The sequence below is a fragment of the Lissotriton vulgaris genome, chromosome 7 (assembly GCF_964263255.1).
Source record: "Lissotriton vulgaris chromosome 7, aLisVul1.2, whole genome shotgun sequence".
NCBI classification, from domain to species: Eukaryota; Metazoa; Chordata; class Amphibia; order Caudata; family Salamandridae; genus Lissotriton; species Lissotriton vulgaris.
The window spans coordinates 40,229,691-40,301,779 of record NC_141695.1 but is presented as its reverse complement, the minus strand read 5'-3'; positions in this window follow the sequence as shown (position 1 = coordinate 40,301,779).

Sequence of the window (72,089 nt, the reverse complement as noted above, 5' to 3'; positions counted from 1 at the left end):
TCACCACAAAACTTTCCAGATTAATAAAATTTTCTACATTTTGAGATGATGTACATTTTTGTGAGGAATAGTTTAGGGGTGTAAAGATAAAACAAGGCTCCACAATACGTTTTTCCACCATGCACTTTCCATGGCTTATTGGTTTTGATTCAGCATGAAAACAGCTGAATGGACTTACTTAATTTGGCAGGATTGCACATCATGGTGGAGATATTATGCTTTTTAGGTACTGCAGTGAAGTAGGGCAAGTATTTTTTGAGCTATGAGGCATTTAAACGTAGTGATTTTTGTCAATATGGTACTTCTGCGAAATTTCACATTTTGTAAAAATCTGTGGTACATGGCTGTAAACTATTTAACCCGTTTACCGCAGCGGACATTCCGCCATGGTGCAGGCGTTCGACACAGTGGGCGGGGCTGTGTCGGCCTTTGGTCGTGCACGGGCCGACGCGAGCATGCAACGGGTTAAATAAATATTAAAAAAGTTCCTATTGATTACCTATTGTCCCAGCGTCTTGAGACCCTTGGGGGTGAGTAGTTGTGCTTTAAAAGTCCATTGTTGATTGATTAAAACTGATTGATTGAGTACCACTTTTACAAAGTGGCAGTAGGTAGGGGCCTACTACTTACTATATCTAAGACCATAACACAGAGCACATTCAAAGTGCAGTTAAAACAAAACGGCTTCCTGCTGATACTTTAAAAATAACCATTTCCCAATTATATACTGGCTTATTGGATTGCCATACCCTTACATCACTCAAGGCAATACAATACTTAAGTCAGATTTACCAAAGAACGCAAGGCCAACACGCCTGGCCCTGCATTGGTTGGTAAATCTGGATAAATGCAGGGGTTCGGGTGTCACTTTTAGGGACCAGGTTGGGTGTGGGTTTTGGGGTGTCAGGGGTAATTTTGGGGTTCAGGGTATGTTTGGGTTTTGGGGTGCAAGGGTTAATTTTGGAGTTCAGGGTAGGTGTGGAATTTGGGGTGCCAAGGGTACTTTTAGGGTTTAGGGTGTGTTTTGGGGTGCTAGGGTTAATTTTGGGTTTCAGGGTAAGTATGCGTTTTGGTGTGGTAAGGGTAATTTATTGGGTTCATGGTGTGTTTGGGTTTTGGGGTTCAAGGGATAATTTTGGGGTTCAGCGTTGGTATGAGTTTTGGGGTATAGGGGTAATTTTAGGGTTCAGGGTATATTTGGGTTTAGGAGTGCCAGGGGTAATTTTAGGATTCAGGGTGTGTTTGGGTTTTGGAGTACAAGGGTACATTTTTGAGGTTTAGGGTAGGTATTGGTTTTGGGATGCAAAGGGTAATTTTTGGGTTTAGGCAGTATGTGTACTGGGGTAGTAAGGGTGGTTTAAGACATTTAGTGGGGTTAGGGGGGTATGGGTATTGGGGTAGTAAGGGTAATTTAAGGGTTTTGGGGTAGTCCAAATATATATGTATACATATATTCACTGAAAAACCATAGGTTTCAGCAACGTTATAGTTTGAAATTAGCATTTATGAAACGATTGAAATTCAATGAAAAAAGCATAGGTTTCATGCACATTACAGTTAGAAACTGATTAAAAAAAACATAGAAATTCACTGAAAAAACCATAGATATAAAACATATTTAAACTTTACAGAAACACATAGTCACTGGATGATGTCATCAGTGATGTCATTTGAGATGCCATCAGTGATGTCACTGACCATGTCATGAATGATGTAATATGTGACTCCATCAGCAGTGCATTTGCGAGGGCATGAGTTATAGTTAGCTCAACTAGCTATAACGGCTGAATTTCTCAGGGTTTGTATGAGTGAAATGTCCAACTAACTGTAACGTCCCTGAAACCTATGTTTTTTTTGTGAATTTGTATGGGTTTTTTTAAATGCTAATTTCTAACTATAACGTCTCTGAAACTTATGGTGTGTTCAATGAATTTCAAAGATTAAAAAAAAAATTAGACATCATACAAAGGAGAGAAGGAAGAAAGACAAAAGCATAAAATACGTTACACAAGACAGATACATTCAATGTCATATTTTATATTTTATCCCCCCTGTTGACTAGATATCCCACCCCCCTATGCTGCCCCTCCCCCTTCCTCTTGATCCAAAAGAAATTAAGCTTTAATGCACACTTTACCTTTAGGTTGCATACAAAACAAAAAATAGTAAGAGGTTGCCACAAGGCTTCCCAAATTCTTTGTACTATTCTAAACTAGCTTAACAGGTCTTATTCCATTAAATCAGCATCCTCGTTAATCCATCTAGTTACTTGCGCCCTGATTTCATTGCCTTTTTTGTTCTGTGTCCACTCCGTTTGTACACAGCAATCTCCCACCTGTATATTGATAGCAATTCCCCCAACCAACAATGTATTGAGGGACGATCTTGGTCTAGCCAGCACTAGACAGACATTGCTTGGCTGTAAATAACATAATCTGATTTGGTTCGACCATTTCCTGATTACTTACCCCCGAACTATCACTTGGGGGGGGGAAGATCCACCACATATCCTAACATATTTCTGAGGCGATTACCTATCTCAGTTACCAGAGGAGCAAGTTTAGGGAGTGTGGCAAACATATTCACTCTATCAGCCGCTAAAACTCCATAGTGAGAACAGTAAATACCTCAGCCCCCCATCTGATAATCTGTGCTGGTGTAATATATAAATTGAGACAAGTTTTAAAACACTGTACTTTACCAAGATAAATGCTGTTTGGTTTAACAGAAGGGAGTCCTCACATTCCCCTATCCCTGCTTGTAAAAGATCCTGCCACTGATTTGTTTGTTTTGTTGAATCATCTCCCATTTCTTTATTAAGTAATTTATATATTGTAGACAATGTTGGGTGAGCCCCTAACATTGTATCCAATGAAGGGATTTTTCTACAGCTAGCTACCTTCTTAGTCAGGAACTGGCAGATGCATCAAAGTTATGTTTTGCGAGTCCTTAATAGCGAATTTCCCTTATCATAATACCGTCTTTGAGTAGCTTGGGCTTTTTCTAAGGTAGAGTATGCCAAATCCCTTAGTTTTCCCAGTCTATATCTTAACTGCTGTGTATATTCCAACAGGTTTCTCTGTTCGACGGCCTCCTCCTTTTCCCATGCTTCCCTGGTTATCTCTAACAGAGAACGTGGTTGGCAGCCGTACAGTAGCTCAAACGGTGAAAATCCCAAACTGCTCTGTACCTGTGCTCTCACAACATATAGTGCTAGGGGTAGCATTCTGTCCCAGTCCTTGTTTTCGGCAGTTAACAACTTCTTAAGGGTTGTTTTTAATGTCCTGTTATACCTCTCAACGAGGCCATCTGTCTGGGGATGGTAGGCGGATGTTCGGATGTGATGGAGGTCAAGCATCTTACATAACTCTCTCATCACCCGGGAAACAAAGGGTGTCCCCTGGTCCGTTAGGATCTCACGTGGAAACCCCACCCTTGAGAATAGCTCTACCAGTTTGTCTGCTACGTTCTTGGTAGTCGGGGCACTGAGGGCAAAGGCCTCTGGGAACCTTGTATTGTAGTCAACCACCACGAGGGCATATGTATGTCCCCGTGACGTGCGGGGTAAGGGACCAATTAAGTCCATCCCCACCCTGTCCCACGGGTTTCCTATGATTGGTAGCGGCTGTAGGGGTACCGCTGGTGGTCGGGTTAGGTTCTTTTTTTGGCACACCTCGCATTGTCTACAGTAATTTTCTGCCTCCTTATATATACCTGGCCAATAAAAGAGCTGCAATATGTTCTGTGTCGTTTTCTCACTTCCACTATGCCCAGCGGTTAGGTGGGTGTGGGCGTAGAAAAGAATCTGCTCCCTGAAATCCTTTGGTACCACTAGTTGGGTTGGCTCTCCTTCCTTCCCTTCTCTATAGAGTAGATCATTGTCTATCCTGAACCTGGGGTATCCCTGGGTTGGAGAGGCCTGAGAGAGATGAGCTGCCTCCCATGCATTTAATAGGGAGGGGTCATTGGCCTGCGCAAATTTAAACCCCCTGTCTATCACCCAGGGTTCTATGGACAGGTAAGCTCCGGCAGGGTGGTCTTTTAACTCCCTTTTAAACAAAGACAGGAAATCTGGGTTATCTACCCCTATTATCAACTCCTCTGGTAAGGACCGGACCACCCCCACTTTCACTGAGCAGGGTTCTCTATCTATCGGGTGCAGGGTTATGCGGGCCATAGGGTAAGGTTTGACGTCGCCATGGACACACCTAATGTGGATGGTACCTTCCTGGCCTATCTGGGTGGGGTGTAACAGCCGTTCCTGGACGACTGACTGTCGACATCCTGAATCAAGTAAGGCTTTCACTAGTTTCTTATTTACTCGTACCCTTACATAAAAGGATGGGCTCATTTCGGCGGTGTACATAACGGCCCGGGGAATATAGCCGACCTCCATGGGTTCTTCCGGGGGTCTTCGTTGGGGGCACGTTCTGGCTATGTGACCCCACTCTCCACATTCGAAGCACTGTGGCCCCTTCATAGTGGGTCCTTCCGGTTTAAACGGGTGCAGTTTGATTGGTTCGGGGACCGTCTTCTTTTTATCCATTTTGGACTGAGTGGGAGTGGATTTATTGCTTCTTTCTGTATCCCATGGAAAAGTCCGGGGCGCTGCTCTGTTGTAGTTGGCTGCCATCTCGATGGCTTGAGCCGCCGTTAGACCGGGGTGTTGCCTTAACCATCTCTGTGTGCCATAAGGCAGAACCTCCATAAACTGTTCCAGTATGATTCTGGACATGACCTCCTCCTTGCTCCTGATGTCGGGTCTGAGCCATTTTTCTGCGGCCATCTTGACTTGTAGATACATGGTTTTGGGGTTCTCTCCCGGGATTCCCTTCTCCTTTCTGAAACGGAGTCTGTATGAATGAATGAATGAATGAATGAATGAAAATGGATTTTTATAGCGCAATTGCTGCCCTGGGGCGTCCAAGCACTAGAGGAACCAGATGGAGGTGTAATGAGGATAGCAGACTGGGAGGAGGGGGGAGAGACTGAATTGTTACGGGGATTTGAAAAGATGTGTTTTTAGTTGTTTGCGGAAGGAGGCGAGGTTAGGATTAGATCTCAGATTAAAAGGAAGGGAGTTCCAGATCTTTGAGGCGTTGAGGGAGAACATTCTTCTGCCTGATCTAGTCCTTTTAATTCTGGGGACTGTTGCCATAAAAGCCTGACTAGAGCGTAGGTCTCTGCCTGGATGATATTGGCTAACTAGGCTACGCGTGATTTGGGGCCCGAGTCCCAGAAGGCCTGGTGGGCAATACACATTGCTTTGAAAGTGACTCTCTTGCGTACTGGTAGCCAGTGAAGGCTGGTCAATGCCTCCCTGACTGGGGTTCTGCGGGGGATTTGCAGTAAGGTACGGGCAGCACAGTTTTGTACCAGTTGTAGTCTATTCAATATGTATTCTGGGGCTCCCAGATAGAGGGCGTTGTTCGAGTCCAGACGTGACTGTATTATGCCCTGTATGGCTGTTTGCTTTGCTTCCATTGGGAGCAGGGGAAGAACCTTCTTCAATGTCCTGAGAAGTCCAAAGCAGGTGGCGGAAAGCTTAGTGGCCTGAGTGTTAAGAGAGAGATTCCTGTCCAGCCATTCCCCAAGGCTTTTGATGTTTTCTTTCGGAGCCAGGGGGGGGGCCTAGACTGGTAGGCCATAATGACTTGAAGAAGGTCGGGTCAGCCGGGCCCAGGAGCATAAGCTCCGTTTTGTCACCGTTGAGCTTTAGTGATGACAGGGTCATCCAGGACTTCACCTCCTCCAGGCATTTTGTTAGTCCTCCTGCAAGAGGATGTTCGGCTTCCTGCGCTAGGGAGACCACCAGCTGTGTGTCGTCCGCCTAGGATATGATCTTAACTCCATACGGACGAACTACCTCAGCCAGTGGCCTCATGTAGATATTAAAAAGCGCAGGGCTTAGAGAGGAGCCCTGGGGGACTCCGCACTTCAGGGGTATGCTGGAGGAGACTGTCTGTCCGTCAAACACCTGGAACGACCTGTTGCTTAGGAAAGATTTTAACCAGAGCCAGGCCTTATCCACGATGCCGACGTTTGATATGCGGTTCAGTAAGGTGTTATGACTAAGCATGGGCGGAAAATCCGTTTCGCTCACGGATTTTGCGGATTTTCGGTAAATTCGCAATCCGCGAGATTCACGAATCTCCCGCAAAATCCGCAAATCCGCGAGCAGCGGATTTTATGGCTTGCTCGCACTGTTCGCGTGAGTTCGCGGCTTCCCAGTACAACTTCGCGCCCCGCGAATAAGCGTAAAATTGCAGAAATACGATCTTAGCAAAACTGAAACTACTTACCAGGTTCAAAAGTTCAGGCTCATCATTAGTAGCCATTTCCTGTAGTGCTTCCTGAGGGGCCCCTCCAGAGTTCAGTTGCCAGTTGCAACTATTATGTGACCCTGCTCTGAACCTCAGAATAGTTACACATATGCCACAAAGGTCCTGAATTACAGCTAAGGGAGACAAGCAGGAGCCAGGCTGGAAGTTCAAATCCATTAATCAGCCCCTAATTCATTATTGTCAGTTGGGGCAGGGCAGGTGTTGTAACTAATTTTGCAACAATGAAAGCACTTAGCAAGTGCAAAAGATCACTAATCAGGAAGCACTAAGGAAGCAGGTGCCAGCTAAAAAAATATTCTGTGACACATTAATCAGCCCCAAATTAATTCAGGTCACTTTAGGCAGGGAAGATGTGCTTGCTTTGCCACAATAATGTACACTGACTGGACAACCAGAGGGTGCTGTGATGAAACAGAGGGTGGCATGGGTGGGCCAGAGGGTGGCATGAGTAGTCAGAGAGTGGCAGTGGTGACAGAGAGTGGCAGTGATGAAGAAGAGTGTCCCAAACAGGCTGGACACGTAGAAACAACAAGTTCGCGAAACTTGCGACCCGACAGGTAAGTTCGCGTGTTGCGAAATTGTACAAAACCCTCGCGAACTGGCAGAAACCCGCGCGAACACAAAAAAAAAAAATCCGCAAATTCGCGAGAATTCGCGGATTTTGCGGATTGCGAGTTCGCAAATCCGCAAAATTCGTGAACGCGAGATTCGCAAAATTCGCCCATGCTTAGTTATGACTGACCGTGTCAAACGCCGCACTGAGATCAAGGAGGACCACTGCCACTGATCCTCCTTGATCAAGGATTTTCCTGGACTCCTCAATGACCATGAGGAGGGCGGACTCTGTTCCGTGCTTAGGCCTGAACCCTGTCTGGGTAGGGTCCAACAGCTGGTCTTTTTCCTGAAAGCTAACCAGTTGGAGATTGATATACTTCTCCGCAATTTTGCTCACCCAGGGGAGTAGTGAGATCGGACGATAGTTGGCGAAGTCCGATGGATCTAGGTTTGGCTTTTTTATGCTTCTGCATCCATCCCTAGGTGGTCGAGAATTACCGCTTTTATGTCGGCATAGGAGGATGTTCCTGAATGGTTTGCCACCTGATAGGCAGTTTGGGCTTCTCCGGTCAATAGTGGGGCCAAAAAGAAGGGCCATTTTTCCTCAGGCCACCCACAGGCTCTTGCCGCGCGCTCGAAGTTTAATAAGAACGCGTCGGGATCTTCCCCAGTCACATACTTTTGTAAAGCTACCCCCGACGGATGAGGTCCAACGGGCCTTCTGTCCAAGGGTGAGGAGATGGTGGGGGTTTGTACAACCTTTTGCAGGGTGTCCATTTGCTGGGACATAGAGGTCCGGAACAAGTCCCGGTCGGCATCAGCGGTGTTAATCTGTTGGCTTATTGCCCATTCCAGCTTTTGATGACCTTCTATAAGAGTCTGAATCGCCTGTTCCATTGCCATGGTCGCTTTTGGTGGAGTTTTAGCTCCGTCAATAATCAGCGAGATTGCCAAGATATTGGTTGTTGTTCCGGTATTTTTCCGGAAACCCGTCTGGTTCCATGTTATAATCTACTTTGTGTCTGCCCATTACACGATCTCCTCTAAGATTATTCCAGCGAAGTATTTGGCCTCGTTGTCAAGAAGGGCTATTAAACAGTAGTTATCATGGACCGTTTTGTCTCCCTTTTTATGTATGGGGACAATCATCGACCCTCTCCAAGAATCTGGGATTCTATTTAGGAGTCTGACTTCTGTGAATAAAGGTTGTAGTATGGTGGCCCATTCTGTGTCTTTCATCTTGAACAGGGCTGGCGAGATGCCATTAGGACCTGGAGCGCCTTCTTTGCTGCCCTTACGAATCTGTTTTTTTATTAGGGCTGTTGGCTGGGCCGCTGATTGTGCCGGAGTAACACTGGGTTGGGGTTGGTCTCCCAAGATTGTCGGCGTTGACATGGTCGTTGCGAGTGCTTGCTCTGCGTTGGTGCTTCTTTGTGCCCCTGTCTGTCCCAAGGGATCGTTAAAGTGACTGCCGAGGTAGTTAATCCACTGATCTTCCCCAATGTGTGAACCGAGGTCCTTGTGGTCTGGGCGTAGGATCTTATTTACTGTTTGCCAAAAGCAGGCACTATTGTTGCTTTTGGAGTCGTATAAGAGTTTTGCCCAACCTTCGTTTTCTGCGGCTTTTTTTATTTCCCCTTTGTTTTTTCAATGTGGCTCGGAGTTGTTCATTTTGGGGCGCTGCTCTTAGCCTCTGTAACAATAGATTTACAGCTCTTTTTTTGTGAGCGTAGTTGTATTCTTTGTCCCTTCTTTAGGATGGTTCTACTGTGCTCTGTGCTGTGGTTGCCTTTAGGAGCGGTCTTTCTTGACAGTTTCTTTACTAGTAAGTCTGTGTATTGCTCCCAGTGGGAAGTGAGCCCAGCTGCATCTGTTGTGTGTGTATTATATAATTGGAGGGCAGTTTCAGCCAAGGTAGTTGTGTTGGTTGGCGAGCATTTGATTTTCCTTAGATGGATTGTATAAATCTCTCCCAGTGTGTTGTCTGGCCTGATTGCCATTTGCGTCTTTGCTTTCAGCTGGCTTTCCTGAGGACGGTGGTCACTTTCTCCCTGATCCCCCATTCTGAATTCCCGGATGTATGTATATAGTGCCAGACTGGCGAAAGTGTAGTCCAAGATGGAGCTGGCTCTGTGAGAGTAGAAAGAAGCTACTGGGGGGGAATCAGTCAGAAATCTGCTGTTTAGTGCCCGAAGATTTTGATGTTCTAAGTCTTGGAGAAGAGCGTCTTTTTGGCGCTTTCTCCGGTTTGGAGGAGAGCTTTGTGCTGGTATACTGTAGATTTTATTAAGAGCCAGAGCCTCGTCTTCTAGTGACAAGCCAAGTAGGTTTTTACTGAAGTCCCCCGATAAAAAGAGGAGTGGGTTCTCCAATTGGGTAACGTGCTCCGCCAGTTGGTTAAAGATGTTCCTTGAGTCTTTGGCTCTGTTTTTGGGTTGAACATATATGTTGACAAAGCAGACTTCTTCCTCTTTGGTGCCCAACTGTAGCTTAATCTTTACGGATAGGGCTGAGGATGTTGATGGGGCCAGTTGGACCGCCGAGGGTATTGATGTGGTGGATACATAAGTCGCCAAACCAACTGACCGATGTCCAAATTTGTTGGTTATGGCCGCCGCTGTTGAGAAGCAGGTGAAACCCGGGATTTGTTTTGTGCTTGAGAGCCAGGTTTCCTGCAGCATTACACGATCGAATTGTGAGATGTACTTTATGAAGTCTGGGTCGTCCATTTTGGAGGTTAGGCCGTTTATGTTCCAAGAACAGATGCCAAAAACTGGCACCCTTCTCTGATGTCTTCTCCCATTTGGTGAAGACGTCATACCTCTTCGAGGAATGTGAAAATCGTTCGGGACAGTGTTCCTCTTACTAATGCGTGGTTTGAATGAGATGCCTTCTTTGTGCTTACTTCTACCCATTTCCTGGACTGTTTCCCTTGGAGTTGGCAGTGGTGAGTATACGAGGCTGATGATTCCTTGGGGCTGAGTTGCGCCTCCCTGTTGTCAACACTGACTCCAAGCCAGTTGTCATTGTCAGCCAATCCAGTGATTGCTGCCAAGTGCTGTTCTCTCTTTTTGTCTGTGATCTTCCTAACGCACCCCTTAGTACGCTACATGGGTTAGCCTGTTGCATCACTAATACAGAACTGTTTCTTCTGCGAAGTGGCGAGGGATAGGCTGGTCTTTGTAGAGGAACGAGCTCGATACCCCAGTTCTTAAATTGGGCTGCTTCTGATGCAATTAGGTCAACAACGTCGCTGGAGGACCAAGTCGTCCTAGTGGCCTCCTGGATGCTTGAGTTCGGAGCGGGCAAGAATTCAACCGAAAGTTGCGGTTGTGAGCCTCATGTCTCCCGTTACTGGGAAAAGGTATCCGTTGAGATATTTCACCAAATCTCAGGTTCCGGTGAGTAGACCCTTTCGTACTCGTTGCTCGGGTATTCTCGGAATTGGGCTCTGTGGGGGTTATTTGGGGGCTCTTCATCCCGCCGAGTTTCGAGTTCGATGAGCCAGCAACATCGGACCGGAGTCGCTCAGCAATCTCCATCAGATGCGGGCTCATCAAGCAGCACATTGGAAGCCCAGGCACTCGACTTTCCAGAGCAATAATCACAAGCAAACCCACTGGGGCAGATCATACCGACAAGCCAGCGCCACAACAAGAGTCATGACTGCTGCAGGTGGGTCGATCACCTTGCTTAGCCCAGGGATCCACGCCACAAAAATAAGACCTAGGGCATGATGCGAGGCTGTAAGTCTTCTGTGGAGGTAGGTTGAGCGTTGTGGTTGTGTGTTTGGTGGCACCGCCGACCCTGTTCTCCGATTGCCACAAGAAAAGGCAGGGGTTGCTGGCCAGGGTGCGGAGTGGCAAACTGGGCGGCGCTGTAGGCTCCTCACCGTGGGCCGTTTCTCTTTAACTAGGACCTGGGAGCTTTTGCTTAATTGGTAATTGATTATGTTAATTGTGTAATTTTTTCAAGGTGCGGGTTGTGAGGTTTATAGGGGTGAAGGGTGGGAAGTAATATTTGATTACTTAATAATTCTTTGTTAACTTATATTAGTTAAATGACGGTCAATTAATTATGGAAATGTAATTCATTTTAGGTGAGGGTTGTGGAATTTATGGGGGTAAACTGTGGGAATTAATGTACTTGTAATTAACGATGAATTAGTTAATAATTAATATTAATGAATTATTTGATTATTAAATATGGGAATTGCATAATCAATTTTAAGTGTGGGTTGTGGGGTTTCATTGTGTAAAGGGTGGGAAGTAGTGTGGGAAGTAATTTATGTTTAATGAATGATTAATTACTTGATCATTATTAATTAATTAATAGATATTAATAGATATTTAACTAGGCTATTTGTTCGCGTGTGGGTTTTACTTTTATAGAGGTAAAATGTTGGAGAGTAAATTAATTTTACTTACTTTTTAATTAGTTGTTAAATGCTATTACTTTTTAATTAAAAATACGTTTTGATTTTGTAATTATTTTTTTAAGTTTAATTTTAGCTGTGCATTGTGGGGATTATAGGGGTAAAGTGTGGAAAGTTAATACATTTTTATGAGTTTGAATTTGTTTTTTTAATTATTAATACTATTTCTTATTTGGAAATTAATTATGTTAATTATCATGTTAATTTAATTGTGTGGTGTTATAGGCAAGGAAAAAAAAGTACATTTATGTAATAATTCATGTTTTTGTTTCTAAAAAATTTGTAAATAAAAGACGTATTTGTTTGAAAATTATTTTCTCTTTTATTTAATATATTATTTGTAGGTATTTGTCATATGTATTTAACTTTATAATATGTTTCTTTTACATTTAAAATTAAATATATTTGTATTTCAATTTGTAACATATTTATATATTTTGTTTGTTTGTAATTTTGAACTGACTGTTGTGAGTATATTAATTGTTGGCCCTCCGCAATCCAACACTTTCCCTACTGTTGCACTGACTGTAGTGGGAATAGTAATCTTTACCCCTTCACTATCCAACACTTTCCCTATTGTTGCACTCATTAGAGTGGGAATAGTATTGTTACCCCTCCGCTATCCAACACTTTCCCTACTGTTACAATTATTGGAATGGGAATAGTAATGTTTTACCCCTCTGCTATCCAACACTTTCCCTACTGTTGCACTGATTGAAGTGGGACCAGTAAATTATATCCAGCCACTATCCAACACTTTCCCTACTGTTGCACTCAACTGGAGTGGGAATAGTAATTCGTACCCCTCTGCTATCCACCACTTTCCCTACTGTTAAACTCACTGGAGAGGGAGTACTTCTTTTTACCTCACCGTAATCCAACACTTTACCTGCTGTTGCACTCACTGGAGTGGGAACAGTAATTTTTACTCCTCCACTATCCAACACTTTCTCTAATGTTACACTCACTGGAGTAGGAATAGTAATGGTGACCCCTCTGCTTTCCAACACCTTCCCTACTGTTGCATTCACTGGAGTGGGAATAGTAATTTTTCCCCTCCGCTATCCAACACTTTCCCTACTGTTGCACTCACTGGAGTGGGAATAGTACTTTATACCCATTTGCTCTCCAACACTTTCCAAACAGTTGCACTGATTGGAGTGGGAAAAATGTAAGTTTAAAGGTGTTCAAATAGTTTAATGTTTTAATTTATAATAAGATAATTGTTTTATTAGATGTTGTTATTGCTACATATACATATATATTACCTAATGGCGTTCGCCAGTAGGTATATACAGTTAGGATTTTTTTCCTATGGGATTTCTGAAAATTCTATGTCGAATAACGTTTGTGGACGGAATTGGCTGAAATTTTCAGGAAAATTGCACATTTTGTTTCTTAGCAGCCCCTGAAAATCTGGGGGGTTTCGTCAAGGGGGGGCCGAGAAAAAAGGGGGGTCCCAAAACGCGTTTTTCCCATTCATTTTTCCATAGGGCGGTTGGAATCACTTTTAGCTCGAACGGCTGAATGGATTTACACGAAACTTGGCAAAATTGTAGATATGGTTTGCCCGACGTGCCTTTGCTATGTCTCAATATATGTGCTCCAGTGGATTTTGAGAAATTAACGTTTAAAAAAACAGATATAGCTGTAACAGCGCTCCGGTTAGCGCTCCGGTTCGCGTACCTGACGCGTAACGGACCTTCGCGAAGCGAAGCTGATTGGCTCTCCGGTGTCTGTCAACATTCTAAACAGTCCAGACCGGCCGCCATCTTGTCTCTCGGTAGGATCGAGAGACAAGAGGTGGAGAAAAACGAAGAGGGAATTTAATGAAAGGGGGCAAGGTAGATCCCTCCTGACCCCCTAGGATTGATTAGGGGGATATTAAAGTGCCCCTGCGGGGCAAAAAATTAAAAAAATAAAATGTTTGTGATTTTTCGCCGTAGAGGCGTGTCCCGGTACGCGAACCGGGTAGCTTACCGGTAGCGTAATGGGAGTTCTCCATTTTGTGTTTTGGACAAATTTAATCACAAGATGGAGGAATAACAATGTGGGAAATGGGTATAAGGAGGCACGGGAGACGTATCTTGACCCCCTAGGTTTTCTGAGGGTAACTGAAGAGGCTCATATATGTCGAAAACATTTTTTTTGAATTTTTCGCACGGTTAGCTGCCGGTACGCGAACCGGGTAGCGAACCGGGAAGCGAACATAAGTGAAAATTAGTGAAAAAAGGTACATTCGAAATTTTAAAAGAGTAATTATAGTTAAGGTAGCTCTGAAAAGAACTTTTGGGTTCTGTGTAAGTTCTAGGTACTTATAAGTAGGTACCAATACACAGTCTTAAATTTTGTATGAAAACTCTGTTTCCCTCATCTGAGAAGTGCACACCATCTCCTCTGAAGATATCATGCATGTCGTAACGTAAGTTATTGTTGTAGATGGCGCCCATTCCATGGTCTCTCATATAAGCTGAAACAGACTTATTTACATGCTTCCTCGCTTTCTCAATTTGTGGAAAAATTTGATTGGGCCACCTCCATTTCTGTCTTTTGCATATATTGGAATATACCAAGGCAGTTTGAGGGAAAAGTGCCATTAATTGCTCAAAGGTGTCCTTTAAGAGCATTTCCAGACCTACCCCAGTCAAAGTGCCCAAATAATTTCCTCCACAGTGCACTATTATGAGGTCAGGGTTTGGCAAATGTAAAAAGGTTTTCACCAATGGTATCAATTGGTAACATCTCAATCCTCTTTGGCCAATCCATTTGATTTTCACATTTTGTAAATTGAGGTTGTGTAAATTTCTGTTATCAGCATACCTGTGAGCCCAGTGGATGTAACTATGTCCAACAATCCAGACAGAAAACATGGTGAGAGGAGGTTCTGCTGCAGTCAGATGAAGTGTGGGAATGCAATGGCAGTTGAAACAGTAGGAGTTTGTAATGAAAAAAAACAGTGGAGTTTCAGTGCTAATGATTCAGTAGCAGTGATTGGTGGATTTCCATTGCTGAAAACAGAAAGTTAGGGTGCATGGATGTGTTCTTTGAAACATGCAATTTGAATGGTTAAGAAAACATGATTTTAAGAAACATTGCAGTGGATTAGCAGGTGTACTGAGAGTTCAGAGTTCATTTGAAACATTGTTGTGTGAACTTGTAAACATGAGAAGTCTGGCAGGAGGTAGTTGCTATGGAAAAAGGCCAGAAAGGGCAGAGGGGGGAAGGGTGTTGATTTGAAAAAAGTGAGGGAAGAGTTTTGATTGGGTCACATGAGAGATATGTGTGATGAATTTCAGCATTTCAGTGCCTTTGTTGGTTGCAGCCTCTGGAGTGCATACCTTTTGCTCTGCTAAAGAAAAATTGGTGTGTTTCTGAGACTGTTTTGAAATTCAAAAAGCATTTGCTAAGGTGAGAAAAAAATCATTTAATTTAGATTAAGAGTAGTATAGTTTATGGAGAAAATAAGGAAGTCAGCTGTACATTTAAAATGTTGTTTTGTGTCAAGTGTTTTCATTATTTTTTCCAAAAAGATTTTGCTTCTTTGACAAATTATAATTATAGATAATGTGAAGTATTAGTACTGACAGGGTGTGCTTGTACATAGGAGGTGTGCTGTGTTTTCAAATTATGACAATAAAATCGTTTTTTTAAGAAAAAGACATGCTTTTTACATTTATGAGAACGATAACATGGGGTGTGCTTTTTTAAATAAATATTTCACTTCCCAACATGAATATGGGAGAATAATTTGCTTGTTTGTTGGTTTAAAAACTCGTTTCTTGAAGTTATTTAGGTTTCACAATATGTTTTGCAAGAGTTACATAGTCAACATGGGGGCATATTTACAAGGCTTATGAGACACATTCACGTCATTTTCCCCATTTTAAAAGTGACTTTAAAGGTGGTGCAAGGTTCTTGTAAATACATCCTCATTAGTGCTTGGCAAATTGAAGTCATTTTCCCCTGGTGCATGTGCCTTGTAAATACGCCCCTATGTGTGCTAGACAATTTTAAGGTACTTCTCCCAGGAATCTGGGAGACTAATTTGCTTACATGATGTGTTTAAAAATCGTGATAAGGTGAGAAAAGATTCCTTTAATTTAGAAGGAGATTAGTATGCTTTTTGGAAAAAATAAGGAAGCCAGCTAGGGTGTGCTTGTACATAGGAGCTGTGATGTGTTTTGAAATTATGACCAGAAAATCGTTTTTTTTTAAAAAGAAATACTTTTCACATTTATGAGAAGGACAAGGGGTCTGCTTTTTTAAATAAATATTTTATTTCTCAACATGAATATGGGAGAATAATTTGCTTGTTTGATGGTTTAAAAACTCGTTTCTTGAAGTCATTTAGGTTTCATAATATGTACTGGTAGAGTTTCATAGTCACTATGATAATTATGATATACATTTAGGACTGTTTAGGGGGCATGGATATGCTGAGGCTTCTGTAATTGTCATTGGAGGAGAATTATGTACATTGCACTGCTGCATACAGTCCTCACCTTCTGCGTACTCTTGGATATGCTAGACTATATCTGCTCAATGAGATACCTAAGCTGAGGAAACACAGGTGATGTGATTGTGAAATGAGCAAAAATATTTGCATGTTTTTCAATTACATCACCTGTGTTTCCTTACATTACTAATCACATTGTGCAGATGAGGTTTAGGCCTGTCCAGGGAGACAGAGGAGGTCTGGCCTTTGTTGAAGTGTGCAGTGGACATGACTCACTTCATCTGTTGGCCTGCACATGTATTATGTCCTCTGTACTCTTCAACAAGCCAAAATTTCATCTGCAACCCTGAGTAGGCCTCACCTCAAACAAACTTGTGTGACTGCCAGACCTGCCTTTTTGCTCCTAGATATTTCTTGGATTTACCATGGCAGACAGACAATACAGCATACCTCTGCATAGGCCACACCTTATGGTGGTGCAAGGGCCTTGTAAATACGCCCTCATATGTGCTTGGTAATTTTAAGTCACTTCCCCCTGATGCAAGGGTCTTGTAAATACACCCTCATGTGTGCTTGGCCATTTCAAGTCACTTTCTCCTGGTGCAAGGGCCTTGTAAATACGCCCTCATGTGTGCTTGGCAATTTTAACTCATTTCCCCCTGGTGCATGGGTGTGGTAAATATGCCCTCATGTCTGCTTGGCAATTTTAAGTCACTTCTCCCTGGTGCATGGGTGTGGTAAATACGCCGTCATGTCTGCTTGACAATTTTTTAAGTCACTTCCTGCTGGTGCAAGGGCCTTTTAAATACGCCCTCATGTGTGCTTGGCAATTTTAACTCACTTCCCCCTGGTGCATGGGTGTGGTAAATATGCCCTCATGTGTGCTTGGCCATTTCAAGTCACTTCTTTCTGGTGCAATGGCCTTGTAAATATGCTCTCACGTGTGCTTGGCAATTTTAATTCACTTCCCTCTGGTGCATGGGTGTGGTAAATACGCCCTCATGTCTGCTTGGCAATTTTAAGTCACTTTCCCCTGGTGCAAGGTCCTTGTAAATACGACCCTATGTGTTCTTGGAATTTAAACTCATTTCACCCATGGTGCAAGTGCCTTGTAAATATTTCCCCTTTGTCTATGTTGTTAAATTACTGTAGATAGAATTGACATCTAGTGTGTTAATTGTTTGTCTACTGTTATTGGTTTACTGTTTGGTAATAGTAGTTAATAACAATTTTTTAAATATTTTTCCACAGATTTAACTGAAGATCTTTAGAAAACTTTAAAAATGCCCTCAAGGCAGAGAATACTAAAAGAAGCAAAGCGACTTACACTCCATCTTGGTAAAGATTTGCAACAGTCCTGTAATATTAAATCGTATCAAGTTGCCAAAAACGCTCCGGGTAAGAAAATAAAATCATTTTTAAAAACAATTTGCAGACAAAAAAATACCAGTATTGAACATGTTTTAGTGCATAAGAATAGAGACAATTTAAAGGAAAAGGAAAGGCCCGTCAAAAAAGTTTCTGCCAGAGCAGGAGATAAGTCTGTGCATGGCAGTAGAAGGGAAAATCAATTCAGGGACATTCGTAGGCGAATGTTCCGCAACAGGATAATTGTCAATTTGTTAAAAAATGTTAAGAAAGGCCAACAGAAAGTGACATTTTATAAGAAAAAGAAAAATGTAGAGAAAATTATTGATCAGGCTTTCGAAATTAAGCGAAAGTTATTTATTTTGGTAATCAATAGAATTAGGAAACTAAACAAGGTAATTTCTGATTTCAAATCAAATAGTAGATGGAAGAGAGTAGTTAATCGAAGTAATTTTTGTGAAGTATTCTCAGGAGAATGGATGCATAGTTTAAGTTGTGAGGCATTTTTCAATGAGGAGAGTTACTTTCAGGACAATGATTTGGTGCATGCAGTTGACACCAGTGGTCGAGCATATGAGGTCAAAGATGGTTGTCCGGTTGAAAAAGAAAAACTTGTGTCTGCAGATGCAGAAGAGGTGTTAGGTGATGAGATTTTAGGAAGACGTCCTAAGGGACCAGTCTACACCTGGAAATGTAGTAGCATTTGTAGTGTGCGACAGGATTCCATCAATTTGTTTTGTGATTTTGTACGTACATTTAATAAGAAAAGTTTAAAACAGAAAATGAAGTTGTTGCAAGAATTAGATCCTTGCAGAGTGAGAGAAGTAACAGGTTTGCATGGGCATTCCCTGGCTTGTCTTTCCAGAAGAGTATGCCAGAGTGTTTTTCATCATTTCAGGATGCTAGCAGTGCATCATAATAAAGTGAGGAAATTAGTGAGAATGTTGTATTATGCTAAGAGTCCAGCAATTATGCTTAAACAATTGAGCAGTGCTGTTTTGCATGGTTCAGAACAACATGTGAAAAATATTTGTGAAGTAATTGAGTTCTGTTACTTTGCTAGTAAAGAGAACAATGTTGAAATTGACCCAGTAGAAGAAGGTAATGTGGAAGACAGTGTACCAATTTCTAATATAGATAAGTTTCACAAAGAAATTTCCATCTTTCAGGTGAAATCAAGTGAGAGGCCTAATTTCACTTGTGTGTGTTGTCGACGGACTTATTATAAGAATCAGACTAAGTTATTGGATTTATATGCAAAAAGTGAAATGGAAAACAATAGTGAATGGAAGGATTTTGCTACATACTTGATGGTAGAAAAATGTTTTGATTTGGGATCGGACCAACGTATGTGTACTTATTGTTTTAACAAATTAAACCAAAACCGGATGCCTGCTACAGCGGTTCATAATAATCTGGAATCGGTTGACATTCCTTCTGAATTGAAGGATTTAAATACTTATGAATCTATTTTGATTCAAAGTGTGCATCACTTTCAGGCTATTGTACGAATGGAGCCAAAGACAGGGAAATTGCCTCCATCAGATTTACAGAGAGGATTAAAGGGAAGAGTTGTTTATTTGCCTTTAGATTTGAAGAAAAACATTAATACAATTGGAGTAGAGAAAGTGGAAGAGGAACCTCTGGTTATCCTAGTTAATGGTGTTCCGACAAAGAGTAAGAAAATCTAGCAAGATTTAGTGGATGTTAGGAAAGTCAAAAAGGCAACATTGTATTTGATAAAAAACAATGAGTACTACAAGAATGTATGTGTTGCAGAAGAGGAAGTAAGTGAAGAAGAAGACAGCGAATTGTGTGCTGGACAAATTGAGAAAGTAGAAGCCTCTAAAAATGAAGAAATATATGAACATTATAGTGTTCATCCTTTGCATTCCAAGGAAGTCATGGGGAATGCTATTGAGTTGTTTCAAATGAAACAAGCCAAAGGGAGTCCCATTAGTGTTTGGGAGGAAAGTTTGGAAGCTCTGTGTTTTCCACAATTATTTCCCACAGGTCGAGGAGGACGATATGATGAGCGACCTGATCAAATTCCTGCTTCTGAATACCGGACTTTACGATTGTATGCTGAAGATCCTAGGTTTTGTCAATGCATTCCCTATTTGTTTCATCTATTGTTTGAAAGTGATCTGTCTGGACTGTCTTATGCAGTTAATCACATCCTGAAAAGTGGTGTACAACTGCGAAATATCTCAGCAAGGGACTTTATGGATAAAGTCAATGTGCAAGACAGTATTTTGGATTCTGACCTGATTAATCTGATGGCATGTCAGCGTGGTACTAATGAGTATTGGTACCGTCGTCATGGTGACTTAAAATGTATGCTGAGGAACTTAGGAACTCCCACATGGTTCCTCACTCTCAGCTGTGCTGAGTATGGCTGGGAAGACTTACTTGAATTTCTACGAGAGGCAAATGGAAACATTGAAAATATTGAATTCAAGACACCCGGAGTACTGTGCTCTTTGGATACAGTGAATGTATGCAGCTACTTCAATCATAGATTTAAAGCTATGATGTCTTTCATCACGAACAAGAAAAATCCACCTCTTGGAGAGGTGTTGGATTTCTTCTGGAGAAAGGAGTATCAAGCACGAGGTGCTCCTCATAGACATATGCTGCTATGGATCAAAGATGCACCCAAATTTGGAACAGATCCGGATGACTTAGTGATGAATTTCATAGAACAGTATTCTGCATGTGCTGTTCCAAAGACAAAGGAAGACAAAAGTCTAAGAGAACAAGTTTTACGGTTTCAAAACCATCGTTGTGGAAAGTACTGTCGTCGTAAATTCAGAAACAAGAACAAGTACTATACAAAATGTCGTTTTGGATTTCCACGATCGGTGATATCTAAAGGAAGAGTGAACAATTTGATGTCTTCGCTGCGACATAATGTGACGAGGAAATCACCCAAAAATACGTACAATTTGAAGAGAAATGAAGAGTCCAAGAACATCAATGACTAAAACCCAGTGATTTTGTCCATGTGGAATGCTAACATGGATATACAGTTTGTGGCTGACAACTGTATGGCTGTGGCTCGGTATGTGACGGCTTACATCACCAAAAAAGAAAAGACAGAACTCAAGGATATGTGGGAGGACATTTCCCATGAAAAGAGCCTCAGTAAGAAGTTGTACAGTTTCAGTCTGAAGATGTTGTCGCATCGAGAAATCGGAGCTTACGAATGTTCTGACCGGTTATCTTCAGCAAGTCTCTATGCCAAATCTAGGAGTATCATTTGGGCAAGTCTTGGTGTTGCTGCAACGCGTAATCGAGTTCTCAAACCTGTACGGGAAATTGAGTATTTGGCGGAGAAGGAGTCAAGCAGTACAGATATTTTGAAGACCAACATGTTGGATACATATTATCCAAATAGAAGCAGTCACCTGGAGAATGTTTGTCTGTATGAAGTTCTACAAAATTACATTTTCAAGAGGAACATCACAGAAGATATTGATAAAGGAGTGTATGCTGTAATTGGAAGTGAGGGATGTCTGGTCAAGCAAAAAAAATGTCTATTGGTAAATCATCGAAAATTGGATTGCGAATCTCCAGAAAGAAAAGAGTTTTTCTATTTAGCTCTTTTGCAACTTTTCAAGCCTTGGCGTGCAGAAGAGGAACTGCTTGGAGATTTCCTCTGTTACGAAGACTCTTTCAATACAGCCAAGGAGTCCATAGAATGTCCTGTTTTTCCAAAATATTTAGAAATGTTGAATGCAGAAATCGAGCAGGAAGCAACAATTGCAGCCGAGATTGCTAGAGACAGTTCTCAGGACAGTCAGAGGTCTGTTTCATTGAGTCAGGATCCACTAGGAGGACCACTTATCGAAAATGAAGCTGCCACTGCCATGAATGAAGTGGAAAGAGCCATGGCACATGCTCAGGAGGATGCGGTTAACTTAGAAGATTTGGAAAGACAACTCAACAATGAGCAGAGGAAAATATATGACGAAGTTACCAACCAAATTGATCATGGATTAAGTCATGAGAAGAAAGAGTGCTCATGTACTTCGTTGAAGCCTGTCCGACTGTACGTGAGTGGAGAAGCAGGAACTGGAAAAAGTTTCCTCATTAAAGCAATTTCATGTTATCTGCAGAAAAAGACTGACTCATCACTGTCTTGTGTTGTCACCGCTCCAACTGGACTGGCAGCACATAACATTAAAGGTATTACTTTGCATCGGCTACTGATGCTGCCAGTGGAGCATGATAACAAATTACAATACCACAAGTTATCTGGAGATGCTTGTTGTGAAGTATCTAGAGTCCTGAAGAAGATGAAACTTCTTATCATTGACGAAGTAAGCATGTTTTCCAATGTCATGCTTGCCTTTGTGCATTTGTGAATGCAGGAAGTTCTTAAAACAGAGAGAGTATGATGTGTTATTTGGTGGCAAACACATCATTGTTTTCGGTGATCTTCTGCAGCTGACACCAGTGAAAGGACAACCAGTGTTTAAATTGCTTACGCATGAAGATACCAGGAAGTGCCTAGGGAGCATTGGCAACGTTAACATATGTTTAAACTTCAATTATGCTGAGCTGCGTGAAAATATGCGTCAGGCGAAGGATGAAGATTACAAGAATATTCTACAAGATGTTAGAATCGGGAAAGTGACCGAGCGTGGGAAAGAAGCTTTACATGCACGATTACTGTCAAATTTGTATCCAGAAGAAGACGTTCTGCCAGAGAATATTTTTCAGAAAATTACTGAGTAGAAATCGCAAATATGTTTGATGCCAACTCTTGCAGAATGTTCCATCTTCAACAACAAAATGTTGAATTTAGAAAACCAAGAGATTGTGAAACTGGAAGCTATTGATAGAATAGAGCATATGGGAGCAACAATTATTTTGTCTGAGAATTTGAAATCTAAATTGGATTCATTAGAGAAGACTATATCTAAAACTGCTTGTTTTGGAAAGACTCTGAATGTGTGCTTAAAGTGCTGTATCATTTTGAGAAGGAATTTACATGTTCAAAGAGGTCTGGTAAATGGATCAATGGGTAATGTTGTTGATTTGAGAAATACAGAAATGGAGATGGAATTGAATTTTTTAAAATTAAATTTGATGGCATTGAGGAAGTACAGCTAATTGGTCATTGCACAGCTAGGTTTTTGCTTGTAAAAGACTTATATGTTCGCCGTACGCAATTTCCTGTTTGCTTGGCATATGCGGTGACAATCCATAAATCATAAGGTTAGAGGGGCAGATTTATGTTAACTGGTGCATCCCGAGGGATGCGCCAGTTAACATGCGCCACAGTGCGCCACAGCTGCGCCACAGCTGCGCCACCCATGGTGCGCCGCATTTATGATGCGGCGCACCATGGGGCAAAAACGGCACAGATGCGTCACGCATCTGTGCCGGAAATGTGGCGCATTGCTGGAGTTGCGTCACAAGTGCGACTCAGCTCCAGCAATGCTCTGGGGGGGGGCCTATTCTTTCAATGCTGCCTCAAGCCTTACGCCTGCTTTAAGCAGGCGCAGGGTTTTGACGCAGCATTGCCCTGAAAGTGACTGAGTGAAATCTCATAGATTTCCCTCAGCCACTTTCAAGAGGCGTTCCTGCGCAGGAACGCCCCCCCCTGCGCAGGAACGCCTCCTCATGGCGCAGTGCTGTACAACGTGACGCATCTCCTAGATGCGTCACATTGTAAATAGGGTGCAGGGATGCGCCACGTTTCCGCGCCGTTGCGTCACGCAACGGCGGCGTAAACGTGGTGCAAGCCCTTCATAAATCTGCCCCTAAGTGTAGACAGTGCTTTGGTGAATATTGGCAGTTCTGTGTTCAAAGAAGGTATGGCTTATGTAGTATTGTCACGAGTCAGAACATTATCGGGTTTGTACTTGATTGAATGTGATGTCACAAACATTTGTGCAGATCTAGATTGTGTTAAGGAATACAATAGGTTAAGAAGAGAGTATGCGCCACATTTGCCTCAATATCCTTTGTTTGAGAAACGTGTGGTAGGCCGTAAACGAAGAAATATCAGTAATAGTAGGGAGGTTGTAGCAAAAAGACAAAAAGTTGATGAACCGAAAATTGTAAGCAGAAAGAAAATGAATTCTGTTGAAGATATTGTTGGTTTTCAATTTGAAAATAGTTCTGGTGTGAACTGCTATGCTAATGTAGTGGTTAATGTTGTCTTTTCTCTAGAAACTTTAAAAGAACAGATTGTGATCAATTTGGATCAAAGTTTTTGCTGTTTGTTGAATTCCGTGTTTGAGAAATGTAGCACTGATAGAACAAGAGTAGAAAGTGTGTCTGAAATTCGAAATCTGTTAGACAAATGTTCAGGTCAAACACAATTCTCTCAAAATATTCAGCAAGATTGTCAGGAGTGTTTAATGTATTGCAAGGTGAAGGTGTAGATGTAGATCATCTGTTTGGCCTTTCTTATCAATGGCAGCATGACTGCGAGAACTGTAGGCTATCAAGTACTACTAGTGTAGACTCAGAAAGATTTATATATTTAACTTTGCCTGACAGTAAATCAGTATCCTTTAATAAGCTAGTAAAAGCAGCCGATCAAAACATGGAGTGTAGCCAATGTAAGTCTGCAATGCTGTCCACATTATTTATACGAAGATATGGCCAGTATGTCATTTTAATGTTCCAACGATGTAGGCCTGATGGAACAAAATTGACAACTTTAATTAAAGATTTTGTGGCTTCTCAGTTCTCAATATCAGGAAGGACTTTTCTAACAGCAGCAATTATATATCATGAGGGTCCTTCAACAACATCAGGACATTACACAACGTATTTGAAGTCTGGAAATGGCAGGTCATTCTGCAATGATTCTGTTTTAACTTTCAAAAAAAGATTGCCTTTTGACCTTAAAAATTCTTACCTGGTGTTCTTACAACCAAAATTTTAGGGAAGAAATCTCGGGATTTGTTCTGAGGAATTTCAAGATGTTCTAATGGCTCCTACACTATATAGCCATGTGGATAAGTGTAGTACAGAGCGAAAACTGTTTGTTTTAATAAGCTAATTCATGCTGCAGATCAAAACAAGGAGTAGAGGTGATGTAAGTCTGCAATGCTGTCCACATTATTTATAGAAACTTATGGGTGAAATGTAATTTTGCAATTCCCAACTATATAAGCCGGATGTAAATAAGTTGTCAAGTCTAATTAAAAATGTTTTGGCTACACAGTCGTCGATTTCAGGATGAACATTTGTAACTGCTGCTATTATATGACATGATGGTCCTTTGACAACATCAGGATATTACACAGCTTTTTTGAAATGTAAAAAATGCTGGTCTTTCGGCAATGATTTCCATTTGACTAGGAATCAATGTTGCCTTTTGACTTGTTTTCAGAAGTGAGAATTTAGGGTAGGTAACTGGACTATAATGATTCTAGGTGTCGCTGTAATTTAGTGTGCTGTTTTAAATTGCTTTGTATGTCTCATTTTTCTTAAAACGATGGAGCTTATCTTTCAGAAAGTGGCGGGCAGAAAATAATAACAGCACAACAGAGTATAAGCTGTTCATAGGACATGCTTTGACGTTATGGAAAGTAAGTTACTTTTGAGGAGTTCTGATTTCTGATTGGTTATATTATATGGGTTTTTTAAACACAATCATTTTGATTGTGTTTTTTTTTCCCCGCTGTTATATGATGAATACCTTCAAGTCACTGTTTTTAGTGAAATTTGATATATACTGAGAACAGCAAAAATAAACTATTTATTATGTATAATTAATTCTGTACTTTGAATTGTGACTTTTAATATGTACTCATCTTGTCTCATGCTCACTCATCTTTTACTACTTTCTAACAATTTTTAAATTTTTGTTTTTTCTTTCACAGATTGAAAGTTTAAAAATAACAAGTGACTAAGTTAACGACAATTATAAGGTAAGTGTTTTGTACTCTTTCCGTTACATCTCTATCACATTTAATTAGTTCCACTGCTTCATTTCTTTAACCCTCAGTTTCCTGCCTTTGGTACTTCCCTCATTCCTTTTTCTATTAGTTACTTATTGTACTCCTTGTCATCAGTGATGTCATCAGTGATGTCACTGACCATGTCATGAATGATGTAATATGTGACATGATCAGCAGTGGATTGCGGGTGCGCGATATATAGTTAGTGCAACTGACTATATATGCGAATTTCAATGGTTTTGTGTGAGTAAAATAAGGTTTTGTAAATTCTAATTCCTAACTATATATGATCTATAACCTATGGTTTTTTCAGTGAATTTTCAAGGTTTTGTAAATGCTAATTCCTAACTATATATGGTCTATAACCTATGGTTTTTTCAGTGAATATATATATATATATATATATTTGAAAATATTATATAATTGTGATATAATTTTACAGTATAAATATATTATATATATTAATTAATATGTATCTGTGTTTACCATTTTTTAATTATGTTTATTAGTTATATTTGTTAACATGTAAATTAAATCTACTTTATTTTTTATATTCATTTTATTATTTAACATATTTAAGATTTAATTTTATGTATATGTACAACAACGATATTGTGTACAATTATATTTTTATCACTATATTTTTTCGATATATTTGTACTTAGCATTATAAATATAGGATGTCGATATTTTTTACATCGATATTTAAAAATCAATATCGTAGTATGGGGATATTTTAGTTGTCAATATTCTGTCAGTAAACCGCAACCTGTTCTGGAACATGCAAAGTGCACATTTACTGTTTGATCATCCCAAGAGCGCAGGCAAAACAGTCCATGCACACTTTGAAAGTGCAAAACACTCCTCACCTGCTCTGGCCACCCCCGCCCCACAGAGGCCACTGACTGCATGCAATCCAAAAAATAAAATGACAATAATGATATGTTATAGTCATTTTCTTTTTGCGGCTTAGTGGAGGAGCTGCCACTGATTGTACTGTTTTATAATGGGATGGATGATTACTGATAGAAATACATGAGGATATATTAAAACATGTGAAATCCAAAGAATATGAAAAAGTATCTACTTGTACTTCTTCTTTAACAAAAAACAGTGTCACAGAAGATGTGCATTGTGACTCTGTTGAAATATCAACCTTGCTTCATTGCCACGTTTGCCTCAATACAACATTTCTCAAGAAGGCGTAGAAGCACTTGTAGGCATTGTCCATGATTTAACTGAAGTGGGGGTTGTGGAAGAAGTTCCTCATAACATTTGCAAAAGTCCTATTCTTCCTATTTTGAAAAAAGATACTGACACTAGGATTTACAGATTTATTATTGATGTGAGAGAAGTTAACATGATTGTTGTACTGCAATACCCCGTGGTTTCTGACATAACAACAGTTCTTACCTTAGTTCCTTCGACAGCAGCTACATTCACTGTGATTGACCTCAAGAATGCCTTCTTTTTGATTCCTATTCATCCTGATAGCCGATATTTGTTTGGTTTCACTTTGAATAATAGATCATCTAGGGCCAGATGTAGGTAAATCACATTTACCGATTTTGAAATACCGAATATTACCGAATTGTACCGATTCGGTATTTCAAAATCGGTAAATGGGATGTAGGTACCAACTTCTGGATTTTTTACCGATTCCTTAAAAATTTGGTATTTACAGATTCGGTAAATACCGAATCGGTATTTGCTATTGAATCCTATGGGCCTTGAAGCCCATAGGATTCAATTCAAATACCGATTCGGTATTTGCCGAATCTGTAAATACCGATTTTGTCAATGGTGCAGGGGGTGTCACTTTGACACCCTCTAGCACCCTCAAAACGGGCATGTGTGCAATGTGGCACACAGACATGCCCTAAGGGCACGTCTGTCTGTCACATGGCACATGTGTACATGCACATATGTGCATGTACACAGGAATCGGTATTTTACCATGGATTTGTATTCCATGGTAAAATACCGATTCTGAAAGCCATGTGCCAATGGAAAATTGGCTACCCACATTTCAATCTTGCATTTTCGGTAAAATTACTGAATCCGCAAATTTACAGATTCGGTAAAATTACCGATTCAGTAAAATTACCAAAAATGCAACATTTAAGGGCCCCTACATGTCAATTAATTAAATCATCTTGAGTGGACAATGTGTACCCACTATTGAACAATGAACTGCTACATTTATCCTTATTTTTTGAATTTCCCTTTTGATACATAGCAATTCTCCTATAATTCAAATTTTCTCCATTCTCCAACACCACATAGTGTGGATGAACTTTTTCCACTAAGAACGGTCCTCTGTATTTAGAAAGTCCCTTTGAAATTCTGCCTGGCTTAACCTTGACCATATCACCTACTGATATTGGAACGCAGCAGGTTCCTCTTGTACTGCTGCCAGAAACCTCCACATTAAAATTCTTCAGCCTCGCATCATTTCAAATGGAGACTTTTTATCTACACTGTGTGTGGTGGTTCGGTACACCCAAACCATTTCCTGCACAGCCTCATCAGAGAATCCCCCTGTAGAAATAGACATCTGTAAAATCCCTTTAATGACCCTATTAGCCCTCTCACAAAGACCATTCCCTTGTGGATTATAGAGTGAAGTGCGATGATGTTTAATCCCACAGCCAGACAAAAAATCTTGCATCCTCTTGGAAATAAGTTGTGTCCCATTATCCATTATGATAATAGACGGAACTCCTCCCTCATTAAAAACATATTTTAGAAACCCTATCGTGGATTCTGTGGTGATGTCTTTTACAAATTTCACTGTTAGCCACTTTGAATATACATCAATCAAAACCATCCCAAAACGACAATTATAAGGAAGCTCATCCATGGGACCTATGAAATCTAAGCATACACTATGCCAAGGTTTATTTGCAGAAACAATGTGACCAATTTCTTGTGTAGACACTAACTTCAATCTTTTTTCACCTTCCCTGCAACACACACACTTTTCTACCCAAGATGCCATTTCAGAATCAATGTCAGGCCACCAAAAATCAGCTTTAACTCTCCTTTGTGTTAATGTTTGTCCCAAGTGCCCCTCGTGAGCTAATTTCAAAACTTTTGACCTCAGAGAGAACGGTGGAATGAAACTATCACCCCTCATCAGAAGCACCTCATTGACCACAGACAATTCATGAAGAACTTTAGTATAAGGTCGAACTGACGGTATGACACAACTTTCTCTAGTAGCACCATTTCTCAATAAATCAATCACTTTTAAGAGAACAGAATCATTCTTCATGGCAGAAGACCACTCTTCTTTTGTAAATGAACCTTCACCCACGGATAAAATATCTTGAATAAAAGCAACAGCTACCTTTTCATCCTTCTCTTCCAAAACTACATTCCCTCCTGAAGCCGGAAGCCTTGACAGACAATCTGCCTGGACATTTCTCCATCCAGGAATATAAAACATTTCAAATTGATATTCCTGAAGTTTAGATGCTAGCCTTGACAATCTTGGTGAACATTTTCCTGCAACACCTGGAGCTAAAATACTGACCAAAGTCTTATGATCAGTGTAAATCCTGAATCTGGTACCCTCTAATTAAGTTCTGAAATGCTGCGCACCCCAAGAAGCTGCCAAAGCTTCTTTCTCTATGACTGAATAGTTCTTTTCTAAAGAAGACAATGGTCTAGAAGCAATACCAATGGTCTTATTACCACCGTTGTGCTTTTGTAACAGAACTGCACCTATTCCAATATTGCTTGCATCAACCATTAAACTGGAAGTAAGCTTTATGTCAAAAGGTGTTAAAACTTTTGCTTCACAAAGTTCTTTCTTAATATTCTTGAATCTAACCATATGCTCCTCTTCCCATATGAATTTCACACCCTTTTTCAAAAGACTCCACAAAACTGCTGTTTTCTCTGAAAAATCCCTTACGAATTTCGCATAAAATTCAATGAGACCCATAAAGGATCTCAATTGGTCTTTATCTGAAGGGCATGGAGCTAACTCAGTTGCTTCCAAGAGGTTTTTGTTTAGGTTTGATACCCTGAGCTGAAATTCCATACCCCAAATATTCTATCTCCTCTACTAAGAACAAACATTTCTCATTCCGTGAAGTCAAACCAGCTTCTTGAAGTCTATTCAATACACATTTAAGTGTTTCATTATGCTCTGCAATATTATTCCCAAAAATGAGTATGTCATCCTGAAAAAAAAATGTTTTTTTTGATTCCCTTAAAGATTTCCGTGACCATTCTTTGGAAGACACTAACCGCAGAAATAAGACCAAAAGGTAATCTCGTGAACTGAAAGGTGCCCTCACTGGTAATAAACGCTGTTAAGTGTTTTGACTCTTCATGTAAATGTACTTGATGATAAGCACTTTCAAGTCCAGTTTCGTGAAATATTTTGCACCCTGCAATGTCGTGACCAATTCACCAATATCTGGTAGAGGAAACACATCAGCTACTACACGTTTATTCAGAGACCTGAGGTCAACACAGAATCTTATTTTTTTATCAGCTTTCTGTGTAATCACCACCGGAGAAATCCAGCTGGAGGCTTCAACTGGTTCGATTATGCCTCCCTGGAACATTTCCTCAATGACTTTCTTGACCTCCTCTCTTACCACTAGAGGCACCCTTCTCACCTTGTGCTGAATTGGTATGGAATTCTCTTTCAAAATAATTTTGTTCACATATCCCTTCAGCTCCCCTAATTCTTATTTGAAAACACTGCTAGCATCTTCTAATATATCAGTAATAATGTGATCATCCACCACCATGACTTGAACATCTGCCCTCGGATTCACTCTAATGTTCAAATCATATTGGTGCATCCATCCCCAAATTGCCAGACCATCTTTTGAAATATACACTTTACCATTTGTTGAACATTGTTTGAAACATATATCACAATCAAAATAGCCTATAACCTCTATGCTTTCCCCTTGATAACCAGTTGGATTTATATCACTCTGAAGCAGTAGCTTATTATCCCAAACAGCTCTAAGTAAATGTTTTGGGATAATGGTCCACTTTGAACCTGTGTCTACTATGAGAGTAACCACGTGAACATATATATTGAAATCTGCTTTTGGCCTCTTCTCTCTCTAGTCATTGATAATATTTGTCTCTTCTTCGCTAACCACTAGTATCTTGTTTGCCTCTCTCTTGATTTCAAAGTTGCCATCTTCTATATAAGCAACTTTTCCCTTCACTTTCCTCTTGCACACTTTAGAGAAATGATCTAATTTTCCACATTTTAAGCATTCCTTATTGTTTGCAAAACAAAATTTAGAATCAGCAGAATGAGTATTGCTGCCACATCTTGTGCAAATTTTTTTCTGCCCCCTGGAAACAAAGGTTCTCTTTTGAAAACTATTCCCTCTTTGTCTCATAAAACCAACAGCACCCTCATCACAGTTAGAACCATCATTCAAGTTTCTTGTTGTGAACTATTACTTTGTAGCTCCTTAATGCATTTTTCAGACTCCTCTACTACCTTTGCCAAGTCAATTGCCATTTTTAACGGTGGATTTTTGGCAGCCCACAGTCTCTCCTGAATTTTCTTGTTATTGCACTGTACAATTAACTGGTCACAAATTAATTTGTCTGCCATTTGTCCAAAGTTGCATTTAATAGACAACTCACACAATCGCTCTACGAAATTCTCTATTGACTCTTCACTTCGCTGTTTATTCTTTTAACCTCTTGGCTGCTAGGCGTTTTCCCGCTGTGTGCTGGAAAATGCCATTTTAGTGGCACTATGACGAGCTCAGCTCGTCATCAGCACACGACACCCGTGGGTGATGACGAGCTGAGCTCGTCATCAGCATCGAAAGGGTTAAAATGTGAATCTGTTCATAACTGAGTTTTCTTCTTTTGCAAACCTTGCTTCTTTGTATTCATCTAATTCTGATCCACTACCTGTTTGTAAGACTTGCGGGAGATACTTAAATACTAGTTGCCCTTCTTTACCAAGAGATGTCAATAACAATGCCTTCTTTCTTTTGGCCGAAAATTCTTGCCCATCCAAGGCCTCTATATAATTATCGAACATTACAATCCAGTCCTCCCAATTGATTGCTGGATTTCCAGGTTCGCTCAAGAATTGTGGTGGGAGTGCTACATTAACTTGTTGAGCCATGACACTGCAAATATTAAAATGTAAAACACAAAACTAAAAATCAATTTAAAATTTCCTTTGAGTCTAGACACTTCCTGCTGTGCTATTAATTAGTACCAAGATATAATCTCATAAAAGGGTATGCAAATATAATCACAAACTTCGATGATAAGGCTTTTCAGAACAAAACCAGATTAAATATTTTTTGTGTATTGTACTATTGCTAATAACATTTGTTATCAAGCTTTGTATAACATATTATATTACACAAACATTACCGTTTAATACTCTCCTTTAATATTGAAACATAACATCATCAATGAATTCTCTGCTCTGTAGACTCTATGAGTAACACACTTAAAACCAGAAGTAAGGTGAGTGTATAACCGACGTATTTTCCACTGTTTTTTTTTAAAGCGATCTATACATCTTTTAATTCTTTAAAATGAGGACATACCAATAGGTGAGTGTGTCACCGAAATAAATGCACGCTTTTATATCCTTTCTTGTTAGATTTCTTTTCCAATTCTTTCCGCTGCCACTGCTGCCGTTTCTTGTTGCTATGGTAATCCTCATGCAACAAGTGATGACAATTTCCTTAAAATAGCCGACTACGCCCTACTTAAAGACGTAATGACGTGCTTTCGTCAAACCTTGTTGTTTACACATGCGTAGAGGTGGGTTCATCAATCGCGTGCTTTTTTGTAAGTGACTTGTGCGGGATACGTCACCTTCTAGCAACATTTTGAGCAACAATAAATGAAGAACGTCTCACCACGTCCGTTGGGACATACGTCACTGCAAAACCTGGATGCTCGGTGTAGAAGTACCTAAGTGACGCCACCGCTGTTCAGGAAACACGCACATCGGAGAGACCACGATGACTCTTCTTATACTTCTCCACTTCAGTAGCAGCTCGCCTCTCACTAGCACCAAATGGCAACCGCAGCAGGTAGGTTCTTTCCCTTTCCTTTTCAAATGTGGCGTCCGTCTACTTCTTCTTTAAAATACATATTTCTTTGAAATCTCCTCTCAGTCTGGTCAGCTCTTCTTCTAATGTTGCCAAAATGTAGTATAATAAATGAGGCTTCTTCAAGACTTCATGGAGATTAATTAATGGATTTAATTAAGAGAAGAGATAAACGCTACATCTCTCCAGCTGACCAGACTCCAACTGGCAAGTTTGGAATCTCACCGCCCTGATGTCATGGGAAAGAACATTAATACATTCTACATAAAATATCAAAAGGTGAACACAAAGAAAGGGCTAATTAGAATTGTGAACAACAGAGGATAACATTTACAACAGTTACCTACTTAGGTCATTTTCTGTTTAAGGAGGGGCGTGCAGTTACACCAGATCGCATTCAAGCAATTTTAGACACACCAGTACCTTCTACTCAGAAAGATGGCCGTGCATTCATTGGTCTTACCTCTTTTTGTAGGCAATGGATATTTGGTTTTTCACACAATGTTAAACCCTTGTTAGCGCTTTTGGCTAAAGACACTCCAATGCCCCTTCCATGGACGACTGAATGCCAGAATGCTTTTCATCAGTTAAGTTAAGCTCTTTGCTCTGCACCAGTGTAGGGTACTCCAGATTGCATGAAGGCTTTTACATTTTATGTACACGAGAAAGATGGGTGTGCATTATCAGTTTTAGTACAGACACACGATGACAAGCAGCGTCCCTGTGCATACTTTTCAGCTGTTCTTGATCCCATTGCTCCTGCATTGCCAGGGTGTTTCCGTTCAGTTGCAGCAGCACCTGTGTCAATACATCAGATGAATGTATAGTTTTATCACACAAATTGTTGGTATTAGTACCCCAGGCGGTTGATGTACTTTTGAACCAGACTAAGACGCAACACTTGACTAGTGCTCATTTGACAGGATACGAATTGACATTGTTGGACCCTCACATTACCCTCAAGAGATGTGCGACTCTGAACCCAGCTACCTTGTTACCATATCCAGCTACTCAGACTCAGTCACAGGAGTCTCATGATTGTATATTCCTTACTGAGGAACAGACAAAGGGTCGATTTGCAAGATATGCCCCTTTCAGATGTAGATGGGGAACTGTGGGTTGATGGGTCTTGTTTGAAGTTACCAGATGGCACGACCTCAGATGCATATGCAATTACGACACTTCAGACGGTAGTAGAGACAGCTCGCATACCACTGAAGTCAGCTCAGTCAGCTGAGCTAATAGCTTTGACACAAGCATGTGAACTTAGTACTGACTTGTGTGTGAACATCTATACAGATAGCCCCTATGCTTTTGTCTACTTTGGAACGAAAGAGGCTTTCTCATATCCCACGGGATGCAGATAATGCATGGAGAGCTATTGCATAATCTTTTGACTGCACTAACATATCCGAAGAAAATAGCTATTGTCAAGTGTAGTGCACACAAGAAAGTGACAGATAAGACAGGACAAGGTACCTCCTTTGCAGATTGCGTAGCCCGTGAGACTGCGATGCAGCGAAGCACTACATCTATGTACGTAGTGAAGTGCTAGATTTACAGAGATCTGCTTCTGTGGAAGAGCTTGAGCAATGGTCTAAAGAGGGAATGTTGGATGATGAGGGCTGTTGGTGAAATAAAGAAATGAATAAATGGAAACTACCTATAGCCTATCTACAGCCTATGGTTCATATGGCACATGGGCTGGCACATGTTGGAGCCTCCGCAATACCGGAATTGCTTACGCAAGTTTGGGAGCATACAGAAATTGCTGGCACAGCTAAAAAGACAGTACAGTCTTGTTTGATTTATTTGCAGTACAATTCTGAGAAAGGGACACAAGCTCCTACAGGAGGGTTTGCTACACCAACCGCACCTTTCGAAGTTTTGCAAATGGATTACATCCAACTTGAACGTTGCAATAACTTGAAGTATGTTGTGGTGGTATGTGCCTTCAGTAAATGGATAGAGACATACCCTACTAAGGATAATACGGCTCTCACCACATCAAAGGTGCTTTTAAAGGAATTTTTCCACAGAATCGGTGTTTGAAAACTTTTGTGGAGTGACAACGGACCTCATTTTATTGGGCAAGTTGTTGAGTATGTCCTGAAAGGATTAGGAATCAAACAGAAGTTCCATGCAGTCTGCCACCTGCAATCAGCAGGGTTAGTGGAAAGATATAATGCTACCCTGAAGTTGAAACTAGCTAAAATACAGGCTTCCACGTCTTTGAAATGGCCTGATGCATTGCCCTTGGTATTATTGTCTATTAGATCAGTGCCAAATTTGCGATCTGGACTTACACCATATGAGGTGGTATTTGGGAGACCTATGAACATTTTGGGAGTTCCTAAGCCACGCCCCATACATGATGTACCATGTGTTCTCATGAGTGACTACTTATCACAGTTGACTGACAGTTTGATTTCTATTCATCAACAGGTTCGAGACCTTTTCCTGACAGATCCACAGATGAGGCCCATGAACTCCGACCCGGCGACCACGTAATGTTCAAGGTCTTCGAGAGGTCGAACAGCTTGGAGCCCAGGTGGCGATGACCAGAACAGGTGCTCTTAGCTACGAGGACAGCGGTTCGAGTGACGAACAGGAAGAACTGGATCCACAGTACTCACTGTAAGCGAGTGTCACCTTCCTTGGTGGAACCTGCTGTGCTGACTGACCATCGAGAGATTCTGGATATGGAAAAAGAACACACCATATCACCTAACGAATCTGAGGAAGTCTTCCCAGACCACACGATCCCTGGAGTATCGCAATACCAACTGAGATCACGGAAAAAGCCAGCATTGTTGAAAAAGACTGGTTGAGCTACCGTCCTAGGTTTGTGAAACGTAGCTGATGTGGCAAGGGGGGGGGGGGAATCAGTCCTAGATAGTGACACCCGTCTTAACCCTCGATGAAGAAACCAACGGCTGCCCAGGACTTTAGAGCTCCAACGATTGATTCAACCATAAAGTGATCATGTCTGCTGGGAGATCAACTGTTGCTAAGATTTGCAATAAAAAGACCATTTGTGCTGTAGGATTTGTTGTTGCAATGATAGTTGTAGCAGCAACAACTTGGTTTGTTGATAAAGTGGCTCCTGCCCGGCAGCTGCTGATCTCCACTACCCCATTATCAGCTGAACATCATTATTTTACGCTTCCATACCATGAGCAAAAACATCGACAATCCTATTTGAACAATGCTTTTATTCAGATGTTGCACCACACTCACAATGGAACAAATACTACTGATGGTTGGGTTTTGGGGATGATACCTGCTCACCAGAAGAAGGGAGGAACACCTTTTATTCCTCTTCCATTCTCGCACAATGGTTCTTGTCAAGCCTGGGTTGCCCTTCTCATGGCTTCTTAAAATGCTAACATAACTAGTATGGCTGTGGAGAGGATTAATTATCACCTCAATAAAGTGTGCTACCCAGATGAAGATGGCAATCCCCAGGCTAAAGGGACTAAATGGGAATGGGAGGAGTATCGACTAGACTTGTGTATAAGCAGTGTTGGGAAAATTCCAGTAGGAAGGAGTGAGTGTACTATGGTTCTGATCATTGAAGGTGTCAATAGCAGAAGTTTTATATTGTCGCATAATACCTATTTTGTCTGTGGCAATAAGGTATATTATCAACTACCTGTTCTATGATCTGGAGTATGCTATGTGTCCTTTCTGTTGCCCCCTGTATTTCTGGCACCTGCATCGTATCATAAGAACTATAAACTATTTAATGACATTTCTAAGATTAGATATAAGAGGACAATAAGCACTGAGGAAGTAGACCAGACTGACACCACTTTGCAACAATACGTTGATTTCAATTTGGGCTTGTTCTTCTTTGTTGGTGCTGCATTAAAGAGCAGGAAAATCAGACGATTGACTCGTGTTGTGGAAGCTGTTACCAGCCAGACAGCTATGGCACTTGGAAACATTACTGAGGAACCGCAAGTTGCCAGAATTGTAGCACTCCAAAATCGTAGGGTTTAGATGTCAATTTGGCTGATCAAGGTGGTGCATGTCGCATCAGTGGGAGTAGTTGTCGTGTCTACATCCCAGATCACTCTCCTTCAGTGTCTGATGCAATCACTAAACTGCATAAGATTGCAGCTCAAATTCACCCAGGGACTGGCATGTGGATTTTTGCCAGCTGGTTTTGGACACTATTTGTTGCTTGGGGCTAGAAGCTATTAACCATCCTATGTGTAATACTAGTAATACTGTTTACATGCTGTGTATGTATACAATGTGGTCCAATGCTTTGCTCTGCCTGTATTACTGCCTGTACACCAGCTAAAAAGAATGTTGCAGAAATTAAAGCCCAACACATGCTGAATAAAGAGATTACTGACATGATGCAAATAAATGTACAAGATGTGAATCGAGATTACCCCAAATGAACGAATGTCTTCAGCTTATGCTAAAAGGGTTTTCTGTTGTAAATTGCCAGCGATCGATGTTAGCATTTAGCTGAAGCCTTCTTGTTTTCGGCAGCCATCTTGTCGGCCATGTGCTCACCGTGTGCTCTGTCCTTCCTTTTGTTTACTCTTGTGTTCGGCTTTAGACTGGCTATATTTAGGCTCTGCTTCTCTGCACATGCGAAGAAGAAACTGTAACTGTTCATACACATGTTCTAGTCTGTAATTGTCAGGTTATTTTTACCAGAGTCAGCAAACTGTTAGCTCCTCCCTACTGTTGACTGTACATTTTTGTATGACCTTTTATGTATGTAAACCTTCTCTTCTGTACTTATACCGCTTTCATTTGAGCCCCTGTGTTGGTATAAAAGACCCATGGTCCATCTACTCCTTGTGCTACTTCATACACTACCGAAGGGTGTTGTGTGAATGTAGTTCCACCTCATGAGGTTAATAAATACTTTAATTTATATTCCAGTTTCCGTGCCAACTTCTATTCTATTTGTCTGAGGACTTGTGTTTAGAAGGGCGAAACCGCTAGCACTGGTAGGCCAAGCTGAGGCTCACCCCGACAATACAGCAGAAAGAACCATCATCTTGGATGGGAGACCGCAAAGGGTTCACAGCGCTGGACGGATTCCTGTACAAGGGAGACCGCTATTGCTTGCCTTTGACGGGCCACCATCAACAAGCCTTATACATGTGTCATGATCATCCGTTATCCAATATCCCAGGCCATCACAAAACTATGGACCTGCTACAGTGGGATTTCTGGTGTCCCACCATCGATGCTAACGTTCACGCCTACATAACACGTTGTGTCATCTGAGCACAGGGAAAAATCTCATCTCGGTCCACAGTAGGACTGTTGCACCCTATCCTGGTACCTCCATACCCATGGCGTACCATTTCCATGGACTTCGTAGTGGAGTTGCCCAGAACCAAAGCAGGTTACACCACCATACTCACCATAGTGGATCACCTCACCAAGATGGCTCCTTTTGTGGCCCTAAAGAAGTTACCCTCTGCAGCTGACTTGGCAGTGGTCATCATGCACAACATAGTAGGTCTACACAGCATACCATCCGTAGTGATCATGGACAGGGGCTCCCAAATCATATCCAGGTTTTGGAACGAAGTGTGCAACACCCTAGCCATGGATGTGCGCTTGTCGTTGGCATATCATCCCCAAACAGAGAGGCAGCCAGAGAGGACCAACCTGACATTAGAACAGTATCTCCGCTGCTTGCTGTTGTCCATGGAGGATGACTGGTTGGAAGTACTGTGGTTGGTGGAATATGCATACAATAACAGCAAGCATTCCGCTATCCACATGTCATCTACAAACCATTCCCTGGGAAGAACCTCAGAACAGTCCCATGTCCAGGATGCTGGCTTATCATGACTTCCATTGTACTCTCTGGCAACAATCCTGATTCAAGCTGGCGAAGGCTAAAGAAGCCTACAAGGAGACCACAGATAGGCACAGACAGATGGAGCCAGGCTACAAGGCAGGGGACAGGGTGTGGGTGTCCATACAGAACCTCAATGTGCATGGTCCTAAGAAGCTATCGCCCCGTTACGTGGATCCCTACATCATAGCAAAATTGATCAACCGTGGGTCCATGAAGCTCTCTCAGCCCCCCAGATGAAAATCCATCCAGTCTTTCATGTGTCCCTCCTACGGGCTACTCACCCTGAGTGAGTGGTCACCCCTCCTATTTCTTCTGTCATTAGGGGGACCACAAGGAGTATGAGGTCTGGGCTATCCTTGACTCCCAGAGGACCCAGGGTAGGCTCTTCTATCTGGTGGACTGGAGGGGATAATGGTCCAGCGGAGAGATCCTGGGAGCCCTTGTCACATGTCTGTCACGTATCCTGGTTAGTTAGGGCCTTCCATGTGGGTCATCCCGGTAGTCCTTGCCCGCCACCACTGCATGATAGGCGGGCATTTGGGTGGGTGTTCTGTTTAGCGGTAGGTGCTGTCAAGGGTATGGCTGCGCGATTCTTCCGCAGGCCCACTAAGAGTAAAGGTGGCTTCGTGATATGGAGTCGGGTTGATGGTCTAGCTGCGGTGGCCGGAAGCGGAAGACGCCTTCTACGGCGCTTCCGGGTTGAAGCGCTGATCAGCTGGCAACTCCCACTGTTCGGCACTTTGGATTAACGCCGTTGCTCTTCACACCCCCTTGAATGAGACGACAGGCTCGCTTGCCCTCCTACTGGCAGCTGTTCCTTTGCGGTTGTTGTCGGTACCCTTGCGTTATTTGCGGTGGTGCGCTAAACTTTGGAGACCCTGTTTCAGACGAAGGGAGGCTGTTCCAACATTCTGCGCACACGAGACTGCCAGTACGTACAGCTTATTCCTGGCCTGTTTATACCCTATAAGGCTTGTTCATTGAATTCCTGGACACCTACATGCAGGTACATTTAGCTCTTCTTTATTATTTGCCCAGGAGTGCTGGTTATTGATTTTGGTCAATCTTTTTTATTTGCGCAGGAGCGCTGTTTTTTTGGTTTTGGCTTGTTTATCGTTATACGTGCAGGAGCGCTAGTACTTGTTTTGGACCACAAATACACTGGAGCATTTCCACGGCACTCCCAGGTGCAAGACAGCTCCCTGGTGCTTGTTCTGGCTGCCTTGTTGAGGACTTCCTTAGTAAGACATATGAGGTAACCAAACTGGCCTTTCGTGTTTAGTAGTCCTTAGGGCAGAAGGGGGGTGGTGTGCATCTTTAGTAATAGCTTTCCCCTGTCTTCCCATTTCAGACCGCATGTCCTGGAGGATTACAAGGATGTAGCGAGGCCCACTGTCTGGGTTACAGGAAGTTCCCTTTTTCCCCGTCTCTGACTTCTACCTCCTGTTCCATCTCCATCCTGGTCAGTATTCACGCATCCAATAGGGTAAGGTGGGATAGGCGGTGGTGGTTCACGTCGCCTCTGCGAGATCGCCTCACAAGTATAAGATAAGACTTGTGGGACTCTGACAGCCCCGCCATGAACAGGCTGGGGGTTCAGGAACATAGGGGTCTACAAGGCCCACCTACTCTGCCGTCCACACGCTCAACCCTATCTTCTCCTCAAGCCCGCACATCCAAACTCCTCTGGACCGACCACTGCTGCAGCAACTTCTCCCTCCAGAAACCCACCACACACCACAGTACCCAACAGATCCCCAGCCGCCACTCGACAAAATCACCGAAGACCAACTACATGCAAACCTCGCTCTCAGCCCACCCACCGAACCCTCCAACACCAACAACGCTGTCCACAACATCAGACGCTGGATCGAGGACTGCGCCAAACCCTCGCCCCGCTGAAGAACCCATTTGTGGTATCGGGTTCTCCAGACCTACATATTCTGCAAAACTGCTTATCACCGTAAAACAGAAGTTGGCACGGAAACTAGAAATGCAAAAGACAAGTTTATTAGGACCCCATGGGGTGGTGGTACATTCCTACAGCACCCTTCGGCAATGCAAGAAGTATCACAACGAACATCGGTGTGAGACCTCTTTATACAGTTTTACAGTAATCAAAAGAGTAGGCGGAACACATTTGCTCAGTTTAGGTACATATAAGGACATTTTTGGAACACAGCCAGCTCATGGGAGGAGTTATAACACTACTGGTCAGTTTTGGGGAACATTCCTAAGTAATGATTGTCCACTAGTATAGAGGGTTTGACTACGGATGTGCAAGCTTGACGAGTACTAAAAATAGCCTGTTGCTGGGCAAGTTCATGTAAAATGGACGCCATTGTCTTAAAAATGGCCCCCGAACATCATGGTCAAGATAAGGGGAAATCCGTGTAGCAAAGCTGAACGCTAACCTGATCACTGTCAAATTACGACAGACGACCCTTTTAGCGTTTAGGTGAAGCTACCTCATAATGGACGTAAACAGGGTATTCATCATCAATATTGATTGACATAATATTCGTTATTTCTCTATTGAACATTTGCTCATTCTTGACAATAGTTCGTTTGGATGGAATACAAGCAGAAATGCACATAGAACATAACATAGGGCCACACTGAATACATAGGCATAGAAAGAAGAGTATTGTTATACATAAAATTGTCAACAGTTTCCAACCCCAAGTACTGAGCAAAGTCCAAAACCAACCCAAAAATGTCCAGGTACCATTATCAGGATGCATTTCAGCAGCTATTTTGTGCAATTTAGAAATAGCATCATATACAGAAGGTGAATTATCAGGCACATACACGCAGCAACTACTTCCGATAATGCGACATGCACCCCCACGATCAGCTAACACTACATCTAGAACCATTCTGTTCTGGAGCGTTACAATTCTGGTAATTTGAAGTTCCTCAGTCAAATTCCCTAAAGCAAAAACTGTCTCATTAGCAACGGCTTCCACAACACGTGTCAGCCGTCTGATCTTTCTGCTATTTAGAGCAGCACCAACAAATGAAAAGAGGCCTAAATTGAAATCAACTTATTGCTGCAGGGAGGTATCTGTCTGATCAATTTCGTCAATTGCTAATGTTCTCTTCACTCTATTTAGTATAAAATTATGGTATAACACAAAATCGTTATTATACATAGGCGGGGCAATAAACACGGGAGGTAATACAAAAGATATATAACATGTTCCTAGCCATCCTATAGGGAGACAGTGATAACCTTTATTTCCACAAATAAAGTAAGTGTTTCGTGAAGCCACAAAGGTGATACCATTTGGAGTGTCAAAGGTGAGAGTAGTATTACATTCACTTCTTCCTACTGGGATTGTACCTTTATTTCGGACACATAAATCAGCTTTAGTATCAATAACTGTAATCACGTGCAGACTAGACATGTTTACATTCCTCTGATTCGTATAAACTCGAGGCTAAGATACATTTTCTGGTCGATATTCTTCCAATACAAATTTAGTTCCTTCCTTCATGATAGGGCAAAGTGAAATGAAAATGTTCAGATGGAATTGGGGTAGTAGGCAATAAATTATCTCTTGCCGGAACCAATCGTTCTACCACCCAAGCTATTACCCGTATCACCACTATGGTCATAACGAAAAGTACTGCACCAAGAATTCTCTTATTCCGCATCGTAGAAGGTGCCATAGTTCAAAGTACAATGTCTCAAAAAGAAAGGAACTAAAAAAATAGAAATATGAGTGCTGAGCTCCGAGGTAGCCGTTGTTTTCTTCTCCGAGATTCAAGACGGGTGTCGCTACACTTGGCAGAACTGATCCCCCCCCCCCTTGATATTCCCGGCTTCCGTTTCATAAACCTGGAGCGGTAACTCAACCAGTCTCGCACAAAACAACTGCTTTTCTTGGCCGTAGATTATATCTCTCTCCACCAGAGACAGTGTGGTCCGGGAAGGCTCCCTCCGATTCAGTAGACGTAACAGCTGGGCTCTTCTCTTCGTCCAAGATGTCTCGATAATCAGACAGCACAGTGTGGTTCACCAGATCCGGAGAAACACGACGACAATGAGTAGAATGCACCCATTGCTTCTTGTTCGTGTCTCGCACAGCCGTTCGAGTCGCCAGCAACACCTGCTCAGGGCCACGCCACCTCGGCTCCAAGCTGCTAATTCTCTCAAGGACCGGATCATAACGTGGTCGCCAGGACGAAGGTTGTGAGCCTCCCCAATGGAATTGTCGGGGAGCGCTTATCGAACCTGTTGATGAATAGAAAGTAAATCATCTGTTAATCATGCCAAATACTCGTTCATCATTATACAAGGCACATCATGTAACAACCGAGGCTTAGGAGCTCCCCATATATTCATAGGCCTCCCAAACACCACTTCATAAGGTGTGAGGCCAGTTCGAGAATGGGCCACTGATCTAATAGATAGCAATGCTAGAGGCAGAGCGTCCGGCCATTTCAAAGACGTAGATGCCACGATCTTTGCTAGCTTCAGTTTCAGAGTAGCATTATACCTTTCCACCAGACCTGCTGACTGCGGATGGAATACAGCATGAAACTTTTGCTGAATTCCCATTCCCTTCATGACGTATTCCACAATTTTCCCAACAAAATGAGGACCATTATCACTCCACAGAAATTTACAAACACCATAGCGTGGGAAGTACTCTTTGAGCAGCACCTTAACTGTTGTCAACGCTGTAGTATCCTTTGTGGGGAAGGCCTCAATCCACTTACTGAAAGCACACACCACCACTAAGACATACTTAAGGTTATTGCGACGCTCAAGCTGGATGTAATCCATTTGCAGTACTTCAAATGGTGCAGTAGGTGGAACAAACCCTCCTTTTGGAGTATACGTCCCTTTAGCAGGATTGTACTGTAAGCATATCAGACAGGTCTGCACTACTCTTTTGGCCGTATTGGCAATCTCAGGATGCTCCCAGACTCGCGTAAGCAATTTAGTGATTGCAAGAGCTCCAACATGTGCCAATCCATGTGTCATTTGAACCATTGCTTGCAAGTAAGCTGCAGGCAATTTCCATCTCCCCATATCTTTACTTCTCCAACAACCCTCATCGTCCAACACTCCCTCCGTTGCCCAGGTTGCAAGTTCTGCTTCAGACGCTGATTTCTGAATGTCTAGTATCTCCTCTCTAGCATCATGCCATCGCTCAGCCTGCGATTTCACCACATACATCGGCGAGGCATTTTGTAACATAGCAGTTTCCCTCGCTATGCAATCTGCAAAAGCGTTTCCTTGTCCTACTTTGTCTGTCACTTTCTTATGTGCACTGCATTTAATTATCGCCACTTTCTTTGGACATAGTAGCGCATTCAGGAGATCACGCACTAGTTCTCCATGCATAATGTGCACTCCATGTGAAGTCAAGAACCCTTGCTCTCTCCAGAGTAGGCCAAAATCATGCGCAACTCCGAAGGCGTACCGGCTATCAGTGTAGATATTCACACATAAACCAGTACTTAATTCACATGCTCTTGTTAAGGCTATCAATTCCGCTGCTTGGGCCGATTTATGTGGTATTCGTGCTGCTTCTACCACTGTCTTAAGTGTCGTGATCGCATATGCTGCAGAAGTTGTACCATCTGGCAACCTTAAACACGATCCATCAACCCACAGTTCTCCATCTACATCTGGAAGTGGCGTATCCTGTAAGTCAATACGACCCTTTGTTTGTTCTTCAGTCAGGAAAACACAATCATGTTGTTCTTCCTCCTGGCCCTCAGCAACTGGATACGGCAATAAAGTAGCAGGGTTCAGAGTAGCACATCTCTTCAGTGTGATATGTGGCGCCAACAGTGTTAGTTCATATCCAGTTAAACGTGCACTTGTTAAGTACTGGGTCTTTGTTTGATTTAACAGAGCATCTACCGCATGGGGAACTAACACCAACAATTTATGTGACAAAACTATTCCCTCACTCTGTCGTATAGCCACTGCTGTTGCTGCGACTGCTCGAAAACACCCAGGTAATCCTCATGCTACGGGGTCAAGTACTGCAGAGAAATATGCACACAGTCTCTGTTTATCCCCGTGTGTCTGCACTAGGACTGACAATGCACACCCATCCTTCTCGTGTACATATAATGTAACAATCTTCGTATAATCTGGTGTACCTAGTACTGGTGCAGAACAAAGGGCTTGTCTCAATTGTTCAAAAGCATTCTGACATTCATCTGTCCATTCAAGGGGAATCGGTGTAGTTTTGGACAATAATGCTAACAAAGGTTTTATAATGTTTGAAAACCCCATTATCCACTGCCTACAAAAAGACGTTAAACCTATGAAAGCACGAACATCTCTCTGAGTGCGAGGGACTGGTGTATCTAAAATCGCTTGGATTCGATCAGATGTCAATGCACGTCCCTCCTTAGACAAAAGATGACCGAGGTAGGTCACCTTTGGTCTACAATATTGGAGCTTTTTCCTCGAAACCTTGCGATTATTGTGGGCAAGAAAAGAAAGCAAAGCAAGACTACTCTCCTCACATTTCTCCTGCGTATCTGCTGCAAGTAAAATATCATCAACATATTGAATGAGAGCCACTCCAGACTGTAAATCAAAAGAATCAAGCTGTCTTTTTAGAGCCTGGCTATAAATGCTAGGACTTTCAGTATAACCTTGAGGAACTCGACAAAATCTACACGATTTATTATTTAATGTGAAGCCAAACAGATATCGGCTATCAGGATGGATGGGAATGGAAAAGAAAGCATTTTTCAGGTCTATGACGGTGAAGGTAGTGGCTGTGGGCGAAATCAAAGTAAGTAGGGTGGTAATATCAGACACCACCGAGTATTGGGGCACTACTATCTTGTTAATTTCTCTCAAATCAATAATAAACCGATAGATTTTGTCATCAGTATCTTTCTTTAAAATCGGAAGAATAGGGCTGTTACAGACATTATAGGGAACTTCCTCTACCACGCCTGCAATAATCAAATCATGTACAATATGCGTCAAAGCAACTTCACCTTCCCTGGAAATTTTATACTGTGGTACACGAGGCAGAGACACTCCCTCCTTTACAGTGATGCGAATGGGAGGGATAATCATCTGTCCCACATCCGTGTCCGAAATAGCCCATAACGTTTTGGGAGAGAGGCTAACGCCTCGATCTCTTGCATGGGGCACAATCTCTCTACATCTGGGTAATTGTCATTCAAAATAACCCGCACCCCTTCAGGAGCGCAGCGTATGGTTGCTCGAAAATATTTAAGCATATCTATTCCCATAATATTGTCTGGAGTGTTTGGTGACAACAAAAACGGGCACGGGGCAAGAAATTTGTCAATGTGAAATGTAAGGGGTTGCGACAATGGGCTAAGAGAGGGTGTTCCATCGAACCCTATTGATGAAATCATTTCGGCAGACAGGGGAGCCCTTGGAACCAAGTGTTTAGACAGAGCACTACGAGTAGCTCCTGTATCAACCAGGAACTGATCACTAGAACTAAAAACGCCAGCTGATACATATGGACCTCTTTGATCTACTGGTACTTCAACCGATTCCACATCCCATCCTACGCAATCCTATGCATGTACATAATCCTGAGACTCTGCAATCTCACCCTCCGCTATCTGATACTGATTCCGTCGATCAAAAGTATTATGATCAGCCTGACCACGACCCCTCGCTTCAAACCTGCCACGATCACTCGCTCCACCCCTCACTCCTGAATAACTATTCCGTGTCCTTCCACCTCCTCGACCACGCTGATTACGTTGTTCTCGAAGCACTGGACAGTCTGAGGCCCAATGTCCAAACTGCTTACAGTATGCACACTGATCCTCAGAAATGTCGGTACGAACAAAAGACGTACCGTACGATCAATCCCTACCTCTATCATTCTATCTCGGCTGTGTAGCATAAACCTGAGCCAACATCACTTTTGTCTTTAATTCCTTCGCTTTCTTATCAGTACTTTTTTTAGCCTCCAATTCCTGTCGCTCATAATACTGAGCCATAGTCAATAAAGAAGCAGGGGTCGCCGTGGTCCAGGAACTTTCACTAGTCTTTAAACGTTTTGCAATCTCAGGTAGGAGGTTTGCTACATACTTGTCAACGAATAAATGCCTACCCGTGTCCTCTGTTAATGATTGCCCACTGTAATCATGGAATGCTTCCTCAAAACGTGAGAATAAGTCAGTAACCGACTCATCCGCTTTCTGCTTACAAGAGGCTAACATGGTCAAATCAATCTTTTTAGGAGGAACAAGCGTTTTTAACTTATTCAAAAAAGCCGCCAGGAGATCTAAAATTAATTGGCATGGCTTACACGCGGGCTCCCTATCCAAATCAGCTTGGGCTAAAGTTTTCCAATCCGCCCCCAGGATCGCTTGATCATCGAACTTACGAATCGCCCTCCACATATCAGGAGGCAATATTAACCCAAAGAAAAGGTCAATATCAACTAATGTCATAACACACGAAGAAATAGCCCCTTCCACCCCTTCATAGAAGGCTGCCGGATTCTTACGGGGGTCAGGCAGAGCAGCTTTAAGTGCCATAACATCTGTTCTGTTCCACGGTGTGTAAACCCAATTATATTTAAAATAACCCTTTGCATTCACAGACGTATTATCATCATCTGTACCTTGCCCTTTAGGAGGGACATATAAAGGTACCCCTTCACGCATAGGCATAACATGAACTGTCGAACTCTTATCTGCTCCAAAGATAGGACACTCTTTGGATTTCTCCGTCGATCCCGGCGCTGGCGTATCTGATGCCTTTTTCACCTCCCGTAACGCCTCATCCCGTAGCAGGACCAACCGTTGGAAAAACGGATCCGCATCTGAAAGAACAAAAAGACCTTTACGCATATTCTCACGACCAACTGATACATCCTTAGGCTCCAAATCAGTTGAATACTTTCTAAATCGTTCTACAACTTCATCTCCAAAATGGCTCAAGAAATACAACCGTTCTCGCTCAGACCACTTACGCATATGGTCATCAATCTCTGAAATAGTTATCGACTTAATATTAAGTTTTGGAGCAAAACTACGCAATTCCGCAGCTCGGTCAACACTTAGCCTAGTACGACTATCCCCTTGATCGTCTTCGTCTGAATCCTCAGTCGGGGCCGTAGGTGGAACGTACAGAGGCGGGCAACGGTCTAATAATGAAAAATCATCAGATTCATTAGTAAGGACAGGATAAAGAGGACGTCGAATAGGGAATTGACCATTCATTTGCAAATTACGTTCCTGTGCCTCCCTCTCTTTCTTTTCCTGCAACTCTTTTTCCTCCAGCTGTAAAGCTTTATCACGAGCAGCCTTTCGCTGCTCTTTGTCCGCCAAGGCTTGTTCACGCTTCATTCGCTCACGCACCGCTTTCTCCCACATAGGTATGCAATCAAATATATCTTGTCTAGACCTGCGCTGAAACAAACATTGCTCCACATACTGAACCTTTCGTAAATCAAACGACCCATGTAGTGGCCATTGCAATTCGTGATCGGATTTGGTATATTTGTGCCACAATGTACTGTACATAATAGGGGGAAGGCCAAATTTAACGTACATTTCGCAATTAGGTGTCCCCTCTGGGGGAGCCGGCTGAGATTCATTTAATCGATAATTGGTACCTTTTCCAAGACAGCACATTCCTCGAAGTGTGCTTAAAACAGGCATGTCAAAATATCACGGAAATGCGATATTACAAAAATGGCACTTAATGTACTTCACACAAGGTGTGCCGTTCAAACAAATACAAAATTAGAGAAATATCTCTACATTGCCTGCCTATGTGAAGTGCATTGCACATATAACTCAAATCATAGAACCAAATGTTAGCTAACTCAAAACAAATCCAAAAACCACAGTAAGCGTCCGTAGACTATCTTACCAATCACAAGCTTACCAAATTCTCAAATATCCAGGTTCCAACTGCCAAGTTCCTTAATCGAATCAGCCAAACAGGCACTGTACGACAACTCGAACGATCAGGATCTCAGTCGAGGACCGGCGCCACCTGGCAGGTCAGATCAGAAGGAAAGGAAGAAAACACCCATGGGTGCCAAGACTCGGGTCACTCAGTGGCAGCGTACGCGTCCATGGCGAGTTTCCAATCCTTCGTCACGACCTCTCCGTCGGGCATCCGAGTCGCAGATGAGTCCCTTCGTGGTCGCCAATTTGTGGTATCGGTTTCTCCAGACCTACATATTCTGCAAAACTGCTTATCACCGTAAAACAGAAGTTGGCACGGAAACTAGAAATGCAAAAAAAAAGTTTATTAGGACCCCATGGGGTGGTGGTACATTCCTACAGCACCCTTCGGCAATGCAAGAAGTATTACACCGAACATCGGTGTGAGACCTCTTTTATACAGTTTTACAGTAATAAAAAGAGTAGGCGGAACACATTTGTTCAGTTTAGGTACATATAAGGACATTTTTGGAACACAGCCAGCTCATGGGAGGAGTTATAACACTACTGGTCAGTTTTGGGGAACATTCCTAAGTAATGACTGTCCACTAGTATAGAGGGTTTGACTACGCATGTGCAAGCTTGACCAGTACTAAAAATAGCCTGTTGCTCGGCAAGTTAGGTGGTCAGTGGTACAGAGAAAGGACAAAAGGGCATGCTGACCACGAGGCAGCGCGTTCATGTAAAATGGACGCCAGTGTCTTAAAAATGGTCCCCGAACATTATGGTCAAGATAAGGGGAAATCCGTGTAGCAAAGCTGAACGCTAACCTGATCACTGTCAAATTACGACACCCCCACAGAGACACCAGCAGGAGGGCCAGCTGGTTCACCCCAGAACTCCTAGCCTCCAAGCAAGCCTGCTGGAAACTAGAGAAGAAATGGCACAGTGAACAAACTCCGGACATCCACGCAGCACACAAGGACGCCGTCTGTAACCACCACCACCTCATCAGGGCTGCCAAGAAGACCTCCTTCAAAGACCGCCTCAACAACAATGCACATGACAGCTAGGAGCTCTTCAACATTGTGAAGGAACTCTCCAACCCCAGCTCCAACACCAACGACATCCCGCCGTTGCAAGCCCTATGCGACTCCCTTGCCACCTTCCTCCACTGCAAGAGAGCAGACATCCACGACAGCTTCAACATCTAAGAAAGCCCCAACAGACAGGAACACAACACACCCTCCGCACACCATCTACCACGTCCCCTTGCTAGCCTGGACCAGCGTGAGCGTCGTTGACACCATCAAGACCATGAGCACAATCCACTCCGGCTCTCCGTCAGACCCATTCCAGCACCACTTCTTTAACAAAGCAAGCAGCTCCATTGCACCCCACCTGCGCAACATCATCAATCTCTCCCTTGGGAATGTGACCTTCCTAGAGAGCTGGAAACACGCCGAGATCAACGCCCTACTCAAAAAAACCAAGGCAGACCCAAGAGACCTCAAGAACCACTGACCCATCTCTCTGCTCCCGTTCCCGGCCAAGGTCATCAAGAAAATCGTTAACAGACAGCTAACCTGATACCTCGAAGAGAACAGAATCCTGGACCCTTCCCAGTCAGGGTTCCGCAGCAACCACAGCACCAAGTCTGCCCTCATCGCCGCCACCGACAACATCAGGACCCTGCTAGACAACGGGGAGACTGCAGCACTCCTCCTAGACCTCTCCGCCTCCTTCAGCACTGTTTACCACCGCACACTACGCGCACGCCTTCACGCCGCAGGGATCTAAGACAAGGCTCTGGAATGGTCCACCTCCTTCCTCTCTGGCAGAACCCAGAGCGTCTGCCTCCCCGTTCTGTTCCGAAGCCTCCAAGATCATCTACGGCGTACCCCAGGGAGCCTCCCTCAGCCCGACACTGTTCAACATTTACAGGGCTTTCTGGAAGACTTTGCCCGACAGCACAACCTCAACATAATCTCTTACGCCGACGACACTCAACTAGTCCTCTTCCTCACCAAGGACCCCATCACCGCCAAAGCCAACCTCCACGAAAGAATGAAGGCCGTCGCTGACTGGATGAAGATCAGCTGTCTGAAGCTGAACTCGGACAAGACGGAGGTCCTCATCGTCGGCTCCAACCGGTCAGCCTGGGACTACTCCTGGTGTCCAACGGCACTGGGGGCAGCCCCGACCCCCACCGACCACTCACACAACCTGAGAATCATACTCGGCTCAACGCTCTCAATGACCAAGCAAGTCAACGCCGTCTTCTCCTACTGCTTCAACACCCTACGCAAGATCCGCAAGATCTACAGATGGATTCCAACAGATACAAGAAAGACAGTCACCCAGGCCCTCGTCAGCAGCAGACTCGACTACGGAAACGCCCTCTACGCGGGAACTCCAACCAAGCTCATCAATTGACTACAAAGCATCCAAATCGCCTCGGCACGACTGATCCTCAATGTACCACGACACAGCCACATCACCTCCCACCTGAGAAACCTGCACTAGCTCCCCGTCAACAAGAGGATATCCTTCACGCTCCTCATCCACACACAAAAGGCAATCCACAAGACGGGCCCAGCCTACCTCAACCGACGGCTCTCCATCTACACCCCCAGCTACTCTACGCCGACCTCTCACTCGCCACCATCCCGCGCATCTGAAGAACAATCACCGGTGGGAGATCCTTCTCCCTCCTTGCCGCCAAGACATGGAACACCCTCCCACTGAGCCTACGACAGACTCAAGACCTGCTGACCTTCAGGAGGATACAGAAGACCTGGCTGTTCGATCAGTAACAGCCCCCCCCCCCCCCAGTGCCTTGAGACCCTCGTGGGTTTGTAGTGCGCTTAATAAATGACTGACTGATTGATTGAGGGCTTACATGGCCCCCCGCTATGGGGATACATTCAGGGGGGCACAACATATGTCTTCCTGTCTGTACCTCCACAAAGTTCCAGCACGGTATGGTTGTCCCTGCCATATTGGAAGTTTTTTGCTGCTCCCATTGCGATGCCTGTTTTCTAGGTACCGCCATTGGAATAGCAAAGAACTGCTGTCCATATTACAAGTTGTGCATTTCCAATTCATAATACGGTTGGCAGAACTTGGGCAGTTTTGCACAGGTTTGGTGCAGTGGAGGCGTTGTTACACCGGTTGAGCTGCACCAAACTCATAATCAGGCCCAAAGACTCTATTACACTATCCTACTCCTACAAACTATGACAAAAAAAGAAACAATAAACTACGCAAACTACACCATACCACAATACAAAACTAAATTTACAGTTGTCCTACTCTAACTACACTCCTACAAAGTCCTCCCTACTCTAAAATTTCCTTAAAAGTAATATAAAACCAACATACCTTAAGCAACAAAACACAGCTCCTAACCGCAAGGTTCCATCTCCCAAAATGACCTAAAGACGAAAGCAAGAAAGTTCACAAAAAATGGCCAGGTAATGAAACTCGAAAAAGGACTATTTCCCCATAGACCAAAATGGCGAATTAAAAATATATATATATATATATTTAACAATAAAACACTGTAAAATATATATTAACTATTACAATATTACAATAACAATGTTATATATATTTTTACAAAATCTGTTATATATACAATTTAGAAAACACTAAAATACCAAATTAATATTAACATGAAAAAGAATGTTGTTTACTATAAAACTGTTGCTTTGCTACAAATGTGTAAAATATTAAACATATTAAAAAATAATGCGACAAGAAATCAGTATTTAATATACTTAATAATGCCAAAAATAACTGTTTAAAAAACTTTAACATTGTCAATGATGCACCACCACCATTGTAGGGAATGCAAGGCCCTCCACTGCACCGGCGAGCTCAAGGGGCCCATTGGATGTGTGACCGTCGAGCTTCTGACCGCCATCCTTCCACCTGCCATTATAATATGACGGGCGTAAAACATGGAAATGATGGGCTGTCTGTGGCAGTCTCACCGTCATTGTAATCGGCTCCTAATTTTTGTTATTTACAATAAATGGAAAACAAAAGCCTCAAAAATTAAATGGTCACAGCTTTTTGTTCAAATACTATATTTTGTTAAAAAATATTTTAATACAATATTGTATGTGTCTTATTTTTTACATTTACTTTATCAACAAGCTCCTTAAAATAGCTAGAATATAACATTATAGAAAACATCCACAACAAATAAAAATAATTAAATATAAATATGCATCAAAAAATAGAAAAATAATATAAACCCTATAAACAAAATTACATGCTTACAAATATTAATGTACTACATTTTTATAAATAACACTCAAAAAAAGGGTTAGTTTTCACTATAAAAATGTGGTGTGCCCACGTTGCGTTTTGGGCCTTTTACTGTCATGGGCACTAGACCTACCCACACAAGTGAGTACCATTTTTATCAGAAGACTTTGGGAAATGCAGGGTGGGTAGAAATTTGTGGATTCAAGTAGATTCCAGAACTTTTCATCACAGAAATTTGAGTAAAATGTGTTTTTTTTACAAAGTTTGAAGCTTGCAAGGGATTTTGGGTAACAGAACCTATTGGGAACCACACATATCACCCCATCCTGGATTCCCCTGGGTGTTGAGTTTTAAAAAATGTATAGGTTTGCTATGTTTCCATAGGTGCCGGCAGAGCTGGGGTTCAAAATCCACAGCTAGGCACTTTAAAAAAAGGGTCAGTTTTCACTGTAAAAATGTGCGTTTTGGGCAGTTTCCAGTCCCGCGCACTAGACCTAGCCACACAAGTGAGCTACATTTTTTTGGAGAAGACATTGGTCAATACTACGTGTATGGAATTAAGTGGATCCACGCAGATTCCAGAACTTTCCATCACAGAAATGTGAAGAAAATGTGGTTTTCTTTTACAAAGTTTAAGGTTTGAAAGGAATTCAGGGTAACAGCACCTGGTGAGAGCCACCCAAGTAACCCCAGCATAGATTCCTCTGGGTGTCTAGGTTTCAAAAGTGTATAGGTATGCTAGGTTCCCTGAAAAGATGTAGAGAGACACAATGTGGAGTCTTTGCTGTAGATTTATTGGGAAGTACAGAGAACGTCCCTGGTACAGTCAAGGTACAGATAGTAACTGCCAGTACCAGAACATTCAGAACATGAAGTCTGCTAACACTCTAAATGACATAATAGAGTTCTGACATTCTTCTGACTGCAACACATCACCACACCTCCTCCCTTTTGATTAAACAATTTTTGTGATAACGGAACATTCAGAACATGAAGTCTGCTAACACTCTAAATGACATAAGAGAGTTCTGACAGTCTTCTGACTGCAACACTTCACCACATTCCCCCAGGTACCGGCTGAGCTAAGGTTCAAAAGCCACAGCTTGGCACTTTGCAAAAAACGGGTTTGTTTTCATTGTAAAAATGTGGAGTGCCCACATTGCGTTTTGGGCCATTTCCTGTCACAGGCACTAGGCCTATCCCCACAAGTGAGGTACCATTTTTATTGGGAGACTTAGGGAACACAAAATTGTAGAGCAACTTTTATTACCTATTGACTTTCGATGCATTTCTGCCTTCCAAATGTAAGACAATGAAAAAATAAGTAAAAAAATACAAAAATAGGTTTCTTTGAAAAATGTCCTATAATTCACATGCTAGAATGGGTACCCACACATTTGGAGATGTACAAATAGCTACTCTTTCTAAACTCTATATTTTGTTAACATTTTGAAAATACATAGGTCTCTTTCATACCGATTTTTCACTGTTTTTATTTTCCCAAATGAATTGCGATATACCCTGTGCACAAAAAAAACATTGCAAAATGCTGCTAAGTTAATGGATCTGGGTTCCTCGGGTTCTTGGTGAACCTACAAGTCCTATATATCCCCACAACCAGAAGGATCCAGCGGATGTAATGGTATTTTGCTTTTAAAACTCTGTCAGAATTACCAGGTGAAAACGTTGCCACAAATGGCTGCGTTTTTCAAGCCATTTTTATTTTTTCCTATTTTCAGCTGTTAGTTGCTACAAAAAACCTTGAAAGATCTACACAAATGACCCCTTGTTGAAATGTATATCTTTCCTGGCTCCATTATTGCTTTCATACTCACTGCTACCATTAACTGGAAGGAGATTGAAAGCACAAAAATAGGATATGTCCCAGTAAAAAGCCCAAACTGTGTTTCTGACAAAAGTCTGTCAGTCCCTGAAAGCTGGGAAGATGGTAATTTCAGCACCACTAACCGCTTGTTGATACCTGATACCATTTGCAGGGGGAAAAAAGACCCTTTCTTCTGCAGCAATTTTTCATTCCCCCAGCTCAAAAAAAATGTAGCAGTATTTTGGCTATTTCTGGGTCTCCTCCAGGGGAATCAACAAACCCTGGGCACCATTAAAATCCCCATGATGTTGAAAGAAAAGGACGCACATTTGGTGTGGATACCTTATGTGGTCAAAATGTTACAGGGGCTTTAGCACAAACTACCCCAAATAGCCAAAAACAGACTTAGCACGGGGGGTGGGGAGGCCTAGTAGCAAAAGGATTAATATTTCTAATCCAAATTAACTAAATAAACATTAAAAACATAAATAATGAATTTATAAATTTACTATTACTACTGCTATCTTAAAAGAAAATCATATACCGACCAAATATGTTCTTTTTATAAAATATTTAATAAATATAAAACAAAAATAAACATATAAACTCATATTTGCAAACAAACATACTAATAAAAATGCAGATACAATTTTACTTTACACAATATTTAATTATTTATATTTCAATACCAAAATTGTAACATTTAAAAAACAAATTGCAATTAAAAAAATACATTACAATAAAAGTGTTGCAATTTGAAATTGCATTCACATTTTTTAAACATTTCTGAAATATTTTCTAAATATTAATAATATTTATTTTGAAAATTCAAATTATTAATTGTTTAAAAAATATTAAAAACACAAATTACAACTACAAAACAAAAGTTACATATATTAGTCGTATTAAAAACTCCAATAAATAAAAAGCATAATTTAAAACAACAATTATTTTTGTCAATTTATTTTGCCTAATTCTGCTCTTCAGCAGTTTTATACCTGGGTAGGCCAGGCCACGAATCAATCAGCCCCCACTAAAGAACGGTCCAGTAATAGATCTAAACCAACTGCCCCTTGGTATAATGACAAATTAAGGGCACAAAAACAAATAAATCGCAATAAGGAACGTCAATGGAGAAAGAATTACGATATCGACAGTAAAAACGCCTACAAAGAAGCATTGGCGCTTTATAAAGCCATGATAACAAAAGCAAAGAAGGACTACTATAGCGACCAAATTGAGAACGCTAAAAACTCCAGTAGGCAACTGTTTCAAATTACCAAGGTACTGTCAGGTAACTCCCCTGATCTCACTCCCCCTCCTTCGCAATCATTATGTGATGCTCTTGCCTCGTTTTTCTACACTAAAGTAGATGATATTTACCAGGCTTTCGCTTCTAATCCACCCTCGCGCACAGGCAGTCTCCCTATCCCGCCCCCCGCAAACACATTCACCAGCTTTCAACCAGTTACCCCAGATCACATAAAAGCCATACTGTCCTCCATCAAATCAGGATCACCCCTCGATCCCTGCCCAATATCAGTACTCCGGCCGGTTATGGAGGATATCATTCCAGTAATCACCCAGGTCTGCAACACCATTCTTCTATCGGGCAATTATCCAGACCCCCTCAAAAATACCTTACTAAAACCCTTGTTGAAAAAACCCTCCCTTGACAAAAGTGTATTAAAAAATTATCGTCCCATTGCTAGCCTCCCTTTTATGGCGAAAGTGCTTGAAAAAGCAATGAATTCCCAGATTTCCGAGTTTATAGAAAAACATCAGCTCTTAGATAACACCCAGTTCGGATTTAGGAAATTCCATGGGACAGAGACAGCCCTGATTAAAGCGGCCGACGATATCAGGGTAATCAGGGACCAGGGGGGCACAGCCATTCTGGTCTTGTTAGACCTATCCGCAGCCTTCGACACGGTCGACCACACCATCTTGGTCGACCGGGTCGAGGGTCTTGGAATCTGTCACACTGCCAAAAATCTAATCGCGTCCTTTCTCGCCAAAAGAACGCAGGCAGTCATCCTAGGACCCTTTCAATCGGCCCAACTCTCAGCCCCATGTGGTGTCCCCCAAGGCTCATCCCTGAGTCCGACACTTTTTAATATCTATGTGTCGGACCTTGCTAAAACCATCAAAGCACATGGGATGAGCCTAACCTCTTATGCCGACGATACCCAACTAGTGTTGGCAATCAAAGGGGACGGAGATCAAGTGGCCGAACAATTCAAGAAAGGACTCCTAGATATAGGAGATTGGATGTCAACCAACTGTTTAAAGTTGAACTCTGACAAAACAGAGGTACTTATTTTTGGAACCCTTCTGCCTGCATGGCCTTCGAGTTGGTGGCCTGACACCTTTGGTATGCCTCCTACCCCCGCTACCAAAGTCAGAAACCTTGGCATCATCTTCGATGACGCCCTAAATTTTATGGACCATGCCAATAAAACGGTGTCTTCGGCACATTTAAAGCTTAAGATGATCAGGAAAATACACCCTTTTCTACCTGAATCAGCCATTAAGACACTGGTCACATCTCTTGTTTTGTCCTCCCTGGACTACTGTAATGGTCTCTTCCTAAATGCCCAAGCCAGAGTCATTACCAAATTGCAGACCATTCAAAACGCCGCTGCACGCTTGCTTGCTGGCAAAACCAAATTTGAATCCATCTCCAATAGCATTAAAGACCTTCACTGGCTCACTGTGCAGAAAAGAATCCAATTTAAAGCTTTATGCATTGTGTTCAAGGCACTTAACAACCAAGGCCCCCAGTTTCTAAGAGACCAACTTCAATTGCACAAACCTTCCAGAGCCTTAAGGTCAGCCACCCTAAACCAATTAGTTACCCCACGTACCAAAACTGTCACCTGGGGCGATCGCCGCTTTGTGGTGGCCGCCCCCAGGCTTTGGAATACTCTGCCTCTTAACATCAAGCGAAGTCCCACCCTCCTTCAATTCCGTAAGCTTTTGAAAACCTGGCTGTTCACTCAATAGTCAATTAGCTCAGAGGCATTTACAAATTTACAAATAATTGGTTTACAGCGCCAAGACGCCCACGGGTATAAGCAGCGCTTTAGAAATGTTAAAAATAAATAAATAAATAAATAAATTTCAAAGAATATCAAAATTAATTTTTAATTTATAAATATATAACATAATTCCCGCCAAAATAATTGCTATTATCAACACCTCAAAATCAAACTGTAAAAATGTAAATGTTATACATTTCTTAAATTAAAACAATTATATTTTAAATTAATTCCCACCCTTATTCCCTATAAACCCAACATCATGCTCCTAAAAATATATACCAATAATAAAAGAAATTAAAATGATTTCCTAAAAAAAATAACAAACTTACATAAAAATGCTACAAATAACTAAGTATGGGCGAAATTTGCAAATTCGCATTCCGCGAATTCGCGCGAAATTGAATTCGCAATCCGCAAAATCTGCGAATTTGTGCGAATTTGCAGATTTTGGGTTTTTTGCGTGTTCGGGGTTTTTTTTGCGTGTTCGCGGGGCTTTTGGCGTGTTCGCAGGCCGCCTGCATGGCGAAGTTACCCACTGCCACCCTCTGGTTCACCCCTGCCACCCTCTGGTTCACCACTGCGACCCTCTGGTTCAGCACTGCCACTGTCTGGTTCACCCCTGCCACCCTCTGGTTCACCACTGCCACCCTCTGGTTCAGCACTGCCACTGTCTGGTTCACCCCTGCCACCTTCTGGTTCAGCACTGTCACCCTCTGGTTCACCACTGCCACCCTCTGGTTAACCACTGCCACCCTCTGGTTCACCACTGCCACCATCTGGTTCACACCTTCCACCCTCTGGTTCACCACTGCCACCCTTTGGTCACCACTGCCACCCTCTGGTTCATCACAGCACCCTCTGGTTCACCCCTGCCACCCTCTGGTACAGCACTGTCACCCTCTGGTTCACCACTGCCACCCTCTGGTTCATGACTGCCACCCTCTGGTTCATCACAGCACCTCTGGTTCAGCACTGCCACCCTCTGGTTCACCACTGCGTCTCTCTGGTTCACCACTGCCACCCTCTGGTTCACCACTGTGTCTCTCTGGTTCACCACTGCCACCCTCTGGTTCACCCATGCCACCCTCTGGTTCACCACTGCCACCCTCTGGTTCACCCCTGCCACCATCTGGTTCATCACTGCCACCCTCTGGTTCACCACTGCCACCCTCTTGCTCACCCCTGCCACCCTCTGGTTCAGCACTGCCACCCTCTGGTTCAGCACTGTCACCCTCTGGTTCACCCTTGCCACCCTCTGGTTCATCACTGTCACCCTCTGGTTCATCACTGCCACCCTCTGGTTCACCACTCCCACCCTCTACTGAGACCTTTTGTGACGCAGCGGCAGCACAAAAGGTGCGCCACGGTGCTGGGTATTAACAACGTGACGCATCTGAGAGATGCATCACGTTGTAAAGCCCTGCGCCATCAGGAGGCGTTCCGGCGCAGGGGAGGGTGTTCCTGCGCAGGAACACCTCCTAAAAGTGGCTGAGTGAAATCTACAAGAATTCACTCAGTCACTTTTAGGCCAATGCTGCGTCAAAACCCTGCGCCTGCTTGAAGCAGGCGCAATGCTTGATGCCGCATTGGGGAGATAGTGTCCCCCAGAGCATTGCTGGAGCTGCGTTGCAAGCTCGACGCAGCTCCAGCAATGCGCTGCTTTTGCGGCACAGATGCGTGACGCATCTGTGCCGTTTTTGCCACATGGTGCGCCGCATTGTAAATGCAGCGCACCATGGGTGGCGGAGCTGCGGCGCACAATAACTGGCGCATCCCTGGGGATTCCCAGTTATTGTAAATCTGCCCCTATACATTTAGCCAACGAGGGGGCATTTACTGATTAGACAGTTGAAAGTACTCCAGTTGAGTAGAGGTATTGCACAAAAAGGTTGCATCTTCGTGGACAAATACGCAGGGTGGGATTCATTCTGCCCCCTGTTAGACTCGTTTTTTGTGCCCTTCTGCCCTCTGTTAGACTCGTTTTTCACTTGTTTTTACTGCCCTTCTGCCCTCTGTTAGACTCGTTTTTCCCTTGTTTTTCTGCCCTTCTGCCCCCTGTTAGACTCGTTTTTTGTTCCCTTCTGCCCTCTGTTAGACTCATTTTTCCCTTGTTTTTCTGCCCTTTGTTATACTCATTTTTTGTGCCTTTCTGCCCTCTGTTAGACTCGTTTTTATTGCCTTTCTGCCCCGTTAGACTAGTTTTTTGTGCCCTTCTGCCCTCTGTTAGACTCGTTTTTCCCTTGTTTTTCTGCCCTTCGGTCCTCTGTTAGACTTGTGTTTTGTGCCCTTCTGCCCTCTGTTAGACTCGGTTTTCCCTTGTTTTTCTGCCCTTTTGCCCTTTGTTAGACTGCTTGTTGTGCCTTTCTGCCCTCTGCATCACCACATCATCACTCAGCGCTACCCCAGCATCACTCAGCACCACCACATTATCACTCAGCACCACCACATTATCACTCAGCACCACCACAGCACCACTCAGCGCCACCACAGCATCACTCAGTGCCACCACATTATCACTCAGCACCACCACAGCACCACTCAGCACTACCACAGCATCACTCAGCACCACCACAGCATCACTCAGCACCACTACAGCACCAATCAGCACCACCACAGCACCACTCAGCGCCACCACAGCATCACTCAGCACCACCACAGCATCACTCAGCACCACCACATTATCACTCAGCACCACCACAGCACCACTCATCACCACCACAGCATCACTCAGCACTTCCACAGCATCACTCAGCACCACCACAGCACCACTCAGCACCACCCCAGCATCACTCTTGTGGAGTGGTGTGGCTCACTGGTTAGAGGCAGCAGACCCGTAAGCAGAGAACGGCCCGGGAGCAGGGTTCAATCCCCGACGCTGCAGGGTTGTGGACCAGGGTCAAACGGACTCGATAATTCTCGCCTCGGTGCTTACTCAAACCAGGGAACAAACTCGGCAACTATGGGCATTAAGCTTGCCTCATCTCTACAACGGCCCCCCACAGATGCCGGGGATGCCTGGTTTCACCTTGGAGATACCCAGAAAGGGACCATCTCACAGGGAAAACCAGGACGGGTTCCCCAGCGGTCTTCAGCGCCAGGACACTCCTTGGAGTCACAGTGCGCTTTACAAGTACACCCACATTTACATTTACATTTACTCAGCACCATCCCAGTATCACTCATCACCACCACAGCACCACTCAGCATCACCACAGCACCACTCAGCACCACCACAGCACCACTCAGCGCCACTCCATCATCAATCTGCACAACTATTCAACAAAAACTGGTTCAAATATGTTCTCTCAATGTTTCAAACTTTATTACAAATGTCACAAAAGATGTTAATATTTCACTTCTGTTCTTGGATTTTCGTCACAATAAAATACACTGAACATAATCTTCACAAAAGTTATTTACAAAAGTTTAAGCTATTGCCATTATGAATTAAAATCTCTTTTATTTAAGTATTAATTGTTTTAAAAAATTAAAAGCCATTGTAATTTGTAATATCAATACCGTTAAGTCCTGTAACTACAAAACATGTTGCATTACAAATGCTATAGATGTCACATTTGCAAAAGTTATAACTATTGGTATTGTAAATGACAAAGCTATTAATTTAGCTATTTTCAAAAGCAACACATAAATAAAAAAATTGTCATTGCAAATACTTGTTTTTATATCTGTCAGTGCTTCCTGTTGAGGTTTAATTTTCGATACAGGCGCCACATTGCCTACTTGTAACTATTCCTTGACCCTGCTTCAAGGGTCAGAGCAGGGTCAGAGAATAGTTGCAAGTAGGAATCGAGGCGCCAGGAAGCACTTACAGATTTACAGCAGCAGGTGCCCAAGTTGAAGTTAATTTCTTTGTAACCCTTTTGTAAAAGGTTACAAAAAATTAGCTTCAACTTTTGCACCTGCTGGTGTAACCCTGTAAGTGCTTGGCTGAAAATTCGTCCCCGCTGATTTCGCAAATTCCACAAGTGGAACGAACTTTCAGCCCATGCTTACAAATAACATTAACATTAACAAAATAGAGCTATATATCATCCTTAAAAATCAAATTACAAAAAATCTATATTATTAACATCTATATTTTTAACATTGATATTTTCAAATTCAATATTTCATATATGCACAAATTTCGATATTTGTAACAATGAAATTACTTACCTCGATATTCTTCTTCCACAATATTCTTGACTTGATATCCATGTCACTCGAAATTTCTAGTTTGTTATTCTGTCTCTGCAATAAATATATAAAATAATTAATTAAGTAATGTTTGGAAAATCAAAGCATGAGAAGAGTTCAGCATGGGTTTACTAACTTATTTATGGAAATGTATTGTACACTTATCTACCTGAGAAACTCACAGGTGCTCTAAGGAATCTATCCTTAGCTCAGGATCATCTGATCTTAATTTTAATATTTTGATTCTCTGCATCCCACGAAAGTTTAATTTATTGTCTCTCTATTAAGCAAATTATATGTGAGTGAATTGTTATTGGAAAATTAAATCAACATAATCTGCTCAGTCCTTATTGGACAACAATTTTCCATATCACTAGGACTAGTTCATATTCATTATTTTGGACTGCATATTCCCATCATTAAAGTATTAGCTTGATTTTTTTCAAATGCTGTACCTGTTCCTCTCAGGTTGGACATTAATCGCATGTTGTTCGATTACCTGCACTTTTTGCATCGTTTTTGGCCTGTAAAATACATGCTTGTTTATGCCCTGATGTGATGTAGAGTTGTCTCTATGTCATATTCCATTGCACAGAGTAGTCAATGTGTTAATTTTAGGTGATTGACACCAGATAACTGTTTTTGAAATAGCACATGTTTTATTGAGGAAGGATCCAGTTTCAATCCTAGATCAGATAGAATTCCTGGTTTCTAAGTGCAAGTACTTTTTAAAGCAAATATTTTCTGCCTCTCAGGTGAGAAATTACATCTCAGATCGTCCTTCTGTCAACAAACACTTGTTAGTCACTCAAGAAAAATTTACAAAACCCTCATTAGAGGCGTAATAATAGTCAAGTTGTATTTATGTAAGTGGATATTACCTATATACGTCGTGCTGATATGTAATTATATTATGATTGGTGCATTCGTATTTATAATTATTACAATATTAATTGTATTTGTCAGTACTCTATTCACCATCCCTCCCACATTTATAACAAAGTGAATGATTTCTTTATATTTTTGGTGCAGTGTCTTTCTCAGTTGTTCCCCTTAGATACTGTTCACATTATGATATATTTTAATTTGTCAAGTTAAATATTGTAAACACATGCCTTACCCACCACTAATGAGGCTTGTATGGCCTTGTCATGGTCCTCTTCAAGGCTTAACCAGCTGGTAATCACCCATCGAAGAAACAGCACTTTGTGTAGACCATGACAACGCTCAGAGACTAGAAATCTGATGAGGAGCATTGTACTAAAACAAGTAGTGCACCCGAAGTCATCAACTGGGTATCCTATAAAAAGTCATACGAGGTTGAAGAGAATAATGAAATTAGGAGGACACAGGCACTTGCTGACCACTCCAGGAACTTTCTACAATACGTAAAAATATTACCTTTGGCTTGTCATCTGGAAGCCATCTTGGTCATAGTCTCAGGACAAGTTGGAACTTTGGGCCTGATTTAGATTCAGGCACATGGTTTACTCTGTCACAACAGTGATGGATTGCCAGTCTTCTGAAATAGAAATCCTATTATATCCTATGGAATTTATATTTTGGTGGTTAGGATATCTGTCACGGTTGAGACGTAGTAACCCATCCATCAAGATCGTAATCAGACCCTTGGTTTCTAGTTTGGCATCTCATTCTCTTAGCTAATGCTGCCACACAGATTCTAAACTCCATATTACTAGAAAAACTACTTATTTGAGACCTACTTAGGGGTCAAGACCCACTACAAATGTTTACCATCTTTACATACCTGCTTCAAGCTAGGTCAGAGCAGAAAATATTCCCAGACACCCCATAACATGTGTCATCACCACTCCTAGTTCTGCACTACTCAGGTGAAGAGGGTTTCTGGATTCCTCTTCCCAGGAGTGTCCAGGCTCTGATGTTTCTCACTTTAGTATCACATATGGTACAATTACAATCTGATGTCTAGGGTACTCTCATCTGGACTTAGCTGGATTTTCAAGTATTAATTTCCACAAGGAATGGTGCAGTCATGTGATAGAAGGATGAGAAACTTGAACCATGCTTGCTGAGCAAAAGCAACAGACACTAATATTTGCTTGAACCGACTGACTCCAAAAAGGTCAACAAAAGCAGAAATACAGACCAGGGAACTGCTGGGCACACACCATGAGGTCTTTACCTACTAAGTAAATTGCATCTTGGTAAAGGGGTCAACATAAACCTAATATGGAACCAGTCCAGTTTACCTTTCATGTGATCTTCTTAGCGACTGGCATGATAGAAAACATGTTCATCTTCACCACTGTGTTCTGTGTGTACTACATAATGAAAACCCTGAAAACTTCACACCACCCTCCATACATCAAATGTATATATAGTTTGAAAAAGAAAATCCTAAAGGTGGATTTTCTTTATGAAAATAAAACAATGCCTTCTTGCCATGGGAGTTTCTACCCAAGGTGAGGGCGTCATTGAGCACCAATCCATGGCCCTTACCATCAGGTTTTTTCTGGCAATTACAGATATTGAAAAATGGCATTATGTCCGACCTTCTAGACTAGCTGGACGTATACACAGCCAAAGCTCAGGTGACCCATTACTCCGTCAGGCAATCAGACATGATTCCCCATGGTGGAAATGGAGGAGTCTCCACCGTTGTCAAACTGTGGTCCACTCAAATGAAAATTGAACGGGCAGACAACTATGCTGGCGGGGAGCAATGTAGTCCCCTCAACGTCAGCGTATAAATCAGGCCTTATGCTCTTTTGGGATTTTAATCTTGGTTTTTGGGTGTATGGTTAAGTGTTTTGTTTGAGGTGGAATTTGTTGTCAGGGATTCTCTTTGAGGACTTTTGCTTCTTCTGTATAGAGGTAGATGTGTGGTGTTTTGACTCTACTGTCTTCCTTTACTTTCAGCTGGTCTTCACTCTCCAAGGAAGTTTCCATGAGTGGTCGTCACTGATTGCTGTTGGTAGTTGAGGTGAAATAAACAGTGACAGGCGTTCATGTCCTGTGTGTGCTCTCTTTTTCTACAAATTCTCGACGTTCATCTCTTAAAGGGTATTTTACAAAGTGTCTTTGGTAGAATAAACTGCAGAGTCAGAATTGCAATAAATAATAGACCAGACGGGGCAAGAAATACATTTGCATAATGATTAATAAACGGGGCATGATAAAAGTTTGAAACATATTAAATAAGGTTTTTACTTGTTTCTGTGAGATTCAGTGATAGACAGCCCGGCCCCAGTTCCGATTGGTGTGTTACTACTGAATCATTTGCAACTGGCCCAGTATTGCATCTTGGGCACAAGAAGCACACACGTGGCAACAAAATATGAACACTCTGTAAACTTTAAGGCCACCCTGGCCCTCAGAGCAGAGCTCTGGGATCCCAGCACATTTAACTGGGAGAAACCTCTGTGGGCTGCATGGTTGTCTAGTTTACTGGGGGAAAATGAGACCAACCACTCAAACTTTGCAGAAGGACAGTGCAGCACGCATGCAAAGTCGGAAAAGCACGGAGAAACGAAAAATTTCTCAGTTTATCATCTGCTATTCTGCAGAATTATTTTTTGGTGTTAAACCATGTCTACTTCTGTTAGTAGATAGAATTTTGCATCAAAAAGCATGGGCGGTTTCATGGGTATCCCCATGTACCAGCGATATAATGCCCCCTTGGCGTAAAGTAATGCATAGCCGCGTTTCGTGCTGCTTTGCGTTACTTTTCCTTTCGAACAAATGCTAATACCAATTAGTGTTGATTGGTTGATCCTCGTATAGGTTAAGCGCTCGGTTAGCATTGCAAAAGTAACCCTAACCTGACGCTAAATCTTTTGCGAATCTGGGCCTAAGTAGTCGCAAACTAATGCTCAGTTACAAGGGGCCTGTACAGAGATTTCCCATAAGAGGTGTCGGTTGTAGGTCTGGGAGGGCCAGATTCAGAGCAGACTTTCAGGAGAGTCACTTAAACTAAATACACATTCAATGAGTCTAGATGGAAGCCATTGAATCCTGAAAATCTGCTCTGGATGCTGCCCTTCGTGGCCTACACTGGACACCCGCTGGTTTACAAGGGGTCAGTCTAGAAACAAGACTTGATATACAACTCTATGGAACATGTCATCTCTGCCTGCTGCAACCAGCACACATTTGAATGTAATTAGGAGAGTCAAATGCATGAGTGCCTTGTTGCATCATCCAGACAAAATGTAAGGGGCAGATGCCCAGAGATAGGGGTGCTCTGGTGGGAAAGAGAGGATGGATAAAAAAAAAAGCGAATTGATAAACAGAGCTTGTTAAAAGAAAAAAGCAGAGACAACAGTGATCTCATTAGTGCTTCGTGATACTTGGCGGTCTCTTGAGTCTGACTTCAGAAGAACTCCAAGGACCAAGAACATCCTTAAAAGTCACGAATATTCTCCTCTCCGCTCGCAGCCTGTGCTCTGCCAGGATGGCAGCTGTGTGATCCTCAGCACCTCAGGAAGAAGGGGGGGGGCTTCATTCTGTGCTGTGCTCTCCATCTCGCCTCTTTTTCATGTGATGCCATCTTTTATTCTGGAAAAATGACTTCGTCTCCCTGTGCCTCAGTCCCACAACAACTGCGAGTGCTTAGAAATATTAAACACATGTATGAAGCGCTATATAAAGAGTAGCACAATTACCTGATGTTGTAACTGAGGCAGCGGCATGGATATTGATTAACCTATAATGTAGGTCACTTACAGATGTACTCTGACCCCAATCTTTGTAAGACTGGAAGAAAGTGGAGTTCTTCGATTTAAGGTAAAAAAAATATCTTACCTCCATCCCTCTCTGACTGAGAAGAGGCCTGAGGGCACCAGATATTTGTGGATCCTTTCATTTCAATGTTCTGTATATATTTTGTAACAATTGTTATCGCATTTATACATTCCATATTTAAAAAGAAAATACAATAGTAAAACATATAATAATACAATAAATGTACGTAAAAATAACCAAATTTAAAAAAGCCATTGTGGGTCCCACTGTAGAGAAAATACCATCCATAAAATGAAATTCACGTTATTCGCTCTCCCATTGTCTCACTTTCCAATGTAGAAATTGATTGATTGCAAATTAAAATATAACTGCACAATACAATACAATAGACACCTTACACACTCACCTTAATTTCATATTAATTCAAGCACCGAATGACATACTTCATTGCATTTTCTAAATCTTATTTTTATATGAACAAAAAGTCAACGCATTTGAACGAACTGGTTTCTCCTTCTTGTAGACAAAGTTGAACAGAATCAGAAAAAAGCTTTTATATTCTTTTTATTACACAGATCCTTCCAAAAAAAATACTTGTAATCTAAACCTCAAGACCCAGGATCTCGGTCACCAGTGAGTGGAGCATCAGAATATCTTTGGAGGTCCATGATTGAATAATGGACTTCCAGTAGCTTTCCAGATTTTGGATTATTTAACCTACCCAAATTCATTAGGATAGACCTGTTCCCAAAGTCTGAAGCCTTCATCAATGTAGGTTTCTGCATTCTCTTCTTCATATAAGCCACAATGTAACCAAAACAACACTTTAAAGTTTAGGGATTGTCTCTTTGATATCAACTTGCCCTCTCAATATCAAGAAATTGAAGATATTGAGTGTCATTTTAGGTTCTTGCATAGGTGTGAGGGCCAATATCCCCCTGCTAGAAAAGGATTGATTCATATATTTTATCTTGTATATAGGAATGGTAAGGTGCAGTACAATTTTCAGGATATGTACACAAATTAGAGAGCCCTGCTCTGATATCCATATATCCGTTGCAAAAAGACTGCGTACGCTCCTCCACCCAAAAAAACAAAAATGCTTATTTTTATATGTAGAACCCTCACCCAGCAGGATTAGGAGGGGATATTAGAATTACAGGTAGCTCCTGAGGATTTTATTGGATGCTCCAGTCTCAATGATTAAAAATGGGAAAGAAGTGTGAAGTTCTTAGGGGTTTTACAATACTAACTTTCTCCTAAAAGCTGGTCAACATGTTTCCACTACCCTTCCGTGAGGCTTCCTCAGGACCAAAGATTTCCCTCCCTGGAGACTCTCCTTTCATCTCAGTATGAATCATGCACGAGGCATTGCAGTCGCTCATCTACAGATGCCGGCATGGGTGATGGTCATCGTAGGTTCATGAACTAGGCAATACCTTGATGTTAGTATGACCACAGGCTCGCATCCCTGGACCTCTGGAGCACTATTAAACTTACTATATAACCAATGGAATAATGACACCAAATAGGTGCTAAAAACGTTTGGTGGGCAAGTATGGTGAGTGCATTCAATTTGTGTACAGTTTGAGTGGGGGTTGGATGAGCCCCCCTCTGTTTTCCCTCTTTGCTCCCTCTAATTTACAGTATGGTCTTCAGAATAGATCTTCTTCTTCTCAGAGGTATGTTTCCACTCTGAACAGACTATCCATCTTTTACTACTGTTTGATGAAGAATTGTGAACCAACTTCTGATATTATCTTCTACTAATTCAAGATGAACTGTTTCTGAAGTCCACAAAAAGGACGCGCAATAAAAGACTGTGCGCGGATATTTAAGATTCAGACTGTTTTTCCAGTGCATGACCTCACGACCATTCATCTTAATTAGGTCTATTCACAGAAACCCAGAAACCCATTCCTCTATATTGACAATAACTCCTATTTGATGTTCATATTTGATGTTTATATGGGCTCTGTTCAGTCTGTTTAATATAATAAAATGTCAAAGCTATAAAAAAGAAGTGTGTTATTGAACATCAACACCAATATCAGTGTGGTACAGCAATACCATAAAGTAAGAGCACATTGGGAAGTATAGATTTACTATTGCTAACTCCACATCTACGCACCTTGAAGATATGTACATACACCGCATAGGTATAAATACGAGGAGTGATGTATAGATAATCTTGACTGACGTGTCAATATTTTTTTGGAATATTTTGTCTTTGATATTCTGTCTCACCAATATTGTGTGTTCGATATTCAGTGTAGACACCATTAAAATATATAAATACAATGGGTTCAAATATGAATGAGTGCCACGTTAGGCTCGCTCTTTGTACACATGTAAGCATGTCTGGGATTGGCTGAAGGAAATCCTGATCCTGACATTAGTGTAATTGGAATCTATCTGTGCACATTTGGTTAAAGGACAGGGGTCCTGGTGGGGTCAGGTAGACCCTAGTGATCTTGTTCACCTTTGTCACATCACCAACTAATGAGAGCAGCAGCAGCTGAGGGGTTTGTCACTTCCACAGCTTTTCAGTTCAGAACAGGCACAACAGCGTTTTTTTGCTTTATTTCCCATTATTAGCACCAAACAGTAAACCGGGCACAAAAACACGCACTTTGTGCCCGGATGTTTAGATGCTGGTCTAAATGGCCTTTTTAGAGAAGCTGAGATGGACACACAAGATGAGAGGACCAAGAGGAAAAAAAACGATATAGAGGCAAGATCACATGAAGATGTAGGTGCAAGAAGACAAATAAACAGATGGCAGGTAAAGATGGCGAGAGGAAGGGAGTGAGAAGAAATAGGAACATTGGAAAGGAGACAAGCAGGATGAGTCAGAGTCTGAAAGGAGAGGGAGAAAAGAGAGGGACAGGAGGAGAACAAGGCAGAGAGACTCAGAAATGGAGACCGAGAGAAAGAGAGAGAAAAACTAAGGTCAAAGGGGGCTTAGAAAAAACGGCAGAAAGGAAAGGTGCTATCCCTTGCTTCAATTGGGTTTTATTTTTATGGAGAAAAACTAACGCCTTAGTGTACAGCAGAAGTCACTGGCCCTCTTTACAAATTGGCTGTTATTCAGAATATTGAGGTAACTCCGGCTACTGCACATCATTATATTGCGATAAAAATGGAATCTTGTTGATACATTTCAGCACAAGGATGTGCAGATTTCTGTGCAGTAAGCACCAAAATACAAGGTATTCCCATTTAATGTAGAAAACCTCCATTGAATAACATTAATAACATTCGTACATAAGCCCTTTATGGATAAAAACATTTTTTTAGTCAAATTCTACCCTTGATTTGGGGGAGGGAATTCCTGCCATACTCAAATTCTTATATATATATTTTTTTTTTCAAAAAAAAAAATTGTGCAAAGTTTTGAATATTTTTTCATCTTCTGGACATCACATGGGATTCATTACCAGGTCCATTCCACACCTTGCCTTTCCGTTAACATGTTAGTAATTTCATTTTTGCCAAATCTGATTTTTGGCATATTAGGTTTTCCAACTTGCTTTCCCCAGGTTATATTTTGGTCAAATCAACATAAATTGTATTGAGAAAATTGAAACCACACTAGGTGGTCTATTATAATGTTGGGCAGTTAACCACCGCCCGTATGGCGGTGGCGATCCGTCCGACATTATCCACCGCCTGCCACCCATTTCCCCCCTGCCATATTACTATGACAGGGGGGGACCCCGGTGGATGGAAAGACCGTCCGCTGGTTTTCCACTGGTCGACCAGACGACGGGGCAGAAAAGGGGCTGAATATTGTGGCGTTATCTGGAAGACACTGCCATCCATATTAGCATACAGGCAGATTAGTGCCTTTCCATGGAGACATTGCCCCATGGAAAGGCATGCAGTGCATGGCTGTGGGGGCCCGTTGTGGGCCCCCAGGGTGTTGGGTGTTGGGGGGTGCACATGGGAGGTACCTATGGTACCCTCCTGCATTTGCATGCACAACATGGCAGGCACTTCGCTGTGCCTGCCACGTTGTGTATGAAAATGCACAGGGAGCATCCATGGCATTGTGGCGGACGGTGCTGTGAGCACCGCCTGTCACAATGTTGTAGATGGTGCATGCCACCGCCGGTGGAAGTGGCATCCTAATTGCCGGTGCGGGACCACTGCACTACTGGCGGCCAGTCCCAGCACTGCTAGTGTGGCGGGCGGACAAAATAGGCCCCTAGGAGTTACATTCAAAAGTTCTCTTTCATTCTTTAAAAGACATACAAATCGAAAGAACTTGCAAAACAACCGGAATATAAATCAGTGCCTTTAAAATGTGCCTTCTTCTTCCGTCTTCACACTCTCTCTTGCTATATATCCTAACTCTCTACAGTTCTCTTTGTGTAATGGTCAATAGCGGACTGTTAGCTGTGCTTTTTGAAACATGGCAGCCATCTTGACTTTCGTTTCTACTGTCATTTGCTGCTCCATGAATATAATCTACTTGGTGTAGAATATAGCCAATGCATTTATTGCATTGTATGCTAGCATCAGTGGGTTAACTGCCTTTATATATTCTCCTATAGGCAATAGCTATGCAGTATTCTCTCATTTGTTACTGATAGATTCAATGGTGTGCCCCATTTCTCAGCTAGGGGACTATTACAACGTCCTAGTTTCTAGTTACCACGCAAATTGGAAACTCATAACTTCTACAACAGTATTGGTTACTATTTGTCTTTGTTCCTTTTCTTCATTATCTGTTGTGATGTATATATAATTGTTTGTCAAGGTTCTTCTTCTATGCACACCTCAGGTACCGGTACCTGGAGTGAAGATTACTATGCTTGTCAAAAAAGCCAGCAATAATAATGTATTCTATTATCAAATAACTCACCAGTGATTTATTTTAATTTTGACTGTGGAAATCACATTTGTAATAGTTCATTCCCATAAGATACCAATTTTGTTTCTCTAGATTGTTCCTTACCAGGTAGTGTGGGATCATCTGGGCAAACCCCTATTTGAGAATACTGACTATTACAACATGGCAGATAGGAAAATTGAGATTTTTAGTAGTTAGGGTCACACAACTATGATAGCAAGCCCTTAATGTTAGCACCTCAATATTACAAGTATGTATTTTTATGGCAGCATATCACAGGATGTGGAGATGGCTTGAAAGTCTTTTGCTGCTGGTTGCCCATAGCAGAACTAAGTTTTTCAGAAATTTGGTGTTGCACTTTTTGCAGGGTCTTCCCACCCTAGATTTCAGCCTTCTTCTGCTGAGCGCATTTGTATTTGCATTAAGAGTCCTAGTACAATGTCGGACAGAGTTTCTTCTGCCCAACATCGCCTCCCTCATTGGACTGACCGATACCCGGTCGGCGGTCCTGACTGACTAATTAGGATGCGACAGAACACTGTTGGATTACATTCCTATACTTTACAATAGGAGCAGGTATTCCGGCCGGAATGCATGCTACCATTGTAAAATAGGAGGTGCAGTTCATCCCTGCACCCCGTGGCAGGCACCTTTTGTGCCTGCCACAAGGACGTAGGGTGGGAGGGGCTGTGCACCCAAGTGCCCCTCTGGCGGGCCCCCAAAGTTGAGTTCCGACAGCCTTCCTGTGTCGGAAACATCATCATAGAAAGGCTGCCAAAACCAGACATCGTAATCCCTAGGGCAGAAAGATCCACCCCAGGGATTATTGACTGCATTTCGACTGGCTGATGAACTCTCTGAACCCATTGGAAGCCAGTCGGAATGACCGTTTGGATTTCTTTCCGACTGCCTCCATCATAAGTAGGCGGTCGGAAAGGAATCTGACCAGCATTTTACGATGCAGTGGGAAAGGCTCCGACTGCATCAGTCGAAGCCATTTCTGACTGCATCGTAATCAGTCCCCAAGACTCTGTGCTCTTTGTCAGTGCTAAACGGTTTGTGCTCTCTCCCTAAAACTTGGTATATTGGCATATACCTTGCTGGTGCATTTAATTTATTATTTGTTTGTAAGTCCATAGTAAATGGTACTATATGTACCAAGGGCCTGTAAATTAAATTCTACTAGTGTGCTGAGGCACCCACCGTGCGACTCACTAAAGTACTTTTGGAGAACAAGTCTCAGGCCTCACACTGC